Below are 60948 nucleotides of genomic sequence, written 5' to 3'. Positions count from 1 at the left end.
AACATACAGCCGGGTTTGCTGCCTAAACTTAAGATGACGTCCCATCCTTACCGTACAAGACTGATTTATAGAGCCTCCCCGAAATCTAACACGCCTGGGAGAGCCCGGGTGCCCAATTCCTGTTCCTGTAGAATGGAGCTAATCGCATCTAACCCAAAGCCCCTTTGGGGACGAGCTCAGGCACTTAGTATGGAAAAGGAGATGAATCACATTATCCTTCTTAGTAGTTTTGAGTCCGACGAAAGGTTTTTGGGCTAGGCTGGGCTGGGCAGGACGGGGCTGGGCAGTCTTTCTGAAAAGATGATGTAACAAAAGAAGGCCCCGCCTCTCCTTCTCGGCCCATGTGCGCTCTCGCCGCCTCTCTTCCCGCCCACCGGCTGCCTTGGGCGCAGACGTTTCCCCGCCCTTCTGGTCATTCGAAACAGGCTGAGCAGAGAGGTAGATGGGAGTGGAGTCTCCCGCCGCCCCCAAGTCGCTATGGGAAGCCGGCCGCTTCTCCTGCTGAGCGCAGTCCTCCTCCTGTCTCTTTCGGCTCCTACCGCCGAGGAGCTGCACGGCTGGCCCCGGACCCCGGTGCTGCCAGCGTTCCCTGGTGCCCGGGGACTGCCCTTTGCTAAGCCCCGCCAGCCCCCTTCCCTTCCCGCCCTGCCCTTTCCCGAGTCGTCCCTTGCCCATCCCCTGCCCGGCAATGGGGCAGCGGGGCTGCTAGATGGGCAGCTCTTCCGGCGATGGGCAAGGCGCGCCCTTCTCAGCTCTCGGCCTCCATGGCTTCGTAACGGCCTCCGACCGCGCCGAAAGCATCTTTCCCGCACCCAGCGCCGGCCATGGGGCTTCCGCCGCCACCGCCTTCCGCAAGGCCACCCGAGGAGCCGCGTTGGTCTCCAGCCTTCTCCTGGTGAGTCACCGTGTCAGGGATGCAGGCGAGAGAAAGGAAGAGCCGAGCGCCTCGGGAGCTTCCCTATTGCGGTGGAGGGGTAGGTGGCTTGTGGGGACAGGGAGAGGGGGAGGGAAGGAACCGGGGAGCGAGTCCCTCCGCAATGCTGTTGCTCGGGGAGCTGCGCCCTGAGCCATCCAACCATCTTTGACTCCAGCGGTCCGTGCTCCGAAAATGAAACGCGCCGGCTCTCCCGGGTATGGAGAAGCAGCCGCCTTTGCTTTGGAAGCCTTGAGCCTTACGTCCGGACCTGGGGCGACTCAGGTCACAACCTGCCTATGATGGGAGGCGTTTTTTGGCGGTTAGCCTCAAGTGGCCTTCAAACAAGGGAGCAATCGTTATCCAAGGGGAAGGCTGGCGTGGGGAAGCCTCACAACCGCTGCTCATCCCACATGTTCAGAAACTAGGGAAAGGCAGTGGGTTGGCCCTGGGCTGGGCTTCCTTCCAAAGTTCGTGTGTGAAGATACCTCCAGGGTCTCATTTCTTCCATCTGCCAAAGGAGTCCTGCCACCAGACTGGTGGGGAGAGATGTTTCAATTTGCCAAGTCATGGACCAGTGGCACTGCAGCAGGGAAACCTATGAATCACCCCTTTCCCAACCGGGGAACTGCTCACCTCCTCCCTCAGGCTGGAAGGGGGGTGGGCTGTTATTTACCTAGGATAGACAGTGTCTCCTTTTTCTGGCAGACAGGGAGAAGTTTCCATAGGCTGCCTTTACACCTTTACGGAAAACATCCCCATTCCTGGGCTGGAAAGAGATGGCTAATGCAAGAACTGGAATAGAGGAAGATTGTCATAGAAGAGTTCTGAACTCTTGGGTGTCAAATATGGGAACCCCCCAAGCATCTTTGACCCAAACTGCAGTCCCAAACCAGAGATTAGTTAGTGCTTTCCACATATCATGATTATAACAATGGCTTTGCAAATGCTCTCTTCTGGTGTGTCTCAGGGCATGCATCCAGAGAGAAAAAGAGTGAAGAGCTGAGGTTATGAAATGAATGGTTCTGCTACAGCCACAGTTGCTTTGTTCAGGAGACAGGGGCTGGACAAATGTGTTGTTGTTCAGTTTTTGGCCTATTATAGGCGTGAGGGATTAAGGGACTGAGCTGCGGTTATTTAATTCCTCTTTAGTTCCAGTGTTGCTTTTCATTGAAAATGAATTACTAGCAGGGTTCTAGATCATGCCCTCAAATACTTGATAAGCAAATCATTAAGAATTTGAATGGATTCTTGCTGCACCAATATGCTGCTTTCTTGATTTTATTTATTACATTTATATTTGCAGTCTTGAAGGGAGGCAAAAGTGTAATTTGCCTGTTCCCCAGTTCATTCTTGAGTAATCCTCTGAATTGGCTGTAGCAAGACATTCATGGCTGTAAGGATTTGCTGTAAGGCTGTGAGGAATATTAAGTGGAGGTCCATACCAGTACAAAAGTGCCATATAGAAGCCACACAGATATTACCTGCAGTTTTCTATCCACCATCTTTTAAGAGGCTGTGCGGGTGTGCAAATGATCTTGTTCAGATCTCTCAGTAGACTCCTGATGCAAGATACTATGTTGCCTTCAGTTTCTCATCTTCCATTTCATATAACATTGATTAATTTAAATGAAGTGTTTGGAAAAGTGTTACAAAATATTGTTGAAGTCTTACTTAGCCCTTTTTTATCAGCATTGATACTGTTGCAACATCTGGCACATAGGAATTGCTTTTTTTTTATTTACCAGGATCCTAGAGGTCGTTTAGAACCTGAGCATTTTGTTGTCTGCCAGGTCTAGGAATGTTTTCCCAGTACTGGTCTAAAATGCCAAACGTATTTCAAACATAACACAAAGCCGTAATGTGTTCTTTAGGAAGAGAAGGATAGTTTAGCAAATTCATTTATTATTTTTTGCAAACCACAGTTTGCTTTCTTGATAGGATTCTTATATAACACTTGAGGCTGGAGGGAGACAATTTTTGAATGGCGGGCAGAAAAACCCCTTCAAAATATGGAAAAGCCTGGGCAGATTTAAGTAGAGAGATAAAATTTAATTGATCTTAGTATGCATAGTTTCATCTTTCTGTCATATTCAAATCACAATTTGGTAGCAAATCCAGAGGGGGATCTGAAACCATAGTCAAGGGTTTAGAAGGCGTGATGTGTGCTGGACCTGAGGTTTTGCATTTGGAAGCTGAAAAAAAAATGGGCAAACCAGATTATAGATTAAGAAAGTGTTTTCAGTCCTGGTCCATGCCTGCACAAGGATTGTCCAGAGTTAATAATGACATAATGGGAGAAAAGAGTAGGATGCCTTTGGCTCATTTCTCGTATCTCTGAACAATGGTAAAATGATCGTCATTAGTGTGATAATGACATGTTTCTCCTCTTCTTTGTTGTCACAAGTGGGAATTTTTTCTACTGGACAGGAGATTCACAGAGGTTGGTACAGTTGCATAGCTATTGGATGCGAACTGTACTGTTGCTATGGTTGCTGTACATTCAGCATTTTTCAAGGACAACACGAAGTTTGTTTTTCATTTTGGAGGCTTGTGAATTTGATTCCTTTATAAAAGCTGAATTTGGCTAGAACTGGGGTTTGGTGCAGTGTTAATCTTTTGATATTATTTTTATATCCAAGGGTGCTTCAGCAACATCAATTCTTTGCTTCTTCAAGGAGCGATTATGCTTTAAGAATAATGATTTTTTTTTAAATGCTAAACTCAGTTAAAGGGAGTCCACCTTCTTTTGTAGACAAGATTGATGTGGGTTCCAGCAGGACCACTTCCAGGAAGGCCCCTCGTTTGGCCTAATTTTGACCAGGTTAGATTATTAAATTCTCAGGTTTAGGTTTAGGATTCACTTGCTGCCTTTTATAAATAAGAATTCTTTATATGCTAATACATCCTTCCCCAGGCTTTACTCTCTGTAGTCAGAATTACACTTGTATTTTCTGTTATGTCTTGCAGGTGTTTTTATAATACAAATAATATTCATTTAGTGACCATAATTAGAACTGGCCACTTGGTTGTTAAGTGGAGTGCTCACTAAATGAAATCATAACTGTTCCTATGATCTTACTTCAACATTCCTTTGCTGTACAGGTTTTAGGGTTGTAAATGTGAGGATTGGTCATAGCTGTTTTTTCATCACTGTTATAATTCTCAACAGTCACAAAGTTTGGCAATTCCTAAATAACTCATGATAGAAACAAAGTCCCTACTGAAAAAGAACCAGCTACAGCCCGGTCAGACTCAGGCTTGACACCTATCCATATTTCACTGCTTCTTTCAATCTGTATATGTATCAAATTAGAAGGAGAGCTTTCTAATGCCTGTATCACTTGAAACAGTTCCATTTTACAGAATATAGAATTGGAAGGGACTTTATAGATCATCTAGTCTAACCCTCTGCCCAAGCAGGAGACCCTACAACAATGATGGTGAACCTTTTTGTCATCGTGTGCCAAAAGCCCAAGCCTGCGCATCCGCACTCATAATGCAATGCGTGTGACACCCCCGTATGTGCAACCCGCCCTTGTGCATGCATCTTCCATCCACCATGCATGTGGACATCTCCCACATGCATCTCGCTCCCCGCGCATATGCAACAGAAACCCAAAAATCAGCTGGCTGGCGGGAGGCGCGTATGCACACGTATGGTCGAGCTGAGCTTGGGCGACCGCCTGCATGCCCACAGACAAGACTCTGTGTGCCACAGGTTCACCATCACGGCCCTACACCATTTCTGACAATTGGCTGTCCAGTCTCTTCTTGAAAGCCTGCAGTGATAAAGCACCCACAACTTCTGAAGGCAAGCTGTTCCATTTGTTGATTGTTCTGATTGTTAGAAAATCTCTCATGAATGAAGGCAAAAATAAGGAATATCTCTCCTTATTTCTAGCTTGAATCTCCCCTTGATCAGTTTCCATCCATTGTTCATTATCTAGCCTTCGGGTCTTGGAAAATAGGTTGCACCCCTCCTCTCTGTGACAGCCCCTCAAATATTGGGACACTGCTATGATGTCACCCCTGGTCCTTGTCTTCACTAGACTAGCCATGCCCAGTTCCTGTAATCGTTCTTCATATGTTGTAGTCTCCAGTACCCCAATCATCTCGGTTGCTCTTCTCTGCACTTTTTCTAGAGTTCCAACATCTTTTTTCTAGTATGGTGACCAAAAGTAGATGCAGTACTCTAGATGTGGCCTTACTCAGGCTTGATAGAGTGGTATTAGTTCCTCACTTGATCTTAATTGAATCCCTCTGTTAATGCAATTTAGGATTTCATTAGCTTTTTTGGCTGCTGCTGCACACCACTGGCTCATGTTTAATTGATTGTCCACTAGGATTCCAAGATCCCTTTCACATTTAGTGCCATTAAGCCAAGTCTCACCTAATCTGTAAATGTACTTTTGGTACATATGTATGATTATATGTACAGTTGATAGAAATGTGTCAATAGAACATTCTACTTAGACTTTGAAGATAAAACTTCTAATCAGATATAATGGAAAAGCAACTGATTATTAGCCTGAAAAATGTAACTTCCATCCTATTTATAATAACTAGAATGTACAGCCTAGAAATCTGATTTGCAAGCATCTCCATGAATGAGCAGGAAGGAGAGGGCCATGATGTCTGCTATTTCTCTACTTCAGGTTCATTTTTTATACAGTTTGAATGACACAGCCATTTCACATTATATCGTAACAAGGCAACCCCATGGGAGTAAATAAATTACAAAACTAAGTTTTAAGAAAAAACAGTACCATAATTTCTGTTGCTATTATACATTCATATGCACACATAATATTAAACAGCATAAACCACCTATTTTCAGAATAGAAGGTATATTTCTCCCTTCCCAGTAAGTGGATGAACCCGTTAAGAGTGTGTTAAATATTCGAAGAGATACCTGGTATTCAGTATAATCAACTGGTCCCTCTGAATTGAAATGCCCTGCAAGTATTGCTGCATCTGTCTTTAAACACAAGAATGTTAAACTAAACTATCACTTCTGAATATAATAGACCATATATGATTTTTCTACTAATACAAGGCTAATAATTTCATTCAGATTTGAACTTCTCAGCCTGTCATTGAATTAATCTGCTGCCCCAGTAATAAAGGGTGCAGCTGTCATTAATTCACATTCCTATGCATTGATTGTTGACCTAGTTATTGGTTAGCAACTCATCTACCCAACTAGTTTCCCCCTCTCTTTTGTCTTTAATGTCTTTACCTTCCTGATTTAATAACTTGCCACTGATACATTACTTTTTTTGTTAACAGTGGCTTATTTTGAGCTATTTCAAGTGCTTTCTTAGAAATAAATCTGAGCATCGAAAAGGAAAGGAGTATTCAGTCCTTTGAGTGATACTTAAGCAGTCCAACTAGTATTAGCAAATATTAACCTGTCTGAAAACTTAAGCAGCATTAATAGGTGTTCACTGATTTTAAAGTTTATTTTTCAAGATAATTTCAAGTGTCAAAAACTTTAAATGTTAAGAAATTAGCAGTTGGAAAATATTTGCATGTTACTCACTAACCCCTGAAAGTAATATAAAAAATATTCTATTAAATTAAGTTATTACCCATTGCATGTTTATTTTGTATGTGCTGGCTCATTCTTTTTATATGGTCAATGATGGCATGGTTGTTGTTTTTTTAGGAATCTTGTTACCTTGTGATCTAGTCAATCATGGTTCTTGTTCTTATAGTGAGTATTTGATTTGGACTGGCTTGGTTCATGCTTTACACTTAACTCAAATTATGATTTATTTTAACCAGATTCATTCTATGAAAGAAACTTAATTTTACATTCCACCAACAAATGTAATGTGAAGTTATGATTTGTTGGTTAAAAATCCTAGCGTTATATGCCTGACTCATGATAAACTGATTTGCCCAACAGATATTTGTCAAAGCAGTTTTTGGCTTTGCATAGTGTGCAAATACTGTCATTGTATGCTAAGCCATTGTTTTAATTATGCTTTGATGAACATGCCAGAATCTTACAGATACACTGCTTTGTTTTTCCTCTGTCTTAACTAGTTGTTTGCCTTGAGTTGCTATAGATTGATTAGAAAGCAGGGTACAGGGTAAACCAGGAATACACCAGAAAATGATGGCTATTCATACATCATGCTCATCCTTACTTACAATAAATAAGCCAACAACCAATCATAATGTGTTCATATTTATATATCATGCTTTCATTACAAGCAAACTTAACACAATGCAGTGTCCTCATTTAGCAATTGCCTCAGACAATGATCATTTATAGTTGCAGTAGTAATGAAACAGTAACTTTGAGACCAATCCTCCCACTTAGGACCTTTGTAGGTCTGCAAAGCAAAGGAAAGCTGAAATAAGATCCTAAGCACAGTTGTGGTTTGATTTAGCAACTGCTTTGCTTAATGACTGAATTGAGGATACCAGCTGTAGTTGCTAAATGATGTGTGTGTAAGTGTCTATAAATCCAGTAGGTTTTTGTTGTTGTTCTTCCTATACCCAGTAAGCAGTCATTCATTTTGTATTGATTGATCAATATTGATTGTTATCATCCCCAACCTTAAGATTCTTGATAAAACCAATACAATTATTGTATGCATATGATGTGTGCTCCTGCAAGATAAGAAAAGAAAGAAGAGAAGTTCCCTACAGGTTGAGGGAAATGCATCGTTTGCAATTTTGAACATATATATTTCTGGCATACCAGCCAGTGGAAATATCTCACTGGGAATAGAAGAAATGGACCGAGGAGGTAATAGAAGCACCCACGAGAAGGTTATGACCAAACATCTGCTCTCTTACAAAGTTTGTAGCTGAGCCAGAGTTTTTGAGTGGACCTGGTATTTGGGATTAGAAAGGATTCTATTAAGCAGCAGATTAGTTGACAACAACATGCTAACAGATCTTACTGTTGCAAAAACAAGGGGCAGTTGGAACTGGCCCTTTCTCTATAGCAGTGTTTTTCAAGCACTGTGCCGTGGCACACTAGTGTGCCGTGACATAGTGTAAGGTGTGCCGGGAGAATTACTTTATATATAGTCAATATAGGCACAGAGTTAAATTTTTTAACATTTTCTAATGGTGGTGTGCCTCGTGATTTTTTTCATGAAAAAAGTGTGCCTTTGCACAAAAAGGTTGAAAAACACTGCTCTATAGGATGAGAAAGAGCATTTGAATTCTGATCAAGTCAGTTTGAAAATAAGGCAGAGCTGCCTGGGAGCTAGATTAAACAATTTTTCATGTCAATCATTGTCTTCTATTGCAATTGCTTTCTCAAAAAGACAAATAGGTGAGTTGGGGACTTAAAAAGAGAAATAAACTGGTCATCCACTTTACATCAAACTTTCTTGTTTTTACTGAAGTGTACTCTTCTGTTGTCAATAGTGGGTGGTAGCTTTGTAAAGGCGTCAAGCGGAGATGAGCTATCTGGGCTGCAAGTTATGTTCTGAATCTCCTCTAAGACTGCCCATTTTGAAGCTACTCCTACCAAAGGATTTTTTAGTATTGCTAATGGAATGTATGCAATATAGCTCTATGACAAGTTTTTTTGATAAGTCTGTGACAGCCGGTTGTTATGTACAAGTGTTTCAATAAATGTAACTCAAATGTTGACATAGAACTTTTACAGACCTTCCTATATCATCCTGCTTTGTGAGAAAGGTTGGGGGTTCTGTTCATCTGAAATTTATGTTTAATTATGTACGCATATATCTGAAAACTAGTAAATCTGTAAACTATTATGTGTTTTATAAATGTGAATATATGTGTCAGATTTCACCACTGAAATTCAGTCTGAAAACCACATTTTAATTCATTTTACCATCGTTTGCTGAGATCAAAGGAAAGGCAAAAAGACTTCCAAGAATCCAGGAAATAAGTGTTCATAAGAGGGCAAATAGCTTCTGTGAAACCAGATTTGAGTATGTACAGTATTTGGATTATACTTACTCAGTAAGTCAGTAAAGCTGATACCATTTACTGTAATTTGCCTTGCAAGATGTATTTGACTTGCATTTGTGTATGTGTTTCAGGGATTTATGTTCCTGGGCACTGTGGATGCTCAGTCTGAGGTGTCATCTGAACAGAACACCATCAGTACATACACCCATCATGATCGTGCCACCAACACACATCTGACTTGCCACAAGTGTCCTGCAGGAACGTACGTATCTAAGCACTGCACCATGACAACCTTAAGAGAATGCAGCTCTTGTGCTAATGGAACCTTTACAAAGCACGAAAATGGTATAGAAGAATGCCATTCATGTAGAAAGCCCTGTGAGCAGTCAATGATTGAGAAGACACCTTGCACTGCTTGGACTGACCGTGAATGCTCCTGCCCACCTGGTAAATTTTTACATGGAGACACTTGTATCCCTTATAAAGTATGCCCCATTGGATGGGGCTTAAGGAAAAAAGGAACTGAAACTGAAGACATCAGGTGCAAACCATGCCCTCGTGGCACTTTCTCTGCTGTGCCTTCTAGTGTGCTGAAATGCAAATCCTTTACTAACTGTTCAAACTAAACATGGTGGTGATAAAACCAGGGACAAAAATGACAGACAACATCTGTGGATTTCAGTCAATTTCCCAGAATGTAGCTGGGCTTTTGTCAAGTCCAGGAGAAGATGAAAAGCACTACAAAGTTTCTTCTGCTACTTTTCTTACCAAAGGTAGGTGTAAAGCATTGGGAAGCATTCTCTGCTGGAACATGGGAAATAATGTCATGAATATGAAACTTTATTTTGAAGTAATAAGCTGGTAATGCTTCAGTGTGGAGTTCCCTTCCCTTCTCTAAAAGATGCCTGTTGGGCTTCTACTTTACATTATTTTAGATCCCTTTTTTACAGCTCTTCAATAGTTAGCCTGATTCAGCTTCAGCATAATTCCTCTGGCAAGTACAGCACATTATGACAGCAATTATTTGACAAGCATGTGGCTAATGGGGAGATGGAAGGATCAACTATACTGGAGGGAGGGAGGGAGAGAGAGACAGAGAGAGACAGACACACAGACGTAAAGAAGTTTTAAGTTGCATCACTTTATCAACCTGCTACAGAATTGTATTTCTTAAACTTGATAGATGTTATGTAGTTATGTATAAGAATGCATGGTCAGATACCAAGTGAGTTCTTCTTTTTCCAACAATTAAACTGATTAATTTGTATAGTGTTTTAGCAATATCAATAGCACTCAGACTTATATACAACTTCACAGTGCTTCCCAGCCCTCTGTAAGTTTTGTCCTTTTGCTTGATTGTTTAAAATACTGTATGTAATAAATAGTAACACTTGCATCCTAGCCCACAACTTTTATTAAATCTTTCATTGTTAGTATTTTGATTTCATTTGAAACTATAGTATTAAACTTGGCTTAAAATCAGCATCTATTGAAAAAATGTTTTGTCATGAATTGAGGATTTGCAGCCTAAGAACTATGCTCAGCAACTATGTTTTGCAAGATCTGCATGCACTCTTTGTGGCTATTTCATAGCATGATCTATATGGGGTAAACAACATGATGCCTTCCAGATGCTTGGGATTTCATCAGCTATCAGCATTTTTTCTTACTAATGGGATTGTGGGATGTTGAGTCCCCACCAAATAGGGAGGACACTTCATTGTAAACTCTTGAGCCAGTTACTTCTTTCTAAATTAAGTGCTCTTAGAGGTCAGAACTGTATTAATAACTCCTAGCAGACTTCCTCAACAAGGGCTTTCCAGACAGGCTGGATTTCAGCTCTTGAAGTTCCCAGCCTTTTAGATCATGTTGACTTCAAAACATAATTGTACCAGTACCAGCCATGGAAAGACTGGCTGATAGGGTTTACACTTGCTGATTCATTTTTAATATTCTATGTGTTTTTCAGGTGTGAATGCTTCCTCTTCCAACTTCACCGCCACTCCTCCCCCAAGCACATATGCTGACATGATGGAGCCAACAGACATTTACAATGAAACCTCCAAGAATGAGACTGTGACAGCTTTGAACTATTCTAAATCTATAAATCACCAGCAGCCGTATTACCACAAACACACCCCTTCCAATCTTAACTTACAGCCAGCACTGGAGATGAGTGGCAATGTGAAATCCAGCATTCCATATAAACCCCCTAAAAGAGGGCCCCCGAGACAGGCTATGCATAAGCATTTTGATATCAATGAGCATTTGCCATGGATGATTGTCCTGCTACTGCTGCTTGTGCTTGTGGTTATTGTTGTTTGCAGTGTCCGCAAAAGTTCACGAACTCTAAAAAAAGGACCAACGCAAGATCCCAGTGCAATTGTGGAAAAGTCTGTTTTGAAGAAATCTTCTACCCCAACCCAACATCGGGAGAAATGGATCTACTATTGCAATGGGCATGGTGAGTAGTTATAGTTCTATAAACAGAAATACATTCACAGATAAAATAGGCCTCCATTGCAGTTCAAAACACTCAAATCTCATAGCTTCTTAAAAATAACTTTATTCTGACATAAAAGCTTCTTATATGTCAGGAATCACGGGCCTTCTTTTTCATATTTATTTATTTATTACATTATATGCTGCCCATCTCAAAGCAACTCTGAGCACCTTACAAAATAGTGATATAAACTAACATGGAATGTATTCTTTATCATTTTTTCTTTTTTCTTTCTTTCCTTCCAGGGCATCTTTTATGCTACTCGTAGCACATGTTTATTTAAACTATCTGTTTTCACAGTTGTTTTTAACAATAAAATCATTTCAAGTCAGTGGAGACATGATGTCACAAGGCCTTCCTCCTCCTTTTTTAAGAAATTTAAATATATTTAGGAAAGTGTATTTCACAAAGATACTTCTGTTGTATAGTCAACCTTCACACAGTGGACTTGTGTTTATGGTCTATCTAGACTCCGTATACTCTGAGGTTCACATGCAAGTGACCCCAAGATCTATACTTCGCTGTATAAGGTTTGAACAATAGTAGGGGTTAATTTTCAATTAGTCAAATGCTTATTGTTCATAAGTCTCATACCTTTGAGGTAGAACATTTGCTCTCCTGTTTAGGGAAATGGGGGCTGTATGAAGTGAGAAAATCAGTCCTCAGATATCCTCAAGAGTCTGCCACTTTAAAGTGCTTTTAATATAGCCTTCCTGGCATTTATTTCTAGGTATCTCAATCCTGCCTGTGAGCTTTTGGCTCAGGCTGTGTTTACCAGAGGTTGTGTTTGGCATCAGAGCCTTGGTAGATCACAGGGAGCAACTTGCTTCTTTCCCCTGCCCTAGCGTGTAGCTTCGGGATCTGTAGTGACCACACTCTTGATATTGATTGTGTAAATGTGCATAGTTTAATAATGTGTAGTCATTATTCTGTCACTTTATTTTAATAAGTTTTGATAGTATTTTGATCTACGAGAATGGAAAGAAAACACAATCAGGTTCTCACTTTGCACTTGGGAAATTGTTGTTGATGAGGAGGTGTGAAGAAAAGGAGAAACCTGTTTTTCTTCCTGAGCTGAGAGGAAACAGCAGAAGAAAGAAATTCTTTAGTATAATTAGTTTCTGTCCATGACAGGCAGGATTTCGTGATGATTATCCCAGACAAGGAGCTTCAGTGAAAGAAAACAGATACATGTAAACGTTAGGAATATGGATTATTTGTGTGTCTGAAGATTCATTCTATTTCTTTCACATTCAATTATCAGGAAAAAAGAAAGAAAAGAAACTGTTCCTGTGTACATACCCTTTTCATGACCAATTCTCAGAGACTAGTCGGTGCAGTTTTCTTGACAAGGTTTTTCAAAAGTGGTTTGCCACTGTCTCCTCCTGAGGGCTAAGAGAAAGTGACTGGCCCAAGGTCACCTAGCTAGCTTTATGCCTAAGGAAAAAAGACTAGAACCCCTTGTCTCTTCCAGTTTTTAGCCTGATGCCTTAACCACTACACTAAAATGCTGACCTTAAACACAAAACATATAAACAGTAAAACTTATAATCTAGCTTTCCTTTTGGCTTAAAGAGGAAGGTTAAAACCATCCTAGATACTATTTTAGTGACTACTTCTACGGGTTGCATTTAGGCAATATCAGCTGAAAATAATCTTTCAACTGCAAACTATGTTTATAAAATATGTGAAGTTTTCTAACATTCTGTAAGTAAAGGAGAAAGAGCAAAAATCAGCAGCCTTAACCAATATGAGCATTTTTCTTTGGAGTCAGTTCAGGGTGGCACAAATTGAAAAAAAAAATATCCACAACCTTTTAAAAGGTTGATTTCTCACTTTCTTTATACTTTCTTTATATATGCACCCTGGTTCGTTGCAAGAACATCTAAAATTGGTTTACAATTTTACTCCTGAATTGCTAAGGAACAAAATCCAAAGTCTTGGAATATCCAGCACTGTCTTTTGCATTCTGGTTTACATCTGGAATATGTGACAACATAGCAAACTTACTTGACTGAAATTAAGTAAGCTAAAGAACTTAGCAAGAAAGAGCGGATAAAGCTCTGGGCTTTAATGCATTAGAATTTCTTGATGGGGCCAAAAGTAAATATCATCTCCTCAGAATTCTAGAATTGGAATTATTGTGAAGACCAGGAACAAAACTAAACTAAACTTTAAGGTCATCTGAGAGAAATTGATGCAATCTGTACTTCATAAGGCTTTGTACGAGAGAGCGATTGATGGATGGAAAAGATATGCTGTCCATGCTGCAAGAGGCTGCTGAGAAGGGCTTAGGCACAACTTCACAAAAGTATGGTCCAATGCAAAGGGGAGTTTGGAAGGGTTGAGCTAGTAGCTACCACAACATTTAGGAAAACCACATGGCCAGCCAAAATTTGTGGATCCTTAGTATACATAGGGTGGGGACACGTTGACTCAGTGTCGAAGATCAGAAAGGTCGGCAGTTTGGCGGTTCGAATCCCTAGCTCCATGTAACAGAGTAAACTCCCGTTACTTGTCCCAGCTTCTGCCAACATAGCAGTTCGAAAGTATGTAAAAATGCAAGTAGAAAATTGGAACCACCTTTGGCAGGAAGGTAACAGTGTTCCATGCACCTTCAGCATTTAGTCATGCTGGCCACATCACCACAGAGATTTGAAATGGAGATGAGCACCACCCCCTAGGAATGACTAGCAATATGTGCGAGGGGAACCTTTACCTTTTAGTATACATAGAATATTGTTTTAGGAATGATTGGAAAATCCATTTTAGTTTGATCCTGCATCATCAGTGCTCCATGGAAATGTAATAAAACCTTGCACATTGACTATTATATCATAAGAAGGCAGGCATATCATAGGAGGACAGGTAAAAAAACACACCCCGCACTGTCATCCTGCTTAATCTTAGCAACAGGTTCATGGCAGTTTTATGTAACTCATCTTGGATCAGAGAAATAAAAGAATTATCTGTTCAGAACACTAAGTTTCTTTGTGCTTCCTATTGAATTCCAAGTACAGCTCTACTTCAGAAAATGCCCTTCTTTTTCTCCAAAGAACTTAGTTCTTTCTGATAGTTTGGTTGCAATTCTAAATGAATGGCAGTGTACTGGTTTAATTTTGGGTAATTTCACTAATGGATGAAATAAGCCTGCTTGATTTAAATCTGCACTTTAGCTGGGTAAGTTTCATTGAAAACTAAAGAGATAAAAAAAGCCCATTGAATAAGGTAGTCTGACAGCTTTTTAGATAGATATTGGCTGATAGGTAAGCTCCCTGTTGGGAGAGCGAGTACGTTCAGAGAAGCGTTGTGAGAGTGTTGTTGGAGAACACACAAACCAGCATACAGAGACACTGGTTTAAGTAGGCTTTTGCTTTCGTGGAAAATAGAGGTATCAGAGTCCATCAAAACAGTCCAAGTCATACACGGATAAGACAGTCAGTCATAAATGTCTTTCAGTTAACGCAGTGGGTTAGGGATAACATAGTCCAGTATCATATAATCAGTCTTGTACTCAAAGTTTGCTAACAGTTGCAAAACTTACAATAGCTCACGGCACTTTCTAACAGCCAGCTTCCAACACACTCAGATTAGATCAGCCCAGCATCTAGCGAAACAGAGAGCTAACAGTCATTCTGTCTCCCTCTTATGGCCAATTGAGGACAACAGCAACCAATCACATTTTGCAGTATGATTTAAAGAAACAGGTATAACATTGCTATATGATTTATATATTGCCAACCCAACCATTAGATTATATTCCTAACATTGGCTACCAAATCTAGGCTAGGATGGTCCAAATAATTGCTGGATGACAATAAAGATTTTTCTGACTCTTTTCACTGCCATGCAGTGATTATTTGGATATCTGTAACCCAGATAAATTTTCCCTAAGGTTGATTCACAACAGTGATCTTCAACTGAGTGTAGGGGTTAATTGATTTTATTTTGTTTTATGTTTGTCTTTGAGTCAGTGTAGATTCTTGGCAACTGCCTGTATGAGTCTCTGCAGTTTTTCTGGAAAGATTTCAGACGTTGTTTGCCATTGCTTCTTTTCTAGGGCTGAGAGATAGTGACTGGGCCAAGGTCACCCAGGTAGATTTGAGTATAAAGTGGGGCTAAATCTCACAGTTAATCTTTTCAAGATCTGCATCCTAATCACTACAATAAACTGGCTCTTTAATAGGGAAATGAAAAATGGATAGCTTGTTTATTTTCATAGAAATTGCATGATATGATTTCAAAAATTAAAAGTTTATTTTTTTATCATCTTGTCTGGAATTGAGGGTTTACTCAATTCAGTCTTAGAGTCTTATGGACATAAAGTATTTCATATTCCTTTCTACTAATGAAACAAAAAGAGGTATAAATAGTACCATTGCCAGTACCAAAGTCCACGTGGAAGTAACATCTAATGCAGTGGTGGGTTCCGGATCCAATTACAACCAGTAACTGGCGTCTTCCACATGAACGCACACAGCGACTTACCTTCCAGCGATGCCTCCACAAGCCTCCACGACGCCAGCTGCTTGCCGGAGCGTCGCGCAGGCGCTGTACGTAACATGTGCATGCACAGAAGCACCAAAGGCTTTAAAGACAGGTAAGGAGCACAGGCAGGTGGGCCCTCCGGAGCACCGTACCGGAATGGTACCCGGTGCTCCGGGCAGGCTCCGGTATGCTCATACCAGGGCGTACCGCCTGTAACCCATGACTGATGTAATGCTATTTTTAATCATTTCTCCCCAGCTTCTTAAAATCTTCAGACAGCTTGTGATCTAAAGCAAAATTTGGGCCAGAGAACAACACAATGCTATAGAGTAGACTGAGAAGAGAAGTAAAGAAAAAGAAATCCCCAAAGAAGGAAATGGCAAACCATTTCCATATTGCTGCCAAGGAAACTATATTTACATGTCCTTCAAATAATTAAGTTTTGAGTTCAACTTGGGTGAGATTTGACTTTATGTTGAGAAGAAATCTGTTCCACTGAGGCCATTCAGTTAGTGGAAACACTTTGCTTGGGTATTGTTAATATTCATTGCTTCCACCATTGTTTTCTTATTTGATATCATAAGCAGTTTCTTGTTGGCACAAGGAAGCATTGCTGGTTGCTTTACATGATAAAACATAATAACGAAGCAGATCATTTTAATCTGCTTTTGATTAAGGGAGATAATATGCAAAATCCATGAAATTTGTTCAGCGCAAGTCATATTAAACCTCTTGAAACCAGAATGCTGAAAATTTGACTTTTACGTTGTTATAATTTTTTTAAAAAAATCTGCATGAATTTTGAAGATTGGTTGCTGAACCACAGTGCCATTTTTAACTTTAATACAATTTTATTACAACATTTTAATCTCAACTTTCAATGTTGTATGATGTGAAATTAGGTTGGGCTAAGGGATCATTGATAGAGATTTTTTTGTCTAACTATTTAGGAATTTGAATATCTTCGTCTTACTCCATATTGTTCCATTGGCTTTTATTGACTTATTGTTACGATTCTAGGATGGAACAAAATTGTTTTGCTTTTAGATCTCCTTGACTTGTTGAGAGTTTAGTTTTTTGCATACTAGCGTTACCAGACAATTATCCAAAGAACTCAAAACGCTTTCTTGAAAATACTCTGGAATCTTTAAGTAACATAGAATTCATCTGATAGAATATTGGGCAATTTGTTACATCACTTTTAACTTGCATGAAATAAGCTGTTTTTATGTGCACAGGCATTTTTTCCCCCAAAAATCTATTCTTTGATATAGTTTAAGTCTCTCAATTTTTAAATTTTATTGTATTTTATATTTGCTCTTTTCCAGGTATTAGAATAAATTAATTATGTAAATGTATTAATAAAATTTATTTATTTACAAATAAATGAAAACATCTTTTTTCTCAACTTTTTAATGAATATATATATGTAACCTTCAAAATCATGACAGTTGAGTGAGGATTTCCAGAGAAGTGAAACCATAATTGAAATTGCTTTGGAAAAAGCAAGTCCCACGTTCCATTTTTAAAAATTGCCTTTGAAAATTATCATCTGTATTCATTGTAGCAAGACTGCCAATAAGGTCGCCAACATTGCATGCATTTTTAGATGAATAACTATATTGAAGGAGGGAGAAAAGTGTCAGTGAATCTTCTAATTCAGAACAGTGTTAGTTTGTAATTTGCAAAATTTTCTTCGCACAAGCATCCCTACTGTAAGGTAAAGAGAATTTTTTGATAAGCTCGTATTCAATATTCTTGCACCTTACCTGAAATTCTTCTCTTAAACAGGCATTGATATTCTGAAATTGGTAGCCGCCCAACTTGGAAGCCAGTGGAAAGATATCTATCAATTCCTGTCCAATGCCAGCGAGCGGGAGGTGGCAGCTTTTGCCAATGGATATTCTGCAGACCATGAAAGGGCTTATGCCGCTTTACAGCACTGGACTATCAGGGGCTCTGAAGCTAGCCTTGCCCAGCTGATCAGTGCTCTCCGCCAGCACAGACGCACAGATGTGGTGGAGAAGATCAGGGGTTTGATGGAAGACGCAACACAGGTAAAATCTACATTACAAGCTATGTGCATTCAATGCTAATCTAGAGGTGGGGGTACAGAATAGCCTTTTGTAGCACAATTGTGGTTCCTCTGCTGGTGTGATCCTCTCTCTTATTAAAGAATAAATGGGGGTGGGCAGCAACACAGATATTTGCTGGCAATGTTTGTTTTTCTTGAAATCAAGCAATTGTTTTCTCCAAACATCTTAGTACTGACTCCAGGTCACTCAAAAGTGCAGGGAATCTGAAGAAGTGGAAAGGCAACACTGTAGGGTATTTTTTAAGGCAGCAAAGCTTCCTTCTCCCAGTTTTCCAACTTTTGTATCAGTTCATCATGCTATATTCAGTATGTGAAATGGGTAGACCTGAAATAATTCCAGCAGACATTGGTGGAACCTTAATGCACTTGAGCAGCAGGTTAAATGTTCTGGAAATCACTGGCAAGTCAAGGGTTAAGTTGGGCTTCCTCATGTTTAGTGCTCTTCCCCAGATTATGAAGGGACGCTTATAGCACATCTTACTTATCTTTCTGCAATTCAGGAGGAGAGTAAGACATTGCCTAACCTGATACCTTCAACAAGTGCTTTCCAACATTGCATTGATTTATTACCTTTTTTGCTGATACATAGTGAGCTTTTTATGTTTTTAAACTCACTCTATTCAAGAGTTCCTGTTTACTGAAAGGAGTTAACTAATATGGAAATGTTCGATCATTTGTCCAAATGACAAAGGCATCTTTTTCAATACCGTGGCAGAGTTTTAATTTCTCTTCCGCTTTCCTTTTTCTTCCTCTTTTCTCTGTATCAAAACAATTTGATGCTTTGCTTTATCATTGTATGTTATCTGAAATTTGTTTTAGAAGAGCTTGAAAGTGAAGGATTTTCAGCTGTAACCTTATCACCATCTGCACACCAAGAATGGTTTCTAGTTCCTTGCTTTAAATAATGAATGGCTTTGCCTCACCATGTTATGCCCTATAAACATATTTCTAGGCTCATGCAAATCATGCAAAATACTGTGGACTCTGTACATTAGAAGTAGCTGAAGTGCCTGCTCTGGTGGAGAGGCTAGGTTTAATTGAGGACTACAGTAGGTCCTATCACAAGCATTGGAGTCATAAAATAACCACCACTGATAATTATACTACCAGTAATAGTAATGATTATATCATATTATATACCCATGTAGACATTGGCGCTCTCCAGAATGTAACAGCTTATAATCACAACTTGTACATTAAGATTCTCCCATTTCATTACCAAAACGTTGCAAATTCCTAATTGTTTTACTTACCATAAATGACGTACTATCAATATACCAGCAATGTGAACTTTGCAGAAGTCAGAGGACTAAAATAAGACAAGTGCTCAACCTCCCATGTAAAAACCCTTGTAACGAGCAAAAGCAGGAAAAAATTCTGCAAAATAAGAGCGGGTAAATGTATGCAATTACATTCATTGCAGAATTCAAGTGAAAGGAGAATGCAAGATATGACAGAGATACAAAATTAACTTTTTAGTGATAATATAGAGGGAGCAGTGTTCCCTCTAATTTTTTTTCAGTGTGAGTGGAAAAGTATAGTGTTTGAGCGGTACATTTTCATGCCTGAGCACCTGATTTTTTTCACAGATGTCACCCAAGACAACAACGAAATCAGTGTTATTTGAAACTCAAAGTTATGTTTATTCAAGGTACCTGCTTATTTAAAAGTGTTATATAATATCAGTATCACTTATAATACTGCAAGTCTGCATATAAAATACTTTTATAGTGTTTATGGTAATGTACAGTTATTCACTGAAAGTCTGTCTCATCTTACAGTTTCCCACATCTGTCTTTCTTTAACAACCATTCCAAGTACACTTTGTCGTGCTGGTCGCCGGGGCTTTACGCAATAGGTTCCAAATAGTGCAGCATGATAGAGGTCTTCAAACTTGGCAACTTGAAGACTTGTGGACTTCAACTCCCAGAATTCTCCAGCCAGCTGAGTTAGATGCATGCCTACTCGACCGTAAATCTGAGGGAATCTAGCTTAAATGCCTAGGTAACTAGAAACGGATAACAGGACTGTGCAGAGCACATGATTCCCCAGCCACAGTTCCATAGGGGATGCTCTCAAGCAGTCGATGGAGCCAAAGAGGCAAAAAATGAATGGGACTAGAGTAGGTGATACCATTTGCTTCCCCAGGAGGGTGTGGGTGAGACAAAGCTAGCCTCCTCCTCCTCTCCTCCCTGGCTTCCCAGGTCAAGTGGTTCCATCCAGGTGGCAGACAGGAAACCACTTCCAAAGTGGAGCTGAAACCGGGCAATCCGAGCATTTTCTCCGGCAGTTTAAAAGGTCGGGGGAGCATAGTTGTTGATTATTATTATTATTATTATTTCCCCCCCAATCAACAACGTGAGTAGTTTCTCCCCCCCTTTCTCAAATGGCATTGGCTGTTTGCCGCAGGCAGAGCTTGCAGGGGAAATGAACCATTGTGCCCGGGGAGGAGGAAACGGATTAAGCCCACTTTTATTTCTTCTCCGAAAAGGGAATGGATTATTAATCAGTTAGAGGGCTTTAAAAAATAGAGTGAAACATAGGACACATATCAAGGATTATATGTAATGGGGGTGGGATGGGGTGTAATCCTCCATGTCTCTCCCCCCCTTTCTATGCATTGATGCATTGATGCATTGATCCACTACTGTCCATGTTCTTTCTCCCCCCCCCATTCACCCAGGAGAAGGCTGGGAGTGGGTGTTTTCGCGGGGAGGTAAGTCAAGCAGCAGTTTTTGATTTCGGAGATGGATGGGGAAGGGAAGTCAGGCATTTGCCAAATGTTACGCAGTGATATTAGAAGTCACTGGAAACTGCTGCACGGTGTTTTCCTGTCAAGTGCGTGGCTGTGCAGCCGCGCAGCTTAGAGGGAACATTGAGAGGGAGCACTTCTTTTCCTCCATAAAGAAATAATAGTGACCATGGATGTGATATTTTGATAAGAATCTATCCCACTTTGCACTAATGGGTCTGTATTGGTGAGAATACCCCAGCAAACACCCCTGCGTTGCTGGAGAATCATGGCTAACATTTCAATTCTCATAGTTTGATAGTGTTTAAAAACGAATGAGCGTTAAGCTCTTTTACAGTAGCAATGGATTATGAGAGTCATTGTCTGAGTCCTTAGCAGTTGAAAGCCAGCTGCTTTTCATCACTGAACTCTCATATTTGCTTTCAGTAGCTGTATAGTCAGCATGTATAAGTGACTGGTTTCAATGTTACTGAGCTTCTGAAAATTCATGCTGCACAAAGGCAATAATGAAGGAAAGCATGTGGCTGTCTGATATCTTGCAGAGTTACAGAAAGTTATTCCCTTCTTGGCAAGAAATAAGCTATCCAAGATTAAAACAATTCACTTTCATCTGTAAAAAAACATTCTTAATCAGGACAGTGTACAAATATTTCAAATATTTCAAATACTAATACTAAAATTGTAACATGAACAACAATTTTGGTGAAAGCACAAACCTTTGCATAGAACGAATGAAAGTAACAGTACCAAAAAAGTTATCAGAATGCTCAGCCAATGCAACTGTCCAAAAGAGGCAAATTAATCACATTCTTAAAAGCTGAAAAGATGGATCGTTCACTATTTGGCACTGAAATACAGATAGGCTATGTGGTCCTGACAAAATATTCATTATACCCCATCATGTGTTATTGGGCTATTATTCATATTATAACCATTTTTGAGCACTAGCCTAATGTGTAGAGAAACACCTCCTTTGGTCAAAATATTGATATCCAAATTCTGCAAACTAATAGGGAATCATATAATCTTATACTGAATATTTATTCATGTTAATGGAAACATTCAATATTCTACATTCATTGTGTTATCTATGATTATCATAATAAGTTTTTGTTTTTGTTTGATTTACACACTCAGCAATATGTCCTTTCAACTGAATTTTTTAAAAAAATGCTCAGAGCAGAAACAAATAAAATAGCAGAAATAAAAAAGAGAAATTCAAGATAATAGATTGAGCACAATTTCTTGGCTTAAAATAGAACTTTATTGAAAGGAGATATTAATCAAAACACAACTCACTGTTGAAATCATGGTTGAGTCAATTATGGCTTGTGTTCTTCCTGTTGAATTACTATAGTTCAGTAGTATATCTCTGCCACCACCCCTGCAGCTGTCAAACACCAGAACTAGAAGACACTTGAATGTCACCATGGTTGCAAAAAATTGTCTCATATTTGCTCAAATTTATGAAGAGCCCAAGACCTGACAAAGAAACTTTCAGAAAAGCAGTTCTTATTGAGTAATTTTGTAATCTCATAGTTTATTTTCAGACCAAAATGAGGAACTGGACTACCCAGAAGCCCATTAAAGATCCACATAAATCAAATGCAATCTTAATTATATCCATATAATTATGTAATAGGCAATAATTGGTCTGAAAACAATATTGTTCCTTTAAAAAAGAGACATTAAAAATTAATGAGCAAGCTTTCTCTACTGCATTGCTTAGAAATTCTACTTCCCTGGCTATCCAGGAAGAATGAAATCATGTTTTAAACTTGTCCCCCTGAGGAATATTGTTCAATAATAGTCCAGTAGTTTCTGATTAATCTTCAGAACAGAACAGAGGACAGAAGTTCATCAATTCTTACATTGCCATTAGATTGGGGTGGGAGTGAATAAGAGCATATAGTATACACCCCCAATCCAAACTACTTGTCAAGGACTCCTATAGGTTGTTAAAATAAAAGTCAAAAATGTCAATGGAAAATTTGGAAGTAATAAGAACAATCTAAGATTGATTGATTCATGGAAATTGGGAGCAACCTTTGATGTGACTGGGGGCTACTGAAGTTTTTTTTGTGTGCAAAGAACAAGTTTATTAAAGTTAAAGACTAAAATAAGGAGTCTAATATGATGCATGTTATCCAGTGATACTTCTTCCAATAATATGTGCAAAAAAAGGCTGACAAAATTCTGACAAATGCAATTTTTGTCTGAATGGTAAAATGAAATAACATTTCTTGTACATGAAAAGAAGATTTTATAACTTAATCTTCCTTAATCTCCTTTGCAGTTGATTTGAGGTCTGTGATAAAAATGATTGGTCAGATGATAACAATGATCATTCTCAAGTGTTTGTCAGGGCACCAGCATTGCCTGATTTGTGTCCTCAGATAATAGTGTTTGTTTTTGGTTATGCTTAGCACCTACAGCAGGCATTTCAGTGTTTCACAATACAACAATGGTTCCCCATAGTCTTCTGATGCCTACATAGCCTCTTGCTAGGTTAAACAACTGTGGAATAATGAAAAAGGAAGTGACTCACAAATATTATGATCAGGATTTGCTGAAACTGCAGCTGGGTCTTGAGGTGTAACCATAGTGAATCAAAACATTTATCTGTGAGTCGGCTCTGTATTATGTACTTCCATTGGAGCTGTTCGTACGATATGTGCCTTATCCTGAAAATGAATTCTTAATGAATCTTCCAGTAAACCTAGTTATATTAGTTAATATTTGTTCATGGATATATTGGAATGCATGCCTATTGCTCTCAGTGCAGTGATGTCATTAAATCTCCCCATTTATATTTCCTGAAAAGAAATGAGTACTAAATATAGTCAGTTTTGATTGGATTATGCTCTTAATTCCAGTTTTTGTTCATATTCTATCACAACATTCTGGAATACTGTGTAGCATACTTTCTATTGTGTAGAAAGAAGTTTGGACAACATACTGCTTGCTTAACAGAATAGTGTAAGAAGCCAAAGGAAATATAAATTATTTTATGGCATAGCAAAATTTCATTGTATAAGTACTAAAGGATTGGATGGGCCCTTTAACTACGCTTCTTTTGAGAGTTGTTTTCATTTATTGGTTAGAAAATTGTACAGTTTTTACAGAACTACACTTTCCAGCAAATCTAATTGGGTATTAAGCTAGAAAATAGAGGAATTAGGTCACTAATCTATACAGTACTGTAAACCTCTTTAAAGTCTTACCAAACTTTTTTTTCCCTATCATAATAATTTTGGTAGAATACAGACAGTTCTGTCTATAATTTCATTGTCTTCTAGTTCCTAATGAAAAGTCATCCTTGGTTGGAACCTGCTCCATCCACTCATTGTCTAAGTAAAGATGTTCAGAATTTATTGAAAATATTTCTTACCAATATTCTCAAGGATAAGTGACATGCATTGCATATTGTCCTCATCATGCAAATGCTTTTGAAAACAATTATAAGGTGTGACCAACAGCTGTGTCTTTTGAAGTTCTTAAACCCTTTATGATCACAGCAGATAGATAGATAGATAGATAGATAGATAGGTAGATAGATAGATAGATAGATAGATAGATAGAATTTGTCCTAACAATGTGAGTTCCAGGTGTAGTTATAAAGAAACAGACATTGTGATCTCCGGAACTTTAAAATATATTGCTCCCTAAGCTTTCGTTAGCCACTGCTAACATCATCAGAGTGTTAAAGCCATTAAAGAGATACCTGCCTTTATACAATGTTAATCAATTTGGCCATTGCTCCTGTCATAGGCCCATCCACCCGCCTCCCACCTGTAATTTGCTTTGTTGTTTTTTACATCAGGCATGTTAATCGACGCTCCTATTCCTTCCTCCCTTATCGAACACAGCTTGGGCTGTTCCTCCCCAGGAAATAACACTGAACTGTCTGATGTTGATTTAACAGCATTCTCTGTGGGAGGAAGCCCACAGAGCTTCAAATGTACCCCTACTGCAATGTAGGTTGAAGCAGAATTAGTCTTCTAAAAACTTTATCATGAGTGCTGCATCATTGACAGTAGTTGAAATGTAAGTGAGGAGATAGCAGCTGTTAATTTTTTTATCTTATTAGGGGTAAGAAAAAGCCATAAGCTATTTAAATCCAGTACTACTTTCCCCCAAAATATATTTGTAAGTGAGGGTGAGAAAGAAAAGGGTGTAATCCAAAACATGACAAACATAGCAGATGGCCTATACTATATCTGGTAAAAGATCTATTAGTTGTACAGTTCAGATGAAAGAACTTCAGACAATTCATAAAGATCCGGTCTTATTGATTTCACTAATAAAGGAAAGTTGAATGTTTCCTTATTTTGCTTGCAAATTCTGTTATCCTCCCCTCCATTTTTCCTTGCTTAAATTTGATTAATGAAATTCTAAATGAATATTGCTTCCTTGGTTAAGAGTTGCAGTTGACTTTTTTCCACTTCAAAAATTAACTATGCAAGATTTAAAAATGCATGTCTGCTACTGAGTTACATTATATTATTTTTAAAAATAGTTTGAGTTTATAGTACGTCAGATTTGAGTGGAAATGGGTAATTCAGAATTCATGTTAGCAATCTTTAAAACCAATCATTTCTTGGAAATTACTGTGCAGCTCTGGAAGACAGCTGCAGAATTCTAGAAAAAGACACTTTGTCTTAAGGAGATGCTGAGAGGGTCCCCAGGTTAATTTCAGTTAAAAATGTTCGAATAAATGTGTTTATTCTTGACAGTAATCAGAGCTTTATTATTCAACTGAAGAATATCCAATTTTTTTCTTAATCTGAATAAAACATACTACATCAGATTCCTTTTAATCAAAGAAACTGAATATTTACTGCAAATCCCTATCACTGACCTTAGGATTCCCCAGATTTACTATTTTTTCTGTATTATTTCATGGTCAAAGGAGTTATAGCAATTCCCTGTTCTTCTGGAATTACTAGAAGTGGCAGAATAGGAATTTCAAAAGTATGTCAAACTGCTCATTTCATTTAAAAAAATACTCTGCCACAAGAGGTAGCTTTTATGAGGACTTCAGAGCATCAGTTTTCATAAAGTTATGACTATGTACATTCTGTTATACAGAAAGGGGTCTTGTTCAGAGCTTGTGGAAATCTTCATTGCTTTCTTTCTGTCTCAGGGCTACTGGATCCTGCTGTTTGTCTTCCTCTTAGCTCACAGTTCTTAACCGCATTTTCCTCTGCTACTATTGCTCTCTGTGCCAAAACATACTGTATTTTATAGTTTTTAGAGGTAATTTTGTAGAATCCTCTTTTTGGGAAAAAATGTTCAAAAAACATGTTTCAGAAGACATAATTTTAGACTATATTTGTGATTCTCATCCTGTTTATTGTAAATATAAAGACTAGTCTTATTTTTACCCATAATGGAGATATTTTTAAATGTTAGGAAACTCTCTTTATATTCTTCAGATTTTAGGTTTCATTAGATACTTGAGGATCATGCCATTAAGTCCATTCCCTTTTTCATTGTTCTTTCAAAAACAACCCTCAGAGTGGGTTGGACTTGGATATGTTAGGATTAATAGAATAATAGAGTTGGAAGGAACCTTGGAGGTCTTCTAGTCAAACCCCATGCTCAGGCAAGAAATCCTATACCATTTCAGACAAATGGCTGTCCAACTTCTTCTTAAAAACTTCCAGTGTAGGAGCATTAACAACTTCTGGAGGCAAGTTGTTGCACTTGTTAATTGCTTTAATTGTCAGGAAATTTCTTCTTAGTTACGGTTTGCTTCTCTCCTTGATTAGTTTCCATCCATTGCTTCTTGTCCTGTCTTCAGGTGCTTTGGAGAATAGCTTGACTCCCCTTTCTTTGTGGCAACCCCTGAGATATTGGAACGCTGCTATCATGTCCCTACCACCACCAGTCTTTCTTTTCATTAAGTTAGACATAGCCAATTCTAACAACTGTTCTTTATGTTTTAGCCTCCTCTGCACTCTTTCTAGAGACTCAGCATCATTTTTACAACGTGGTGACAAAAACTGGGTGCAGTGTTCTGAGTGTGGCCTTACTTACTAAGGCATTATAGAGTGGTATTGACATTTAACGTGATCTTGATTCTATTTCCTTTGTTGATGCAGCCTTGAAGTGTGTTGACTTTTTGGCAGCTGCAGTGACTGCTGGCTCATATTTAAGTGATTGTCCACTAGGACTCCAAGATCCCTCTCACAGTTACTACTATTGAGCCAGGTACCACCTATACTATGCCTGTGCATTTGGCTTTTCTTGCCTAAATGTAGAATCTTACTTATTTTACCATTGAATATCATTTTGTTAAATAGCGTCCAATGTTCAAGTTATCAGGGTTTTGCATAGATGTTAATGTGATTGGTAATTAATTAAATGAAATTTGGAATCAAAGTGAAATTTTGATTCTGAATTCATTGATTTTTTAAAGTAAGTGATAATACTTGTGTCAGGCTTTAGAGAAGAAAGGTGGTTTTACATCCTGGACATTAAAAAGTAGCAAACTAGGTGTCAGATCCGTGAATCTGCCATCTACCAAGAGCCGAGGTGGCGCAGTGGTTAAATGCAGCACTGCAGGCTACTTCAACTGACTGCAGTTCTGCAGTTTGGCTGTTCAAATCTCACCGGCTCAGGGTTGACTCAGCCTTCCATCCTTTTGAGGTGGGTAAAATGAGGACCCGGATTGTTGTTGGGGGCAATATGCTGACTCTGTAAACTGCTTAGAGAGGGCTGAAAGCCCTATGAAGCGGTATATAAGTCTAACTGCTATTGCTATTCTTGGGGGGGGGCATACTCCCTTTAGACCTTTCTGCCTTTCTCCCATATATATCCTATATTATGTAATTAATCGCTTTATAACTGCTGGCCTGGCACCTAGAGGCCAGGCACTTTCTCACCTTTTGGGGAAAGGATAGGGAGGGAAAGCCATGTGGACTGCATCATTCAGGAAGCAAGCCTGAGAAAGATCTGTTTGAGATTTAATTAAGATCATCTCTATTCTTAGTACAAAATGAAGTAATACAAAAAACTGTTAAGGCACCACATCTGTGACCTTTTACATGCAAAATAGGTACTCACCTGATAAGCTATATTTTTTTATTTAAAACCTGAGGGAATGGATTGAATATCACATTTTCCTGCTGAATCCAGATTTCTGCACAATCCTTATATTAATATATTTTGCTACCTACTGTGTCCCACAGTGCAGACATAAATATTAGCAAGTCCTGTTTTTTTGCTTTCAAGTATTATGCTGCATGACCAACCTCCTGCTTTCAGCATGCAGGAGTGAGATCCATTGCATCTCCATTGGACTGGCATAGTTATCTGTAAACAAAAACTGCCATTTGTTCAACTATTCATTTTAAAAATGGAGTAAATCATACTTTGATATCCTTGCTTTTTAATAAGTCACAAATCAGACATCACAGAGACCTGTAAATCTGTTCAAAATCAGAACCCTTTAATCTTCTCCCCCTATATGTGACAGGTAAGCAGCCTGTTCCCATGATAAATCCGAGAAGCATAAGAAAACCCCCTTGCAGACAGACCAAGACCTACCATATTTCCCTGAAAATAAGGCATGGTCATTTTCTTTTGACCCCCGAATAAAGCACTTTGGCCTTATTTGGGGGGAGGTCTTATTATTTTTGAGGTGCAGAAGAGGCGAGCCTGGTCACTTCATGGCCTGCTGTTCTGTTGCAATATTTTCGGGGAGGGCCTTTTTTGGGGGAGGACTTATTTTAGTGCTTGCGCTCAAAAGCCCAATTGGGCTTATTATCCAGGGATGTCTTATTTCAGGGAAACAGGGTATTAAATCATAATTCAGCATGAAATGAAATGAAATGAAATAAAAGAGTGTAGTAACATTCTCCCACTGGAACTGAGAGGCATAATGGTTTCAGAGATAAACCTGATACCAGCTTTTTTAGCGCATAAAAGTATCTTCCCAGGTCTGTTTATATTTCCTGAGTTATCACTCTCATGATACACATTTTGAAGATTCAGATACAGTAAGCTGTTACTGTAATATCAATTTGGGATACTGGATAGGCTTTAATCATCTACATAGTTGGTCTGTGTCTTCTATCTGTCTCCCATCTCCTCCATTCAGGAGCAGATATTTAGGTTCCATGTCGCCTGTACAGAATGTCTGGGGGGGGAAATGTAACCACGGAACAGTAGTGGGTTTCAAATTTTTTAAGAATCTCTTTTGTAGGGGTGGTCTGCTTTGTGGGAGTGGCTTGCCAGCCGTGTGACTGGGTGGGAGTGGCTTGCCAGCCATGTGACTGGGTAGGAGTGGCTTGCCAGCCATGTGATTGGGTGGGAGTGCCTTGCCAGCCATGTGACCGAGTGGGAGTGGCTTGGCAGTCCATGTGCTGAACTACCTGTTCTTGTTTTGTGTACGCAAACATAAAGTACAATCGGTGCAACTGGTTAACTCTTTATACTGTATATAATCTCTGAAAATGTAAAAGAGAGAAAACATAGGACTCCCCAGTCTGTCCCAACTGCATTTCAGCTTCTGCAACTTCCTCCCACCCTCAAAATCCAGGGCCAATAAGTTAATTCCAATTCTACACACAAAAACACCCCCCCTACCAAACACACACACACACACACACACACACACACTCACTGTTTCCATTTCTTTGAAGGATTTTTCAGCACCTGTCCCTGCATAAAGAGGCTCAAGGAAAGATAATCAATTTCTTTTTGGAGTTTGGAAGTACTTAGAAGTAGCAAAATTTCCCACTGCTTTCCGGTGTCTCAAAAGCCCATCATAAAGGCGAGAATCCATCTTTCTGCTTCTCAGTGCAGAAATTCCTATATGTTCCAGTAGATTTCAGAAGCATCACTTGGAAGCAGAAACAGCCAATGTGGATCCTCAAGAGTAGTCACTGCTATATAAGGTTTCTTTAGTGCTGTGAGCTATACAATTTAAAGTTTCTGCACATTGCTATCAAGCAATTTAAGCAGGAATATATCTCTGAGAGTAAACAGGTATTTTGCTTATGACATTTGTACTTACTGCAACAAGCAAGCACTCGCCCTCTAAATAAGTTAGATATTAAAACTTGATAAGTATTCTTAACAAGAAATTCACAATGGTAGCATCACATTCCAAAATACTTATGATATTTGCACAACCACCAGCTTTGCAGTTCTTGTCTTCTTAACTGATGGGAGACTGAAACCCAATAAATATATCCCCAATAAAAAAATAGTGTGTCAGCCAAATGGGAAAATCCAAAGAAAAAATATTGGACTTCCTGCTAAGAAGTAACAATTTATATATAGTATGCACAATTCTTTTAGTTAAACTATTACTGAACAATTTAATAGTTGTGTCACAATATTATTCTAATTGCCACTACTACCCTACTTATATCTATTATATCTATTGCCACTACTACCCTACTTCCTAGACGTTCACTAGTGTCTCCCCCCCCCCCAAGATTTAAGAGCATGTGAAATAGTTTTGATGAAAGTTGCATGATATGAAACTTATCTCCTTTGAAATAATGTTTGGTTTTAATTCTCCAATGAATCAAAAGGAACGTTTCACGCTTCCTTGTTACACAGCATTTGTTTTAGCTTTCCATAGCTCTCCCAAAAAACCAACCAAGGAAGATAAACCACATAAATCTAATACTGTTGTGCATGGCTTTGCAGTAAATTATCTGTACAGTAAGCCAAAATAGTTTAAGATTATAATTAGCCCACCTGTTTTCCCCATTAACATGCAAATACATTTTTTCTTGTTCAGAGACTGCATGAGAGATTTCCCAGTCCTTGCAAAATATCACATTATGTCCACATAAGGGGAGCAGCAACTCCTCTGTGAATGGTGGGGAGAGGGAGTTCAGCTTCTCCTCCGCCATTTAAAGACTGCAGCAGGGAGAATCACAACTTTTTTTTCCTCTCCCTCCATTCACAGAGGAGCTGCGGCTCCCTTTATGCTCCCCCTGGCCCCTCCCTCCCAGAGGTCAAAGCACCTGAAAGGGACAGGAAGGCTGCCACAGCTTCACTGCACCTCAGCAGATGGAGCGCCTGTGCAATCGGAGCAACCACGCTCCCTGGCGATGGGCAGGCAGTTGCAGGCGCTCCACCAGCTCAGGTGCAGCCAGACCAGAAGTTTCTCTTCTCAGAAATGTCTTCTCAGTGGAGCTGTGGCAGCCTGCCTGTCCCTTTCAGGTGCTTTGACCCCCGGGAGGGAGGGATCCAGGTGGGGGCATAAAGGGGAGCTGCAGCTCCTCTTGAATGGGGGGGAGTTCAGCTTCTCTCTGCCATTTAAAAGGCTGCAGCAGGGAGAATCCTAACTTTTTTCCTCTCCCTCCATTCAGAGCGGAACTGCTCCAGCCTCCCCCCCCCACATTGCCCAGTAATCCTAACCTTTACGCTCTTCTCCGCACTCTCCTCGGCTCCTCGCAACTGCAATAGATGTCTGGAAGTGGCTTTTGGGGCTAATGGGGCTTGGGCTTCCAGCCCGACAGCCCCTGCTGCTTCTGGAAGTCTATTGCAGTCGCGAGGAGCCGAGGGGAGCGCGAAGGTTCTCGGCACTCTGGGAAGCTGCAAAAGCAGCTGGGAGAGGCGCATGGCTTGGTTTAGCCTCCCTGGACATCGCAGCAGCAGCCCCAAGTGCGCCGATCTCAGCATTTTTTGCATCGGGGCATGCTGCAAGAGGGAGGGAGTGAAGACCTTTTCTGGCCGGCGCAAAGGACTTCCCCGGAGTTGCTTTGCTGAGCACGGGCCCACATCTCCACCACGAGCAATCTGGAAAAGGTCTTCACTCGCTCTCTCTGCAGCACGCCCTGATGGAAAAATGCTGAGGTCAGCGCGGGTTGGGGCTGCTGCTGCAACGTCCAGGGAGGCTAAACCAAGGTGTGCACCTCTCCCAGTCGCGTTCGTGGCTTTTCGGAGCACCAAGAACCTTCACGCTCTTCTCCATGCTATCCTCAGCTCCTTGCAACTGAATAGATGTCCAGAAGCGGTGGGGGCTGTCGGGTTGGAAACCCAAGCCCCATTATCCCAAAAGTTGCTTTCTGGACGTCTATTCGCAGTCGCAAGGAGTGTGCGGAGAGAGTGCAAAGTTCAGCGGAGGTAGGAAGTCAGCGCTCCCGAGAACCTTCCTGCCTCTGCTGGTGCATTTCCTCCTCCTCCCTCCTCTTCCTCTTCACTCCCCCAAGGCTCTTCTCTGCCTTACCGGCTCAGCAGGAGCCGGGCACAAGTGATGGGAGGAAAACCACACCTTGGTAAACTTTCCCGGGAAGGGAGGTGGGGAACCAGTGGGGGTGGGGGAGAATGCCCTGAAACGCCCCTGTGCTTTGCTGGTGGCCATGCCTCCTAGGCAAGTTCAGGGAGGTCCTAGGAGGCTGGCCGCACCGCACAAGCTACCACCCACGAGCAGCGACGGAACGGGTGGGGGAAGTGAGCGAGGGGGCTGGGCAGGCGCTCCGTGATGAACCTCTTCTAACTGGTTCAGTAGATTTTTGGAACCTCTTCTACCAAAGAAGTTAGAACCGGCAGAAACCCACCCCTGCCACTGAGGCACCAAAATAAAGTTTCATATTGGAGTATCATGAAAGGTAGAGGTGTGGGCAGGATCCAATTGCATCACAGTGCAAGATCCACCCTTTTTGTATGTGCATATAATGTCACAGCACATACAGAAAATTGGCAATGTTTATATTGCCTTAATATGACACTAATTTTGTCATTTGCCCCTCTTGATCTGCATCCCACAGGTGCCATCAAGTAGTAGTGTTTTGAGAACATTGTATTCATTGCAATATTTCAGTTTCCCAATCCATCACCATTAACTTTTTCTTCTTCTTCTGGTGAGTACTGTATATATGTTAACTTTGAATTATGCACATTCCAAACTTAATCTCTTTAAATTGCCTAAATGATTAAGTTAGAACTAGTTCTTATTGTACGCATACTGCTTTGAGTTGAGTTATAAATTAGTGATGATGACATTTGATGGAAGAACTGGAATACTTGTCACTGCCCTTAGTAGTTTGATGTACTTTTGAAATATTGTATTTGGTATTATTATTTCTCTTACATTATTTAATCAAATTTCAAATTTCAGAGTGACCAGTGGGGTCAACATCGAGGGCTTTTGAAGCTATAATCTAAACCAGCTAGCAGTTGCTAGGTTGCCTACCGCTACATTAGTATTTTAGGGAGACAGACATTGTCTTATAGAGAAATATTTAAATTGCAAGATCATAATTTCATTCTTGATAATGATACTTTGGGAACCTTTGCTTCCTGTTGAAAGTAATGTAATGATAACCACATCAAACGCATGCATGATAACTTGGTTGTCTTCCGGTGCAACTTTTTGTGTTTTATTGGAGGCAGCTGTATATTAGCTCTGGTATTTAGAATTAGGTATTTTTTTAATGGTTGTTTCAAGGGAAGAACTACCAGTGTGCATCTATGGGTCCTGGGAAAGTGTCTTTTTATAAAGAACTGGCAATGATTTAGCATAAATTATTATCTAGAAGGAACAGCAACAGTTAGATGAGGTAGTTTGTGTGGGTTCATGGAAAGGTTTTATTAGTACTAATGGGAGTAATTGCTTTGAGTGTCTCTAAGTAATACTATCTGTTATCCTTTCTGTCCCTGCCCTTCCTCTTCTGGCCTCCCATGACCTCATAGCGCTTCCTCCTACCCCCACTCGTTGTCCTGCCTCAATCTCCCCTTCATCTGATACCCATCTTCAGTCTTCCTGTACAGAATGTTTGTTCTTTCTGAGTGGAAGAAGATTTTGATACTTTAGAATTGCTGCAGCTCTGTTTCTCCTGCCCAGGGAAAAAGGGCCTGACTTTCGAATCTAACAGTTTTCTTTTTTTTTTAAAAAAGGAAAAAATAAGATGCAACCCAGCCTGCTTAAGCTAGCAGGAATTGTTTTTCTTTCTCAATAAAATTGATGCTGATAATGAAACATTATTGCTTTTGAATTATCTCTGGGTTCCAGTTTAGGTTTAGAATGTTGATTTGTTTGTCATGTGAGGATGAGATATATATATATATATATATATATATATAATATATATATATATATATATATATTGCAAGTTTATAGTACACAAAAATCACAGATGATTCTGAGCTTAAATGTCTTTTTGCCTTCACTGGTCAGGAATGCCATAGCTGAGAATATTGTATTTGATCAAGAGAAAAATCAGAATAGAGCTGAAAGGGACCTTGCAGGTCTTCTAGTCCAGCCCCCTGCTCAAGCAGAACATCCTATACCATTTCAGACAAGTGACTTATCCAGTCTCTTCTTAAAAAACCCCAATGATGAAGCACCCACTTTTGAACTTCTGAAGGCAAGCTGCTTTACTGGTTAATTGTCCTCACTGTTAGGAAGTTTCTCTTTAATTCCAGGTTGCTTCTCTCCTTGAATAGTTTCCATCCATTGTTTCTTGTCCTGACCTCTGATGTTTTGGAAAATAAAATGCCCCCTCCTCTTTGTGGCAGCCTCTCAAATAATGGAATACTGCTATCATGTCTCCTCAGTCCTTCTTTTCTCTGGATTAGCCAAACCCAATTCCTGCAACTGTTCTTCATATGTTTTAGTCTCCAGGCCTTTAATCATGTTAGTTGCTCTTCTTTGCACTTTTTCCAAAGTCACATCATCTTTTTGTAATATGGTGACCAAAACTGGATGCAGTATTCCAGATGTGGCCTTACTAAGGCTTTATAAAGTGGTACTGATACTTCACGTGATTTTGATTCTATGCCTCTGTTTATATAGCCAAGGATTGTGTTAGCTTTTTTGGTGGTGGCTCCACACTGCTGACTCATATTTAAGTGATTGTCCACTAGGATTCCAAGGTCCCTCTCACAGTTACTGTTTTTGAGCCAGATTTTGCCTAACCTGTACTTGTACCTTTGTTCTCCTGCCTAGGTGTAAAACCTTGCTTTTCTCCGCATTAAATTTCATGTTGTTGGATAGGGCCCATTGTTTAACTCTGTCAAGATTTTTTTGGATCCTGAGCTTGTCTTCTAGGTATTGGCTGCAAATTTGATGATTCTCTCCCCTTATCTAAGTCATTTATGAAGATATTGAAGAGAACTGGGTTGAATGCAGCCCTTCCTAAATTTTGGCAAACAGGATGAAAAGCAGCAAGAACTGGGTTAGCCTTGATCCTGTTCATGCCAATATTGTCTCCTTGCAGGGGTGTCAAACTCAATTTCATTGAGGGCCGCATGAGGGTTGTGTTTGACCTCAGGGGCCAGGGTGGGCATGGTCAGTTTGATGTCACTTGTGTTGGGAGTGCCTGTGGTGGCCTGAGTGCTCGGCCAGCGAAAACGGGCTCCCGATCTTCATTTTCAGCTACAATGGCCTCCTGCAGCCCTCTGACAATGAAAACGCAGCCAAAAATGGGGTCTGGGAGGGCTGTGCACAGCCCTCCTGAGCTTCATTTTTGCTGGCAGGGGCTTCACAGCCCGGTTGTTCGCTGTTTCTAGAGTGGCCTCGTGGGCCAGATCCAGGGGTGGGTTTCAACCGGTTCGTGGCGGTCCCCGCGAACCCGTTGGTCGGCGAACCCGGAAGTAAGTAACTTCCGGGAACGGCGAAGGGCCCACCCGCCCGCCCGCGCTACTTACCGATCTTTGAAGGCTTCTGCGCTTCCACGCAGGCACATGGCACATACAGCGCCTGCATGATTCTCTTTGAGCAGCTGGATGGCACATACAGCGCCTGTGCGAGTCTCCGCGAGCAGCTGGAGCATCACGCAGGTGCTAAGACGCATGCGTGAACTGCGCGCGTGCACGAGGACGCCGCCAGCCCCATTCCAACCGAACCGGTTGGAACGGGATTAGCAACCCACCCCTGGCCAGATCTAACTGCACCATGGGCCGGATCCGGTCCCTGGGCCTTGAGTTTGACACTCCTGGCTCTAGAGTCTAGACCAAGCCTCATATTGCAAATTAATAATAATAATAAAGCTGGAGAACTCTAGAGCCTGAAAAGAAGTTTCTCCTTGAAGATGGATAGAGTATTATGTCCTTCCAATGCTTTTTGTTGCATTCATTTTCATCTGGGGTGGTTCAGAAACAGTCTCATCCTAGGAAGAAAAAGAGTCACCATAGATATGGGGAACGCCTACTATAGGTGACAGAGAACCTAAATTTGCACATGGAAAATTCCTGGGGAAAGGTTGCTCCCTATTTAGTACTACCTAATATTTAAGTACCTTTCCCCAAAGACCCTCTGAGTATCTGTTTACACGTAGATCTCTCTGTAAAATGGGGTTGAGAGAAGGCTAGATTTAGCTAGATCTGTTCTCGAAAAAAAAGATACTCACAGGAAAATTACAATGAGGATAGAACTCTCCAAAAATAACATCAATATACTAGCAAAACAAGGGAGGGTCCTTCCCTTAGCAAGATTTCCCCTGCTATGACTAGTGGAGGAGGCTGTTCAACACTGTGTCATTGTTGCCAGAATGAATGGTAGAAAGGCAGAGAGGTAGATATGCATCACTTATGAAGAACTGCTCAAAAGATAAAGAAAACAGAATAAATTCCTTTGGCCCAGACTACTCATTGTGGTCATCTGCAGATAGGTAGAGTTTTAAACAAGACGAATCCTTTCAGTCTAAAGTTCATTCCTCACCACATTTTATTCTATTTGTAAACCAAGCTACTATTGTCTTATACAAGAACAAAAGGTGCACAAGAGTCCACCCCCAAAAGGACATCATGTGGTTATCAAACATTCCAGTTCAAACAGTTATTGTGCAATAAATCAGTTCTTGCTTTCCTGTTTTTGCATGTGGGAGATGCATGTGCTCTCTTGAGTTCATCTGAGTTTTCAGACATTCTTATATGAATGCTGCTTTGTGCAAATTGTGAATTGAATTAGATGGATGAAAGCTGTGTGTGTGTGTGTGTGTGTGTGTGTGTGTGTGTGTTCCCCCTTGCTTTCCTGAACCCTTGCCTCTCTTGCTTTCCCCTCCTCCTGCTGAAAACAAGGCACAGAGTGAATCAGCATCCTATTCTGACAGTCACAGGAGGATTGTTGGTTTAATAGCAATTTGGCCGATAGGAACAGAAGATTCCAAAGAGATTGTTGGATCTAAGCAACCTTTGAAGCTCCAGGAATGGCAAATCATTCGCAGCTCATATTTTGTTCCTCATTACCCCTGTGTTCTCCCTCTACGTATATAAAACATGGCATTCTTTGGTAGATAATATTTCTTTCAAAAGTCTGGTGAACAATTACATCAAACATTTGTTTGAGAGTGGATTTGTGAATGCCAGAGACTGCTTTTTCAGAGAGCTCTTTCAGTAATGTACTAGAATTCCATTGTCCTTTTATTATTATTCCTGTTATTCATGAGATGGCTTAAAATGTTTAAAAAACAAAGCAGAAAAAGTATTTTTTTCAGATACTTTTAGGACTTGTAGATTCCCCACTTCTCACTTTCAAATTTGGAAACGGATAAATGATATGTTTCAGTGGGGCAGACAGTATTTTCTGCAGTCCTAACTATTCACTGAAACCTGTACCTGTTGTGCTTGGTTGCTGTATCAAACCAGACAATTATAGAAAACAAATAAAAGGTAATCAATAATTTCTGTGTAGAATAGTATCATCAGCTCCTGGGGCAATCTGATGGCAGGCCTGTTCCATCTCCTCTCCTTAGAACAGTGTTTCTCAGCCTTGGCGACTTTAAGTCCCGTGGACTTCAACTCCCAGAAACCCCCAGCCAGCATAGCATAGCTGGCTGGGGGATTCTGGGAGTTAAAGTCCACGGAACTTAAAGTCGCCAAGGTTGAGAAACACTGCCTTAGAAAGTATCTTACACCTTTTCTCTTTGTGTGCATGTGCATATTCATGCTTTCACCATCCCTCAGTTGATGAAAAGCCCATTCCAGAGAGCAGGAGGGCCTTCCTTCTGCAGGAACACATGAAAAATTAGGAAAGGGGGTGGGGTAAATGTGCGGATGGGAAATGGTCATCTTAAAGCAGCCACTCGCTATTTTAACTGTGGGTATTTTTATTAATGATAATTGAGCCCAAATGAACCATGCTAAGTGTTTCAGGATACTTAGCACTGTGAATAATCATAAAAATAGGCAGAAAACTGTAATGCAATGGCTTGTTTAGCTATTTGCTCAATAGAATTTTGTGTAAAGATATTGGTGGACTGGAATTAATTAGTACAACCCATTTCTGTCTACTCCCTGTTTATGAACTACTTGAAAGAAAGCGGGGGGGGGGGACATTTAATTTCTAAAAAAATAAAATTGAGGGATTTGGCCTTAAGAGAACAGTCTTGCTTGTTGTGTGATATATGAGCTGACATAACCCTCAACCTGGCTTTTGCCATTGTGTCTGGAAAGGACTCCCAGGGCCTCAAAATAGGGAGCAATCTGAGGCTGTTTTTAATTTTGATCAGACATGGCATTTTTCAGACTTCAATGGTGTGAAGTTTCTTCTCTTTCAAATAAAGCAATTTAGAAAAGAGAAGATGGTGATAATAAACGGGAAGTTGTTATGACCCATTTATGGACTTGGGCCAAAAGCATGCTTAGGTTGCCCCTCGCTGACCTTTTGGGATCATTGGCAAAACAGCTGCCTGGAGGCAAAGCAGCGTCTTCCACCAGACAGAAAGAGATCTAGATGCAAGGCAGAACCTGGTGCTGCAGAGAGATGCCATCGGGCTGTCTTCTCTCTCCAGTAGATTTAGTGCAGGAGTTCAATCAGTTGTCTAACTGTACATATTTGAGGAAGTATAGAATGTAGTAGACAGGAATTCAGAATAAGTACTTTCACCTATTTTGTAAATAGTAAAATAATGATTATGTAAAGACTTTAGTGAAATTTAACTGTGTATATTGTAGTTTTGCCTGTACTCACAAAATCAAGTCAGTCGATAAAATCTTAGGAGCAACTTTGTCAAAGTCTAAATAAGAACATAAGGCGTTTTATTGGTCCAGATCAAAGGTCTCTTTATTTGTCCAGACAAAAGCATTCTGCTTCATTTGTGGCAACCTACTTGCTACTGTGATCCCATAAATTGGGTATGAGAGCAGTAACTTCTTTAGTTTTCCAGCAATTGGCAAAGAGAGGCCTATTGTCTCTAGTACTAGATACCATAGCTACCAGCTTTGTTTATTTGTTAAAGTTATATTCCTCCTCTTTACTAGAGGTCATGATAGTTTACTTTCCATTTGAAATGGGTTGGGTTGAAAATGATTGGTCAGAATCACCCAGGGGATTTCCATAGCTACGGGGAGACTTAAACCAGGTCTCCACAGTCCAACAACTTAACTACTGCATCACACTGTCTTTCCTTATCTAACTATGGATTTATTTACTCTCCCTTCAAAGTTTTTCAGGCAGTGTCTATCACTACATTTTTTAGGAATGAATTTCAAATTTTTATAGCATGATCTATGGAGCAGTACTTCTTTTGTCTGTCCATAATTTTAATTTCATAAATTTCAAACCATTCAACTTTACTGTTTTTAGACCTGTCCGTTGGAATAGTGAAAAGAGAAATTTATTGGCCTGGAAAACCCATCCTGTTGTCATCTTCATACCTTTCTGAAGGGAACTGTATGTCCTAGTGGAAGTGGATTGCCCAACTTGTCTCAGAACACTAGTATGTAATTTTTTTTTCATATTATGTCTTCCTGTTGCAGCTTGAAGCTGACAAGTTGATTCTTCCGGTAAATTCTGGACCACTCAGCCCAACTCCCAGCCCAACTCCAAAGTCAGAGGCAACCATAATTCCTGTGGAACCATCTCCCTTGGAAAAGAACAAGTGCTTCTTTGTGGATGAGTCCGAACCTCTTCTTCGCTGCGATTCCACCTCTAGTGGTTCTTCTGCTCTTAGCCGAACAGGCTCTTTTATTACCAAAGGTACTGAAGACCTCAGTTGTTCACAGGGCCATTGTTTAATTTCATTCAGAATGAGATGTTTAAGGAACAGATGGGAAATATTCAGAATGCAGACTTCAGGTTTGTCCTGAAAACATATTTCAAAAACATAGACTCCACATATGGCCAAATATTTAGAAATTGATTGTGGCTTAATACCATATGATGCCCAAGTCTGCTTAGTATCATTAATACAAATAGAGTTTGTATATTTTGTCACAATATAAAAAGATGTGGAGATTCCAGAAAGAGTGTAAAGAAGAGCAACAAAGGGGACTGGAGGCTAAAACATATGAAGAACAGTTACAGAAATTAGATATGTCTAGTCTATTGAAAAGAAGGACTAGGGGTAAAATGATAGCTGTCTTCCAATATCTAAGGGTCTGTCACAAAGAAGACAGGGTCAACCTATTCTCCAAAACACCCAAAGGCAGGATTATAAGTAATGGATGGAAACTAATCAAGGAGAGAATCAACCTAGAACTAAGAAGAAATTTCTTGACATAACACTTAGTGGAATGGCTTGGCTTCAGTAGATATGGGTGCTCCATCACTGGAGGTTTTTAAGAAGAGATTGAACAGCCATTTGTCTGAAATGGTATAGGGTCTCCTGCTTGGGCAGGGAGTTGGATTAGAAGACCTCCAAGGTCCCTTCCAACTCTGTTGCTCTGTAGTTCCATGACTTCTTCAACAATCCCTTATTTAAAAACTTGGTTTAGTATTATAGATGGTCCTCACTTAACAATGGTAATTGGGACCAGGAACTCCTTCACTAAGAGACATAGTTGCATAACTTGACATACATGACCATGGAGTTGACAATTGCAGCTGTCCCAGTTGCTGTCATTAGCCAAATCCCATGTGACTGCAGCATCTCCCATGGCCATATCATTGCCTTTTGTAATATCCTACTGGCTCACCCATTGATTTAGCTTGTCAGACACCAGTAGTGAAGATCGCAAAGATGACCAGTAGTGATCACATAACTGTGGGACGCTGCAACTGTTGTAACTGCAAGCTGGTTGCTTAGTGTTCAAATTGTGATCCTCCAACTGAGGGAACAGTCATAAATAAAACAGTGCCATTGTAATTTTGAATGGTTCTGGATGAATGGTTATTCCAAAAGCAGTGCCTGCATGCACTAACTTAGCCATTGTGCTCTTATTTTCGAGTGATACTGATCACACTTAGGTCATTTAAGGAAATCAGTTGTATCTGAAACTTCTGAGCCCAACTCATCTATTATAGTACAACTGGTTCTTTCTGGCTTAAAACTATACTAGAAGGAGAAATGGCGGCTGTTACTGCTGATTTGGCAACCATACATGCACTATGTAAACATAATCATCATTCACCTGATGTGTAAGTTTGAGGATCAAGTCATATTGTGCTTGAATCACAATGGTGTAGGGTATTACTACTTTGTCTCTGGGCAACATAGCCCAAGCAGTAAAAGAATAAACTGCAGTTTATTCTATGACAAAAGTAAAACAGCAGAGTAAAAAAAAACAACAGCTTTTGAATATAGAGGAAAGGAGACTTCAGTGACCCAGATTCTCTCATTTCATTACTCCATATTTAGGCTTTCTTCTGTTAGACAGCTGGGGCACACAGGAGCTTATGAGATGGTAGTCTCATGATGAATTGAGAGCCATTGATCCACTCTCCCTCTGATTGCGGGCAGCTTGCAAAAACATCACAAAGATAATAATTCTACTAAAAGCAATAAAATAAATATAAAAGACACAGATAAAGATTTTATGCTGAAAAAGGTGGGTGGGTGAGTGAGTTGTTGTTGTTGTTCAACCCTGGTGACAGTTTGTTCCATAATGCAGATCCTGCCTTGGAGCAACTAGTGTTAATTATTGATGTTTTTGTGGCAGGACCTGCCCCCAAATTCCCCCCCCCCCCCCAATTGATGGTCTTAGATTGTGGCTGGGACTATGGAAACAGGCCAGTCTGAATTCAGCATCTGAGCGAGAAAGCAGCACTGAAGAGACTGCCAAGCCTAGTGAATGGTAGCACAGCCTGGGGCAATTCACTCCTTGCAAGTCTGTGATTAATAGGCCATTTATCTTCTCTCTTGTTAGAAAAGAAAGACACGGTGCTGCGCCAGGTGCGCCTGGACCCTTGTGACCTGCAGCCCATCTTTGACGACATGCTTCACCTTCTAAACCCGGAAGAACTGCATGCTATTGAGGAGATTCCACAGGCAGAGGACAAGCTGGATAGGCTTTTTGAAATTGCCGGTGTCAAAAGCCAGGAAGCGAGCCAGACTCTACTGGATTCAGTTTATAGCCACCTGCCTGATCTGCTTTAGACGTGGGCCACTAGAGGCCCCTTGCACCAACACAGTGGCTGCTGCTTGTATGCGCTTGGCACATGTTAAAGATAAGACATGGGCAGGATATTTTGTAGAAGTCGTGGCCAGTATTTTCCTCTTAAGTTTTCTTTTTTTCTTCTTTTGTCTTCTGAGAGTAGTTTGCTCTCATCTTTATGGTTTGAATTAAAAAATATTGTTTTCCCCTCTTCTATTACAACATTTTAATTTTTCATTCAAAGTTGTAATTGTAGCCACTTAAAAACTATGGATTAATACATTCATAATTTACTCTTTGGATTCGGACTTGCATTTTAAATCTTTTAACTTTTCAGGAGCCTTTTGGATTTTTCTTTAATTCCACTTTGATTTTTCTTGCCCTCTCATTACAGATATTTTGAATTCTTCTTCTCTGCTCTTTTCATGGTTAGCTAGATCTGCTTTTCCTCAAGATGACTTTAAGAAAAACTACTGCTGAATGATGCACATTCACTGATATTTTACTAGCACAGCTATTTATTGTATGGTTTTCACATGGACAAACAGATAACGATAAGTGACTTGTGCTTCTCTGGAACTATAATGCTGAAACATTTCAACTGTAACTTCTTCAGCCTTCCAGACAATGAGACCTTGGCCTGCAGCTGAATGTAATTCTGTTTGCTTGACTTAAGGGAAAGATGTTGCCTTGCCCCTGTAGGATCTCAGCAGGCTTGATCACTTGGGAGTAGCACCTAGAGCTGGACTCTGGAAAGTAAAGGAGAACCCTGGTGGTGCCACATTTCTCATTCTATAAGATTTATTGATATGTGCTTCAAAATTGTCCTTTTGTGGGTTTTTATACAGATGTGGCCAATAAGTATATTTCAAAGCCTTCATGTGGTCTTTGAAATCCTTCCCCATCCCCACTTCACTTTTTATTAAAAATGCTGCATTGTGAAAAATCATGCCTCTGCTATATTTGCATCTATTGTGCTCCAGGAATAAATCATCTACAATCATGCTTATTTAAGGAGACATATTGCAAGGTGATGAGAGGTGACTGGAAGGAGCGCATTTTTTTTTGGATGGGGGGGGAAGACCTTTGCCTTCTGGTGTACTAATTTATTAATAAATACTAGGTGTTTGCTATGTGATAATGTTTCTGTTTATCCTCCGTAACTAGTTGGGGACTTTAAAAGCAGTTCTTACTGTCAGGCAGGCGTTTAAATGAAATCGTACCCTGAGCTCAAGTAAGGAAGGAGCAGTTATAAAGATGGGAATAATGATCATGGACTATCAAATCTGATGCACCAATTTGATGTGATGAAAGCATCAGGCAAAAACTCTGAGACCATGGGTTCTAGTCCTGCCTCAGGCACAGAGGTGGCTGGGATGACCTGGCCTGACACTCTTCCTCTTATCTTGGAAGAATATAAGGCCAAGCCCACTTCTAGAATCTTGCCAAAAAACCTGCAGGGACTAATCCATGAAGTTGCCAGGAGTCAACTCTGACTTAAAAGTACCCCTCCTCCTCCACCATCACAACCATAAGAGAGAGAGGGAGGGAGAGAGGGAGGGATGGGGAGAGAGAGAGAGAGAGAGAGAGAGAATAATGGAAGGTCATACTGTTACTCACCTTGAGTCAAAAGGCTCACTGTTTTTAACTCCTTTAGACATACTGGCTGCACTTTCACTGTGGACTCCTACATAAGAACTTAATACAGGCATTCAAGTAGTTCAGTTTTTTTTTAAAACGAGCACATTTCTCATGTGGTCTTTTGCATTTGCTGAATGTACAATTAAACTGACTTCACAGAGGAGGAGAATTGCAAATTAGTTTACCATGTGTTGCAACCCTCTGGATTTGGCACAAAGGGCAGAGTCAGTACAGTTGGTAGGCATGCAGTTGAATAGTCTCAGCCCTGTAGCCTGTAGCTGAGTAACAATGATTAAGGGGCAATGTTCTTGGCATACTCTGTTTGCATTCAGGGCCTTTTGGTAGAAAACATAACTTTCACTGCTTCTTGTAAAATAATAGCATTCCTTGATTCATCCAGACATACAGCTTACGGTAAGCAGGTTTTAAATCTCTTCTGGTAGAGCCAGGCCTGCAGTTTAGGGTTGCAAGTTGTTTTACTGCTTGGAGGATTAGAGTCTGTCTTGCACCTTGAGTAATGCTTAATCTGCCCATTTGGCTGGCTGAGGCTCTCTTTCAGCAACTTCCCAGACTCAAACCTTTGTAAGGGATTCTCAGAAGTAAGGGAGCTGCAGTTAATCTACCTCCGATGTAGACTCATTAGGGTGAGTCTTAAATCATCAGAGAAGGGAGATTAGTGAGACCTTTAGTGCTAAAGGCTGCCGCAGCACTAAAATTACAAAGCCAAAAAAATGGGAGCATGTGGGTTATCTTTGTGTGCTCACATAGCAGCTGTCTGTAACTCTTTAAAGCAACTGCAGAAGGATCCTAGAAGGGGGGGGTATAGTGTCTCTTCTGCAATGAAGCAACTTTTTTGCTGTTTGAATCTGCATCTAATTGACAGGCAGCTGAAAGAAGAAAAGTGATCAGTTAGAGTGATCAGAATTAAGACCTAATCTCTAGAAGCCAGCAAAGGGATGAGCATGTTCTTTTTCAGAAACAAATTTTACTGGAACTTGAAAATTTATCACTGTTCACTCATTTTTATAAATTCATTCATTCTCAAATTCATTTACAGGAGGCGAGACACATTTAAAGGCTAAAAGCCTAAGAATATATTCTAGTGTGTTAGTGGAAGAGACATAACATAAATTTGGTGAAGTCAGAAGTTGGGATGGAAAAAATGGAGAGGGCTCCTTTAAAACTGCATGTCACTTTAAAAACACTATTTTCAGTAGTCCTCCTTGCCATGTGGAAATTCATATCAGGTAAGAATGGCTGCTTGACATTTCTGCAAAGATCAAGTAACAGCAATGAGACCTAACCTTCCAAGAATGTTGACCTTTACTCCGGAAATGTTTCCCCATTTGAGTTGGGCACACAATTAGCCTATCTTGAGTTTTACATGGTGATGTCACTGGTTACCTTGTACAGATTTCCTCTTGCCCTCCTTTCCTTTAGGTATTCCAGCTGCTTGCCTTTAACCGTAAAATTTAAAACATTGATAAAAGAAGCAGCAATTAGCTACGGAGATTATTTCTGAGAAAAGCATTAGGGGGAAATGGAAGAGACTGAGAAAAACAGACTGTCCTAATTCCTGATTTGGTTGCAAAAATCACATGGATGTTCCTAAGTGACTGCAAGAGCGGCGTTTTGTGTGGCTTTTGGTGTCTGAAAAGGGAACAATTTACTTGGCTGAATAGAAACTACATCTGCAGAATTCACTGCATTTTGGAAACAGGACTGCATTCCCCATAGCGTGCAACCCTTTGAATTGTAATCTACTTTCTGTAGCAAATATGGCTGTTTTCTTAATGGATAAGGCAGCCTTCACAAGATTCTTAACTCTTATCCAAAAATCTGTGCTACATTTCTATCTATTAGTTCTGCTAATTATTCCTTACTATGTCAATTGGACCTCTTGTCATGGAAACTGGAATGTGCCAGTGTTCAACTGCATTACTTTATATTTTAGCCTGATTTCATTAAATGTTGTTCCAAAGCAGGGTTCAATAGAAGAAACAACTGCAATTATAAAAAATTAGCAGCTGATCACTGGTGGATAAAATATAATCTGCCTAATGAGTGGAGAGAGTATTTCTATGTCAGAGAGCTTCTCAAATGATCTACAGTATACATGGCCAAAGTATTCCAAGACAAGGAACCTTAAGCTCAGAAGCTGTGAACACATTTGTACAGTAGATGAACAAACACCTTCCCTTTATAAGTGTTTCTATATAGTGTTTGTGAGGTGGTAGGATTTATAGAATAGGAGAATGCAGAATAACAGAATTGGAAAGGATCTTGGAGGTCTTCTAGTCCAACCCCCTGATTAAGTTGGAGACCCTACACCAGTTTTAGAAACCAAGTGCCCAAACTGCAATCCAAAACCTACTTATTTATCACAAAGTGCCAACACTGCAATTTAATCCAAATACTAAAGTTTTCATTTAGAAAAAAAACAACTCATACATTAACATTTTTTGTCTTAAAAGAAAAACACGATAATAGCTTTCAATGACACAAACAACTTTTTAGTGAAAGGGTAAAAGTTTGCATTTGGCACGCTTTTGAACTTGGAAAAGTTAAAAAAGTCAAGGCTATACGTGTGTATATAACACAGCGAACCCTAGACTTTTAGAGACAAGCTATGAACAGTTTTAATTGAGGCCTTGCAGCTAACTTTTAGGACAGACTTATGAACAGGTGGGAAAAAAACCAAGTCACTGATCAGGAGGGTATTTTGGCTAACCAATAACTGGGACTCCTCTGCATAACCCTATTGAATAATACAAGAGCCAAGCTGAGCACATGGAGACATGGCAGGGGAAGAAGAGTCGTTATTTCACTGCCTTGCTCACCCCACAAAAAAAAAAGACCCCAGAGGGGAAATGGAACATTCATCTTCTTTCTCCCAAAGCTTTCAGGGGCTTCATGGCTGCTCCCAAGGTTGCAAGCAGCGGCACAGAGGAGGAAAAGCCCAGGAATATGCTCTTTCCAATTCGCTGGCCAAATTGCTCCTGCTGGTTTCTGCAGGAAAGCCCTGCCACCTAATTGACTTGAAAGTGAAAGGGAGCCTCGAGGTGACCTTCCATGTGAATCCTCCACCCATTTGCCAAATTCAAACCCCTCACCTGGAAGGCAGTCTCCCCCCCACCCCGAACACTACAGTATTCTATCGTAAGGTTCTGCTTTTAAGGAGGAAGGGGGGAAGTTTTCCTTATAACCCTGTCTGGCATCGAGAGCTCATTTTCTTCATCTTGTGGGAAGGCAAGCGAGATACTCTAGCAGCTAGCGTGCCCGCAGACAGGGCTCTGAGTGCCCCCTCTGGCACGCATGCCATAGGTTCATCACCACTGCCCTATCCCATTCTGGAGAATCTCTTCTTGAAAACCTCCAGTGCTGGGAGAACCCATAACTTCTGGAGGTTCCATTGACCAATTTGTTTTCACTGTCAAGAAATCTCTCCTTAGTTCTAGACTGGATCTCTCCTTTATATTGTTAGGCACATGAATTTGTGACAGGGGATGCCTGATTTTGATTAGGCCAGATAGGACTTACCAAAATTTACATGTAATTTGCACATTTATATTTCACCTGGGAGACAAAATATGATTTCTCGTGAGACTTTTGTTTCTGCTAAAAATTAATCTCTGTGATGGTCTCAGACTACAACATTTATTGATGGAGATAAAGATTAAAATATTTCACAGGCTCTGTAGCATATTACTCACATTATTTGAAGTATGACTATAAGTAGATTAAAACTTGCCAGACTAAAGCTATCTTTGGGAGAAACCTGTAGGGGAAAGTGAATACAGCCCATTAAAGCAGGGGTCTGCAAACTTGGCAACTTTAAGATTTGTGGACTTCAATTCCCAGAATTTCCTAGCATGGCTGGCTGGGAAATTCTGGAAGTTGAAGTTCACAAGTTTTAAAGTTGCTAAGCTTGCAGACCCTTGCACTAAACTACTGTGTGATTTCAGATAATTGGAAACTTTGTTTAAGCTCCAGGTCTCAATGAAAAACCACACTAGGATGCAGCCAAGTTAACAGCTTTTCAATCAACCTCTGTAGATATTTTTTAGATTTCCAAGCAGAGGGCAGTGACCTCCGATATAAAGCAATATCTTTAAAAAACTTAAATGACTTATTTGTCCAACATATATTGGATAGCTTATAGTTCATGTTAAAAGATCTTCATTGGCAATACACTTATAGATTTAAATTAATTATTTTCTGCTTGTGGGAGATGAATACCAATATTTTATATACCTTCCAAACAATGAAATTTCTATTGTGTTGCCCATGTGGCCTTAAAGCTATCCATTCTATTGGGTGATGCCTAATTTGCTCAAAGTGTTTGCATTCTTAATTTAAGAAAATTCTTTGCTATCTGTGTTTATAGTCTGTGTTCATTGAAACCATTTATGAAAGGAAATTCATTAAATACTTAATGATGCAAAGCTGATAGAAGTTTAAGATGTGACGTCATAGCTTGAGCCTAATCACTTAAAAGCTTTTGAGAATCAAATGGAATGAAGTGATGTCCTTGCTTCCATGTTTTGCACCATAGAAATTATACCTCCCAATTTTTCAAACAGGCCATCAGCATGTGCCTCAATAGAATGTTTTGCATTGTCTCATAAATAGAATGAGTCTGTTAAAATACTGGCCCTTTGTTCTTAGAAATGTTGAATACTCCTGAGAGAGAGTGGCTCTGCAACCTTTGCTCTCTATAGAGGGGAAAAGCCTAGGACACACTTATTCCAGATTTGATTGTCTGCATCTCAAGGGCACCTGCTGCACGTATGTCAACACCAAATTGCAGTGTCCTGACAGTCAGCAATATTAGATCTCTGCCTTGCCCTGTAGAGTCTCTGCCTACACACTGATTTCTCTTGGAGGACTTGGCAGGTCAAAGTGTTCCAAAAGCATCAGACTTCACTCTGACTGAAATAGAAAAGGGCAGATTTGCCTACTGTAGTAGGGGCATTAAAATTTTAACTCTATGAGTTTAGTCCTCAATAGCTAGGCACGCTTCTCAAAACACATTCTTCTCAAGAATTTAGCAAAGACCTATTTTTTTTTAAAAAAAAAAAGTGGTAACAGTGGTTGTCACTTTCTAAATGACCTCTTGTTGTTCCTGTTGTTATCTAGATCAGGACAAGTCAATGCAGTTGACTCAGGCTATTGACAAAATATTTGGAATACTGCAATGAGGCATGAGTCATTTGGTTGCTGCTGTCTCAAAATGATAAATGCATTCATGTTTTATACTTAGAGATGGCAAAAAATGCATTAGGAATATGCCAGGTTTGGAAAAAGATTTGAGGACATGCTTCAGACCTTGCAGGAGGGCAGAAGGAATGCTTAGAGGGGATTGTTCAACCCTTCAGTAGTAACTTCTAGTTATAGTAAACGGTTAAAAAGTTCAAGCACTGAACAGGCCCGTAAATCAAATATTTCCTTTAGGATAGCCATCTTGTGTTCTTCTAATCAACTTTCAAGGATGTGTTTTACAATTGATAAAGTTTGCAGATGTTTTGAATGTTACAATGAAAATAACCAAAGAGTTACACAGTACTTATCTGAAAAAAATCTTTAATAATAATAATAATAATAATAATAATAATAATAATAATAATAATAATTACTGAAATTACTTACTGAAAAGGCGATGAAACAATGGAGAACTGAGTTGGCAGTAGGGAATGAGATCTACGGAATGGTTAATATCAAGCGAGGAATTTTCCAGGGTGATTCACTTTCACCTCTTGTCTTCATCATCGCAATGATCCCACTATCAGTAATCTTAAAAAAAGTGAAATTAGGCTACCAAACAGCCAAAGAAGCTGAAAAAATTTCGCATTTACTATATATGGATGATTTGAAACTCTATGGAAAGTCAGAAATAGAAATCCAAACATTGACAAACACAGTCCGAGTATTCAGCACCGATATTTCAATGCAGTTTGGCATGGAAAAATGCGCCACTGTATCCATAAAAAGGGGCAAAATCACTGCATGTGAGGGAATTGAAATGCCCAATGGCCAATTAATTAAATGCAAAGAAAATGAAGCCTACAAATACTTAGGCATTCTGCAATTGGATAACATCAAGCATGGAGAAGTAAAAACTGTTGTCAGGCGAGAGTACACCAACAGAGTTAAGAAAATTTTGAAATCTAAATTGAATGGTGGAAATACAATCAAGGCCATAAATACCTGGGCAATACCAGTTATAAGATACACAGCTGGTATAGTTAACTGGACACAAGCTGATTTGGACCTTTTGGACCGAAAAACCAGGAAACTAATGACAATGCACTACAGTTTACATCCACGTGGTGATACTGATAGACTGTACCTGCCCCGAAAATCAGGTGGCAGAGGATTATTACAAGTGAAGCAAACAGTTGAAGAAGAAAAACATGCACTGGCTGATTATTTAAAAGAAAGTCAAGAACATCTATTAATCGAAGTAAAGAACAAAAATCTGCTGAAGGCCCAACAGACGAAACAAGAATACAGAAAAGATGTGATAAAATCAAGAATGGAGAATTGGCAGAACAAAGCACTGCATGGCCAATTTCTGGAAAAAATAAAAGATAAAGTGGACAGTGAACAAACTTGGTTATGGTTAACAACAGGTACATTAAAGAAAGAAACAGAGTCACTAATCCTGGCTGCGCAAGAACAAGCTATCCGCACAAATGCCATTAAGGCCAAAATCGAAAAATCCTCTGATGATGCCAAATGCAGACTTTGTAAAGAAGCTGATGAAACTGTTGATCACATACTCAGCTGCTGTAAAAAAATCGCGCAGACTGATTATAAATTGCGGCACAATTCAGTAGCACAAATGATCCATTGGAATTTGTGCAAAAATTATAATATTAAAACAGCAACAAACTGGTGGGAACATCAGCCTGAAAAAGTCACCGAAAATCAGATGGTCAAGATCTTGTGGGATTTCCGTATACAAACCGACAAAATACTGGCGCATAATACACCAGACATCACACTGGTTGAGAAAAATAAGGTCACAATCATAGACATCGCAATACCAGGTGATAGCAGGGTCGCCGAGAAGGAACATGAAAAAATCGCAAGATACCAGGACTTAAAAATCGAAATTCAACGACTATGGCACAAACCAGCAGTGGTAATTCCAGTGGTAATTGGCACACTGGGTGCTATTCCAAAAGCACTGGAATTACATTTAAAACAGTTAAAAATTGACAAAATCACCATCAGTCAAATGCAAAAAGCCGCACTGCTTGGATCTGCACGCATATTATGAAAATACGTTACGACGTCCTAGGCCCCTGGGTGGGGCCCGACTAGTAACCAATGCCAAATCCGGCGAAACAACTGGCCGCTGTGATACAATTGTACAACAACAACAACAACAACAACAACAACAATAATAATAATAATAATAATAATAATGTCCATAAATTTAGGCTGTGACTTAGGTCTGAACTTGATGGAAGACATCTCCTTCCCATCACTCATTTCACTGGATGATTGGGGAAACCTCTGTTTCCATGATTTGCTCTTGAAGAACTACAATCTCGAGGACAGATGACTCCTTAAATCTATAGGAAAGGCAGATAAGAGTAACTAAGGATGAAAGAAGCTGTGACACTGTCTCCCTTTGAAGATGGTTAAACCGGCATTTTCTCCCCTGGAAGAAACCAAGTCAGAACCAAGCAACCCCGCTTTCTCCAGAGTTCAATGCAAACTTGAACAAATGCTTTCAGCAATTTACATATTAACATTAATGCAACACTTATAGCAGCTACATTTTTTTCCCAGTGTCATAATAAAGCCTGGAAAAAGACAGGCTACTTTAAAGAATAAGAATGCCTTAAAATGATTCAAAAGAAGTCCCTTACATCCCAAACAGCACAATACCTTTTCACTAATGTATACATTAAAGTGAGTGTGTTGTTTTTTTCCGATTTCCGCATACAATGTGTGTGGGAAAAGGTGCACAGTAAGTGAGATCATTAAGCAATGACTTGTTTCAAGCTCAAGTGGAAGAGCTGTTTGCTTTCAGAAACAGAAGAGAGCTGGTGTGCTTGCTAAGGTGGGGGGCAAGCATTTCTTTCAAATCATTTTTGATGGCTGCACAATCCAAATATGCACATTTCTAATAATCATCTGTATAAATTGGAACAAAATTTGGCGAAGTTAACTGCCAAAAATTAGCAGACAAATGAATCCAAGCATCTAAGGTTTTAGATGTTGTGGCAAGTGTTTACTATCAAATTTTGGAATATTGTTCAGTGGGTTTGCAATTCAAGCTTCTCTTTGATTTGTCAATGTATTTATAATTAACGTAAAGTGACAGGGCTTGAGAGAGTGCAGGATTCCTGGCCTAAACTTCCTCTCAGGCCTCCATGGAGAGAACAGGACACCTGGGTTTCTTTCACCTGCTTTCTTTCTCCATTTCCTGACACCCAGCTGAGTTTCAAAGAACCCCAGCCTTGGTTTACTCCTGTTTTAAACAGCTTTTTGTCAGCCACATTACCTCATTTCCTATTTTCCAACACTAGCAATTAGGTGTTTATCACAAAAGGAGATTGTTGTTATAAGTAGAATTTCTGATGAAAATTGTGTTAAATCACAGGTGTCAAACTTGTGGTTTCACATTGCTATCACGACATTTTGTGACATTTTTCTCATTTGTGGACCTGGGGTGGGCGTGGCCTGAACCTGACGTATCCGGCCCATGGGCTGCCCTGTTTGACACCCCTGTCAGTTAAATCATAACTTTTTCTAATTAAAAAAATCCCCTCTTCATCACCATATTTCTTTAGGTGAAACACCTCAAAAATGGTGAATGTTCCTCAAATGTTCTGTATCTAACACATTCCCTTGCTTTTATCTACTATACTGTGATAGATTTATTGTATTTCAGGCAAGACCAAACCACAGAATTCATAAATACTGTACATACTAAACTGGACATTTTATTGTGTTCCAATTTACTTTTCTATCTAATAGGACCTCAAGATACCAGATGGTAAATACATGTTCATACTAACTGAGGAGAATGGAAGGCGGAAGCCAATACTATCTTATTATACATACAGTATTTAGTTTAGACTGCATTTTCATCTATTCCAGGAACTTTGGGAAAGATGCCTGTGAAGCTCTTTGCATAGCATTGGTTTACATCTAAATATATTTGTGTCATTTTCAGCCCAGCCCTCCTAGTTAGTCTCCATAACTCCAGATAAGCTTTCTAGAAGAATGTGCTTGATTAAGATGCCAGGTTCATAAACTGAAATCCAGCAGCTAGAAATAAAGATTGAAAGATTTTTTTTTTTAAAAAAGAGAACATTATATCTTGGAAGAGTTATATTATTCCTATTCATATAATGGCATTTGCTAGGCATATTAAAGGCATTTTATTCCACAGTTCCATAATCTGTGACTTACTACAATCTTCTTACAAGTAGTTTCATGCATCAAAGAAAAGGCTCAGAAGATTGTGATTCCATGCAACAAATAAAAGCAGTAAGGATCACCATTCTGGGTTTTTGCTGGGGAAAAAACCCTTTAATTTATGGTTTTGATTATTAGAAAGGGTAGTTTATGAATATTATGATGCAACCTTCAAGAGATAGAGTAAAATATAAATGCACTTTAACCATTGTCAGAAAGATGGGAAGCCTTTTCTTTTTCTATTTTCTTTCATATTTATTTAATACTCTTTATTTTTGTCTATTCTAATATTATTTTTATCTTGTTAAGTTTTTCAGTTAAAATTTGGTAGATAGATACTGTAGACAGACAGATAGACAGATCAGATTAGATAGATAGATAGATAGATAGATAGATAGATAGATAGATAGATAGTTGGAGAAAAGTACATGACATCATAAACCAGGCCTTCTTTTGAAAGTTAGTAAGGATCTCCGCTTAGCCAAGAAAAAATGCTCCACTTTGAACTCACAAGATACTTTCAAGGCTCATGTAAAATACTTATTGCGGACAAATGTCAATTTTGTTCAATCTGTGGCTTAAAATAGTTTATGGATCCCTTGGCTCTACAGAGCAGCTGCTACATACCTTGCAATTTGCCATCAGTATCACTCATCTATCTTTTAGCCTGCTAGTAATGTTAGGTTCACAATTTACACAATTTACATCCTATAAAACCAGCCATGCTGACTGCAGAGTCTCTGAGAATTATGGTTCAGAGCTATCTACTCCAAACAATGGTCAGAAGTATTTAGTCAAGGAATACTAGCAGATTGAATAGATACAAAACAGTGCATATATTTTTTTCTGGTTTCCTGACTCTTATTTTTGTCCTTGTGGTCCAGAGGGCTACCTCTAGGAATGGAGCTGGGCTTTTTCCTCTTTGGCCATTTAGATTTTGTCCTAATTCTGGAGTCTGCTAGTAATGCTAATATTTGTCAAGGCTGCTGTGCATGTGAAGTCTTATAATTATTACTAGCTGTTTGCTAGTAAAAAGCTGCTTGAAGGAATAAGACATACAACTGCCCGATTGAGGAAGAAACTGTTTTGCTTTCCATAAACGAGACAGTGCTTGGAAAGTGAAAACTCTCATTTGTGGGACCCAGCAGGTGCCAAGTATTAAGGTTGCTTTCACCTGCCAACAAGTTTTTTCCAGGGTTGTTACTCCACAAGAAGCTTTTTGTTTGCTTCACCTGGAGACAGCCCAACCAAGTTATCCAAAATAACTTCTTGCTGACACATCAATGAGAATTTGAAGTAAAGATGGTTGATGGTTTGGTATTCTTTGTTCATGTTCAATTATGGGATGTGAGATTCTGTGGAACAAAACCTGACATTTATTATATTTTAAGTATTAATCTTATTGCTCATATTACATCATAAAGCACGTAAAATAAGATACAAAATGATGGACAAGATTGCTTATTCTGAAGGTTAATATGAAAAGAAGAGTAGATCTCATGCCAGATCTCATATTGGACAAAGAATAATAAAAATAAATATTCATCTGGAAACCATGTGAATGATAAAAAATATTTGGGTACATATTAAATGGGGCATATTGGGACACTATATATTTATCCATAGAATTGACTATAATTATGATTTACTCTAATTTTCTTCTTAAAAAATAAGGGTGATATCAGATATACTGTAGATATTGTCTAAATATCTGTGCATATCAAATAGTCCATGGATATTCAATAATCTTTCTGAATATTGGATTTCCAGTTGCATGGAGAAATGGGGATTTTATATGGAAACGTGAATTATGTTAAAAGATCCAAATCCCATAACTAAGTAATGTTTATGCTATAAAAAAAAACCAAAATACCATAAGAACTGTGTAAAGGGTTAAATTCTCCAGAATAATACAGTACAATACAATGCAATAGCAGAGTTGGAAGGGACCTTGGAGGTCTTCTAGTCCAACCCCCTGCCTAGGCAGGAAACCCTATACCATTTCAGACAAATGACTATCCAACATCTTCTTAAAGACTTCCAGTGTTGGGGCATTCACAACTTTTGGAGGCAAGCTGTTCCACTGATTAATTGTTCCAACTGTCAGGAAATTTCTCCTCAATTCTAAATTGTTTCTCTCCTTAATTAGTTTCCACCCATTGCTTCTTGTTCTACACTCAGGTGCTTGGAGAATAGTTTGACTCCCTCTTCTTTGTGGCAACCCGAGATATTGGAACACTGCTATCATGTCTCCCCTAGTCCTTCTTTTCATTAAACTAGACATACCCAGTTCCTGCAACCATTCTTCATATGTTTTAGTCTCCATCCCCTAATCATCTTTGTTGCTCTTCTCTGCACTCTTTCTAGAGTCTCCACATCTTTTCTACACAGTGGTGACCAAAACTGAATGCAGTATTCCAAGTGTGGCCTTACCAAGGGATTATGAAGTGGTATTAACACTTCACGTGATCTTGATTCTATCCCTTTGTTTATGTAGCCTAGAACTGTGTTGGCTTTTTTGGCAGCTGCTGCACACCGCTGGCTCATATTTAAATGGTTGTCCACTAGGACTCCAAGATCCCTCTCACTGTTACTACTATTGAGCAAGGTTAAGGTGACCAGATTTTCAGATTGGTAAAGAGGGACACCTTTGACCAGGGTGGGTGGGTGGGGGCGGGGCTTGATTAAAAAATTTATACGGACCAACAAACATTTTCATACAACGCAAAAATAGTATTGTAATTTTTTTTTTATTTCAACATAACTACAATTTACAAATATAAATTGTAACTGTTGCCAAACATCAAAATTTTGATCATGTGACCATGAGGATGCTGCAACGGTTGCTAAGTGTGAAAATGGTCGCTAAGTGTGAAAAATGGTCATCAGTCACTTTTTTCAATGCCATTGTAACTTTGGTCACTAAGCCCATTATACCACCTTTCTTGCCACAGTTCTTAAGTGAATAACTGCAGCTGATAAGTTAATAGCATAAGTGAATCTGTTTTCCCCATTTGACTTTGTCAAAAGGTCACAAAAGAGGCAGTTACATGACCCCAGGACACTGAAACCATCATAAATAAACATCAAAATTTTGATGGCGTGACCATGAGGATGTTGCAACGGTCGCTAAGTGTGAAAATGGTCGCTAAGTGTGAAAATGGTCGCTAAGTGAAAAATGGTCATCAGTTACTTTTTCAATGCCATTGTAACTTTGGTCACTAAGCCCATTATACCACCTTTCTTGCCACAGTTCTTAAGTGAATAACTGCAGCTGATAAGTTAGTAGCATAAGTGAATCTGGTTTCCCCATTTGATTTTGTCAAAAGGTGATTATATGACCCCAGGACACTGAAACCATCATAAATACGAATCTGTTGCCAAACATAAAAATTTTGATGGCGTGACCATGAGGATGCTGCAACGGTCGCTAAGTGTGAAAATGGTCACTAAGTGTGAAAAATGGTCATCAGTCACTTTTTTCAATGCCATTGTAACTTTGGTCACTAAATGAACTGTTTGAAAGCTAAGGCTAGCTTGCATTATCTTTAGAAAGTCTACACAAATATAGTTTGTAAATCCCCCTATATTGCTCCTTTCCCATGACTCCTGACACTGGCAGGTAGACTGCCCTTGCCCACAGAAGCTCAAGAGGAGAAAATTGGATAAAGCACATCTTAGTCATGCTGGATGAAAATTTAAATTTTCAACTTGCCTCTTTTTGGGGGGTGAGGGGGGGCATCAAGGCTGCCCAGGAAGACTAGCAGAATAATAATTTAAAAAAAGAGATAAGACTTAATACAATAAATAGAGAAATGTGTAGAGAAATGTAAAGAATGAAGAGGGATGGATGGATGAAAAGGGGAAAAGATGTATGAGTTTTTAAGAGTCTGGGGCTGCAAAATGGGGGTTATTAATCTCTCTCTCTCTCTCTCTGTGTGTGTGTGTGTGTGTGTCCAGCCTTCATTCCTGCTCACTTCACATTGGATGCACAAAAAGAGCAGTCAAAATGTGTTTGTGTGTGTGTGTGTGTGTGTGTGTGTGTGTGTGTGTGTGTACGATTTTTACCAGCAACAAAAGGCTAGCAGCTAGCAGGGTCTTTTATTTGCAGCTGTTAAGTGCTCGGTTACAGCAATTACGAGATCTCAGGAGGAATGGGAGAACCTGGGGAGAGGGCGTGGGGGAGGGAGATCAGAGATCACAAGGTAGGAAAGGGATAGATTAAAAAAATAAGAGGGATTGCCCCCACCCACCCACTCCCAACCCCATCCGACAGAAGGAGACGAGAGAAGAGCAGCGGAGAGAAGGAAATCTCCTCCATCCCCCCGCCTCTTCCAAATTATACCCACAGACCATGCCCTCCCCAGGCCGCAACCCCAATTCCAGCCGCACCAATTCAAGCTTCCAGATCTCTCTCTCTCTTTTTTCTCCACTCATCCCCCCTCACCCAAACAAACGAGCAAAGGAAATACAAGAAAAGCAACTTTTAAAAAAATAAATTAAGAAATAAATGAAATCCAAGGCACGGGAGGAAAATCCCCCTTTCCCCTAATTCTCACTCCCCTCCCTCATCCCACCTCCCAATCCATTTGGGGTGGATTTCTTTATTTGCAATAAATCCTAGGTTTTCCCCCCCTTTTTTTAAAGGAAGGAAAATGACAGATCTTCTCCCCCCCCTCCCGCCCCCCCTCACCAAAGGAGACCGGAGAAAAGCAACCAGATCGAAAGGAAGGGAGATATGATCGGGAGAGCAGGAGGGGAGGGAGGGCTGCAAGCAAGCTGAGCGGAGGGAGGGAAACCACTGCCCTCTAAAGGCCACATTGGGAACGACACTTCAGAGAAATAAAACATTTTTTTTAACAGCGTCCTTTTTAAATCGGGACTTTTTGAACACGCAGCGGGACACGTGACAAATTTTGAAAAATCGTGACTGTCCCGCCAAAAGCGGGACATCTGGTCACCTTAAGCAAGGTACCACCTATACTGTACCTGTGCATTTCATTTTTCTTGCCTAAATGTAGAACCTTACTCTTTTCACCATTGAATTTCATTTTATTAGATACTGTCCAATGTTCAAGTTTGTCAAGATCCTTCTGTATCTTAAGCCTATCTTCTGGAGTGTTAGCTATTCCTGCCAGCTTGGTGTCATCTACAAATATGATGAGTTCCCCATTTATTCCCTCATCCAAATCATTGATGAAGATGTTGAGAAGTACTGGGCCTAAAACAGAGCCTTGGGGTACTCCACTGAATACTTCCCTCCATGTAGATGCAGTTCCAATGAGGACTACACATTGAGTGTGGTTGGTCAGCTAGTTACGAATCCATCTGGTGGTGATGCTGTCTAACCCACATTCTTCTACTTTATCTAGTAGTAGGTTATGGTCTACCTTATCAAATGCCTTACTGAAGTCCAAATAAACTATATCAACGGCATTCCTCTAGTCCACTAATTTTGTTACTTTGTCAAAGAATGCAATAAGATTGGTCTGGCATGATCTGTTTATGACAAACCCATGTTGACTTTTGGCTATTACTTTGTTTACTTCTAGGTGTTCACTAATTCGTTGCTTGATTATCTTTTCCAGAATCTTTCCTGGTATTGAGGTCAGGCTGAAAGGTCTGTAGTTTCCTGGATCTATTTTTCCCCTTTTTTGAAGATGGGAACCACATCAGCTCTTTTCCAGTCCTCTGGCAGTTCCCCGGTGCTCCAGGATCTCTCAAAGATATAGTTCAGTGGTTCTGAGATCTCATCTGCCAGTTCCTTCAGAACCTTGGGTTGTAATCCATCTGGTCCTGGTGATTTGAACTCTTCTAGGGTAGACAGGTGCTCACTTATCATTTTCTTCCCTATTTCAACTTGTGTTCCTAATCTGATTTTTGTGATGCTGTTTTTGATAGGTTGGACTGTTTTATCCCAAAAAATGAGTTAAATAGTTCTGCTTTCTCCCTGTTGCTTGTCACCTTCTTGCCACTTTCTCCCAGCAATGGACCAATTGTTTCCTTAATTTTTTTCTTGTTTTTAACATGTTGAAAGAAGCTTTTTTTGTTATTTTTTACTTTTGTGGCAAGCCTTTCTTCATTGTGAGCCTTAGCTTTCCTCATTTCATCTTTACAGGCTCGGGCTATTTGCTGATATTCTGCCTTAGTTATGTCCCCCTCTTTCCACTTTTTATACAAGTTAGAGTCATACAAAAAAAGAAGGAATGCTGGAAGTAGTTCCCCAAATTAGGCCAGATTGCCTAGTGCAGAATCAAAATAAATATGAACCTTATAAATGAAATTATTGGGAGATGTTGTAGATATCAAATTACATGAGATTATGCCATAATGAAACAGTGGTCATCAATTCTCACTCCAGGACTTTAATTCACACCTATTTTTCATTTTATATTCAAAACATTTGGGAAGAAGCTAGTGTTATTCACTCTTGACATGGATGGAGATGAACCTTTTTCAGAATTAGATTTTTTTTAACACGTTGACAATGCTCTTTTAGCTGTGCCTCTACTATTGCATTATATATTCCTTGCCATTCAGAGTGTCCCTTCTTAATTAAAGGTTGATTGAAAAATTGCTGTTTCTCTAGGTTGGCTTTAAAGGCAACCACTTAGTGAATTGGAATCCAAGGTTGGCAAGCAATGTGTAGATATTTAGACTGGCCTACATTTTTGTGTGCATCTAATCTAAATAGTATTTAACAAAACAAAAACATACATTATCATATAATTCTTTTTTTTCTTGTAAAACAGCCTTAATGTGGAAAGCATTTCAATGGATTGTAAATGAACTGAAACATTGGCATCACCTTAGAAAAAGAAAGAAGAAACTGGTTGCAATTCTGAAACAACATCAGCAAAGTTTCCTATATATATAAAACTCTCCTCATCAGGTCATGCAATAGCATAACTGATAGACTTCTCCCTGCAGATTCCCAGAACTTTAATCAATGTTTCAGATGTGATCAGAGGTGGGTTCATACCAGTTCGCACCTATTCGGTAGAACCAGTTAGTCAAATCTACCGAACCGGTTAGAAGAGGTTCCACCAGTGGACCCGGAAAGCAGGCCGCACCTACAGAAGAGGTTCCACCAGTAATAATGCTTGGATAACTCTAGAACAGCATTTCTCAATCTTGGTAACCTTAAGATTAGTGGGCTTCAACTGCCAGAATTCCCCAGGCAATTATGTTGTACTGCTCTAGAAGCAGAGGGGGTTCCTACCAGTTCGCACCTATTCAGTAGAACTGGTTCGTCAAATCTACCGAACCGGTTAGAAGAGGTTCCACCAGTGGACCCGGAAAGCAGGCCGCACCTACAGAAGAGGTTCCAAATTTTTTTGAAACCCACCACTGGTCCTTGGATATGATTATTCTACACTATCATGCTCATATTTATAAAACTCAGTGCCTGTGAAAGGTAAGGATGACTACTGCGTTTGTGGTGCAATCAGAACATTGCGTGTGTTGAAGTTGTTTTAACGCAAACCAAAGATGCCTTTTAAAAAACAAGTTTACATCATATTCTTATGCATGCCAGTGCTGTGTGTAAGGTAATTTAAGGTGGTTCTGACAATTGTCGTCGGCATCTTCATATCCGGTCACATGGGTGGCAAGCCACTCCCACAAAGGAGGCCACACCCACAGAGTAGGTTCGAACAATTTTTGAAACCCACCACTGGATGTGATCTACAAATATTCAATATTTAAAGCAAAGACCTAAATTAAAAATGGATTTTAAAAGCAGCCCTTCTGACATTCAGATAGATTGAATGAAAATTAAATAAACTGAATTTAAATACTCAACAGTTCCTGCGGTAAGGCTCATTTTACATTTACTTTCTTCTGCAAAGTGATATAATATATGGAAACAAAAGTAGACCAGTCCACTACATGAAGCTGCAGATCATAAGGCTTAATTGTTCCCCACCTCCATCCCTCATTTCCTCTTTCACAGTCATTTATCCAAGGATCTC

The 60948-nt window shown here is 39.7% G+C and overlaps 1 protein-coding gene across 1 annotated transcript; it reads left to right on the top strand.

Moving 5' to 3' along the window:
• The first annotated feature begins 436 nt into the window (after positions 1-436).
• On the top strand, positions 437-43004 carry TNFRSF21 (TNF receptor superfamily member 21). The gene is given in 7 exon segments (XM_032212651.1): positions 437-895; positions 8959-9448; positions 9451-9600; positions 10797-11291; positions 17610-17875; positions 39338-39557; positions 41666-43004. Coding segments are annotated over 7 exon segments (2037 nt in total). The 5' UTR covers positions 437-709; the 3' UTR covers positions 41896-43004.
• The last annotated feature ends 17944 nt before the right edge of the window (positions 43005-60948 follow it).

Source organism: Thamnophis elegans, chromosome 3 (genome assembly GCF_009769535.1).
Source record: "Thamnophis elegans isolate rThaEle1 chromosome 3, rThaEle1.pri, whole genome shotgun sequence".
NCBI lineage: Eukaryota > Metazoa > Chordata > Lepidosauria > Squamata > Colubridae > Thamnophis > Thamnophis elegans.
The sequence above is the reverse complement of the archived record's forward strand: the minus strand, read 5'-3'. Positions and strand labels throughout refer to the sequence as shown.